This window comes from Panicum hallii, chromosome 7, assembly GCF_002211085.1.
Source record: "Panicum hallii strain FIL2 chromosome 7, PHallii_v3.1, whole genome shotgun sequence".
NCBI lineage: Eukaryota > Viridiplantae > Streptophyta > Magnoliopsida > Poales > Poaceae > Panicum > Panicum hallii.
The window spans coordinates 45991802-46053367 of NC_038048.1; the positions used below are offsets into that span (position 1 = coordinate 45991802).

At 50.0% G+C, this 61566-nt stretch overlaps 4 protein-coding genes and 1 long non-coding RNA gene across 5 annotated transcripts; 4 read left to right on the top strand and 1 right to left on the bottom strand.

The window, feature by feature from the left end:
- Positions 1-17312: 17312 nt before the first annotated feature.
- Positions 17313-18136, bottom strand: LOC112899045. The gene is made up of 3 exons (XR_003229971.1): positions 17997-18136; positions 17779-17898; positions 17313-17510 (listed from the first exon to the last, which is right to left on the bottom strand). It is a non-coding gene; the product is annotated as an uncharacterized LOC112899045 (long non-coding RNA).
- Positions 18137-22216: 4080 nt separating this feature from the next.
- Positions 22217-26802, top strand: LOC112898775 (AP2-like ethylene-responsive transcription factor AIL5). Its single transcript, XM_025967062.1, has 9 exons — positions 22217-22509; positions 22638-23004; positions 23475-23557; positions 23686-23694; positions 23818-23906; positions 24031-24104; positions 24276-24326; positions 24418-24494; positions 25569-26802. The coding sequence occupies exons 1-9, from the start codon at positions 22458-22460 to the stop codon at positions 26189-26191; spliced, it is 1425 nt and encodes a 474-aa protein (XP_025822847.1). The 5' UTR covers positions 22217-22457; the 3' UTR covers positions 26192-26802.
- A 3660-nt stretch (positions 26803-30462) lies between these two features.
- LOC112898776 (probable receptor-like serine/threonine-protein kinase At5g57670) lies at positions 30463-34803 on the top strand. Its single transcript, XM_025967063.1, has 7 exons — positions 30463-30817; positions 30913-31170; positions 31258-31415; positions 31500-31579; positions 31710-31845; positions 31939-32088; positions 34455-34803. Exons 1-7 carry the CDS (start codon positions 30625-30627, stop codon positions 34656-34658), a joined length of 1179 nt encoding a protein of 392 aa, XP_025822848.1. The 5' UTR covers positions 30463-30624; the 3' UTR covers positions 34659-34803.
- A 4978-nt stretch (positions 34804-39781) lies between these two features.
- Positions 39782-43997, top strand: LOC112901617 (COP9 signalosome complex subunit 5a-like). The gene is made up of 6 exons (XM_025970566.1): positions 39782-40300; positions 41407-41688; positions 41784-41931; positions 42028-42110; positions 43423-43503; positions 43600-43997. The coding sequence occupies exons 1-6, from the start codon at positions 39908-39910 to the stop codon at positions 43696-43698; spliced, it is 1086 nt and encodes a 361-aa protein (XP_025826351.1). The 5' UTR covers positions 39782-39907; the 3' UTR covers positions 43699-43997.
- A 2429-nt stretch (positions 43998-46426) lies between these two features.
- On the top strand, positions 46427-49314 carry LOC112900893 (putative receptor protein kinase ZmPK1). The gene is made up of 3 exons (XM_025969671.1): positions 46427-46531; positions 46629-46654; positions 46965-49314. The coding sequence occupies exons 1-3, from the start codon at positions 46427-46429 to the stop codon at positions 49312-49314; spliced, it is 2481 nt and encodes an 826-aa protein (XP_025825456.1).
- Positions 49315-61566: the final 12252 nt, after the last annotated feature.

Genomic DNA, 61566 nt, shown 5'->3' on the forward strand with positions numbered 1-61566 from the left:
GGAGGTCGTTTCGCACATAAAATGACGAGTTAAAGATGGTTTCAAGGGTTAAACGGGGGTTCAGGGGCTTGTTCGTAAATATCCGGAAGAAGTAAGGACCCATTTGCGAATCCTGGAAATGCTCAGGATATGCTAAAGGATGCTAAGTATGTCTAGGTTCATGTAATAGAGGGTTTATTTTGAAATAATGGAAGGAATAGGGTCTCTTTTGCAAAAGGGAGTAAGTAGGGGTTTCTTTTTGGAGATTACAGGGAAAGGGAGGGGGTTACGGGCAAAATGCCCTTTCTTCTTCCTCCTCTCTTCACAGGAAACAGAGGAGGGTGGAGGGGGGGCTCGGCGCCGGCCTGATGCGGCGGCCCGGGGCACGGCGGCGGTCCGGGGGTGGGGGAAAAGGGAGAGGGGGGCACGGGGAGTCCATCCCCGGCCTCACCTTGGGCCGAGGTGGAGCGAGGGAGTGCGCCCACGGGAGCGGAGGCGGCGGCGCAGGGCGGCTCGTCGGGGCGGCGCTGGAGCAGGGGGGCGAGGGTCTGGGCGAGCGGTGGCGGTGGTGGGGTGCTGGGGGTGCTCCTCGGCCCCTTTTATAGGCGGCCGGGGCAATGGAGGGGCGGTCGCGGCGGCGGCAGGTGCGGGGCGCCATTAATGGCGCCTTGGCCGCTTGCCGTCGTCGCGACGCGGCGTCTGTGCGCGCGTGCGCGTTCGGCGCGGTACGGCGCGGCGAGGGGGCGGGGCGGTGCGGCGTGCGCACGTGGGAGCAGTGGCGAGGGAGGACGCGGCAACGGCGGACGGCACGGCGTCGCGGGCGCAGCGACGGCGGGCGGCGCGGCGCGTGCGCGCGCGGCGCGGCGAGACGCGGGCCAGAGCGGGGCGCGGGCACGGCGCGGCGCACGGCGTGGCGCACGGCCACGCGGGGCACGCGGGGGCGTGCGCGGCACGGCAGCGCGCGGCGTGTGGCGCTCGGGAGCAGAGGGAAAAGAGGGAGAGGCAGGGAGGAAGGAGGGAGAAAAGAAAAGGGAGGGAAGGAAGAAAAAGGGAAAAGAAAGAAAAGGGAAGGGAAGAAAAAGAAAAAGGGAAAAGGAAAAGAAATAGGGAGAAAGGGAGAAAAGAAAAAGAGGGAGGGAGAAGTGCCGGCGCCGGTCGCGGCGGTGACCGCGGCCGGTCGGCCACTCGCGGGGAAGCGCGCAGCGCGAGGAGAACAGCGAGAAGAAAACGCGTCGGCGCCAATCACGGCGGCGACCGCGGTTGGTCGGCCGCGCGCGTGCGTCGTCCGCGCGCTGTGCGGGAAGAACAGCATCGCGCCGGCGCTGATTGCGGCAAAGCGGTCGCGCGTGCGCGGGGCGGGATGCGTCGGCTGTTAGTGGGGAAACGGAGGGAGGTCAGGGCTAGGGTTTCGACGACGAGTGGTTTTTAAACGAAACACCCTAGCGCGTGTTTTAATTTGGTGAATTTTCAGGGCGTCACAAACCTACCCCACTTAAATGAATCTCGTCCTCGAGATTCGGCTGGCTCCTAAATAGATGGGGAAACTCCTTCTTTAGGGCCTCCTCGCGTTCCCATGTTGCTTCTTCTATTCCATGTCTGCTCCATTGAACTCTGCATATCCGTACTTCGGAGTTTCTTGTCCTCTTAGTGACAGTGTCCAGAATTTTAACCGGTACTTCCTGGTACCGCAGATCCGGTTGCAGGTCTATTGTTTCCACCGGCACGTGTTCTCCCTCGGGTACTCTCAAACACCTTCTTAATTGCGAGACATGAAATACTGGGTGTATATCCGACATTTCTTCTGGTAACTCCAGTCGGTACGCTACTGCTCCGACTCTCTTCAGAACTCGATACGGTCCAATGTATCGAGGGGCCAATTTTCCTTGCACTTGAAATCTTCGTGTCCCTCGAATGGGTGAGACTTTGAGATAGGCAAATTCTCCGGGGTTGAAACTTAGTTCTCGCATTTTCTTGTCTGCGTAGCTCTTTTGTCGGGATTGAGCCGCTTTCAGCTTTTCGCGGATCTCCGCTACTTTTTCTTCTGCTTCTTTTATAAGTGCGGGCCCTACTAGTGCACGTTCTCCAACTTCCGACCACATCAAGGGAGTTTTGCACTTTCTTCCATAGAGGGCTTCGAATGGCGAAATGCCCAAGCTGGCTTGGTAACCATTGTTATACGAGAATTCTGCATAAGGTAGACTCTGTTCCCAATCATTCCCATAGGTCAGGACACATGCTCTCAGCATATCTTCCATGACCTGGTTTACCCTTTCGGTTTGACCATCCGTCTGGGGGTGGTATGCGGAGCTAAAATCCAACTTAGTGCCCATGGCTTTATGCAGGCTTTTCCAAAATCTAGAGGTGAATTGGGTTCCTCTATCTGAGACAATTCTGCTAGGCACTCCATGTAACTTTACTATGTTTTCTACATAAAGCTTTGCCAACTTCTCTCCACCGTAAGTGGTTCGTACAGGTATGAAATGAGCCGATTTAGTGAGTCTGTCCACTATTACCCATATGGAATCGTGTCCCTTCTGTGTTCTAGGCAGACCCACTACAAAGTCCATTCCTATCTCATCCCATTTCCAAAACGGGATAGGCAAGGGTTGCAATAACCCTGCCGGCTTTTGATGTTCGGCCTTGATCCTTTGGCAGGTATCACAATGCGCCACAAATCGTGCAATATCCGCTTTCATTCCATTCCACCAATATTTTTGCCTTATGTCCATATACATTTTGGTGGATCCTGGGTGGATGGAGTAGGCCGAGTTATGGGCTTCGTCCATAATTATCTGCCTGAAGTCTCCATTCTGGGGAACACAAATCCTATCCTCGTACCATAACGTTCCCTTATCGTCCACTCTGAAATCCGGTGCTTTGTTTTCTCCAGTTTGTTTGCGGATCTTCATTAACTCCTGATCCGAGCTTTGGGCTTCTCTTATCCTATCCTCTAGTGTCGATTGAATGTTTAGCACGTGGCTGGATCCTCGAGGAACAATGTGCACGTTTAATCGTGCCATTTCTTCACGCATATGGTCATCTTTGGGTCCATAGGATTTCCGGCTTAAGGCGTCGGCTACCACATTTGCCTTTCCGGGGTGGTAATGGATTTCTAAATTGTAGTCCTTAACCAACTCCAGCCATCTCCTCTGCCTTAGGTTCAAATCCGGTTGGGTGAAGATATATTTCAAACTCTTATGGTCGGTGTAAATCTCACACTTATTTCCAATCAAATAATGTCTCCAAATCTTAAGGGCATGCACTACGGCTGCAAGTTCCAAATCATGGGTCGGATAGTTCTGCTCATGGGTCCGGAGTTGGCGGGAAGCATATGCAACGACTTTCCCGTCTTGCATCAGCACACACCCTAATCCTTGTCGGGATGCGTCACAGTAAATGACAAAATCCCGGTGAATATCCGGTAGGGTCAGCACTGGGGCGGTTGTCAGCCTTTGTTTCAACTCTTGAAAACTTCTTTCACAGCTTTCTGTCCAGGCGAACTTCTTCTCCTTCTTAAGAAGTTCCGTCATGGGTCAGGCTATCTTAGAGAATCCCTCAATAAATCTCCGATAGTATCCAGCTAATCCAAGAAAACTTCTGATTTCACTAACATTAGTCGGTCGCTGCCAGTTGGAAACCGCTTCGACCTTTTCTGGGTCCACTGCTACACCTTCCGTGGTCAGAATGTGACCAAGGAAAGCTACTCTTTCCAGCCAGAATTCGCACTTGCTAAACTTGGCATATAGTCTGTGTGTCCTCAGCTTTTCCAATACTACCCGCAGATGTTGCTCATGTTCCTGGATACTTTTGGAGTAGATAAGTATGTCGTCGATAAAGACTACGACAAACTTATCCAGCTCGTCCATAAATACTTTGTTCATGAGGTTCATAAAATAGGCAGGGGCATTGGTTAGTCTGAAGGACATTACGGTGAACTCGAACTGCCCGTAACGGGTGACAAAAGCTGTCTTGGGGATATCACTCTCTCTAATCTTGAGCTGGAAGTACCCTGACCTTAGATCGATCTTGGAAAAGTACTTGGCTCCTTTTAGCTGATCGAACAGGTCATCAATCCTTGGGAGGGGGTACTTATTCTTGATGGTAACCTCATTCAGGGCCCGGTAATCTACACACAACCTCGTACTTCCATCTTTCTTCTTGACAAACAGCACTGGGGCTCCCCACGGCGACGAGCTTGGTCTAATGAAGCCAATTCGTTGCAGTTCTTCCAGTTGTTTCTTTAATTCTGATAACTCAGAAGCTGCCATCCTATAGGGTCTCTTGGCTATCGGTGAGGTTCCGGGGATAAGGTCTATGACGAACTCTATATCCCTATCTGGCGGCATACCGGGAAGCTCTTCGGGGAATACATCTGGGTATTCGTTTACTATCGGAACTCCTTCTAAGGGCCTGGCTTCCATGCTAAATACCATTGGGTCAAACTTACTATCCCGGGTTCGGCAGATCACTTGTACTCCTTCGTGGTTTGTTAGGTGTACCACTTTGTCGGTGCAGCCTATGAGACCATTGTGTCGGCTTAACCAATCCATCCCAAGGATCACGTCTATTCCCCCAGGCTTAAGTACTACCAAATCTGCTAGAAAGTCTACCCCACTTAAATTGATCCTTACCCGTGGACAACCTAATTGACAATTGATGTCGCCTCCAGACGTCCGGGTTAATAGGGGTGTTTTTAGTAGTACTGTAGGTATTTTGTGTTTCTCCACATAGCTCGAGGATATAAACGAGTGTGATGCTCCAGAATCAAATAATACTGTCGCCAGAGCTGAGTTGACTAGGTACTCACCGAGCACTACGCCTTGGGCTTCTTGAGCCTCCTGCGCGTCGATGTGATTGACGCGGGCTCGTCCAAATGATTGCTGCTTCACCTGTTGGCTGTTGTCGTTGTTGCGGACGGGCACTCGGTTGGCTCCGGTCAGGGCTGGTCTGGGTCCATTCACTGTGTTGGAGAAGGCTGACGTGGCCGGCTTATTCTTGGCGTAAGGGCAGTTGGCGATGAAGTGCCCTGTCTCACGGCAGTTGAAACAGGCCCTAACATTGTTGTTGTCGGAGGCGGCCAGGCTTGTGTTGCTTTGCGGGGCCCTCATGGTATTCTGACTCTTAGGCTGTGCTTCAAGGGCTCGTGATCCTGTCACTTGGGACTGAGTCCTATACTGCATTGGGGCCTGGGATCTTGGTGCAGTATAGTTGGAGTTCCTCGGCTTTTGGAAGTGGTCCTGTTGGCGGGCCTTACTTTCCAGAAATTTGCGTTTATTATCCTTTCTTTCTTCAGCTTTGGCCCTTTCTGTGAGAATAGCCTTGTTCATCAGGGTGTTGAAGTCCGGATAGATCTGGGGAGTAAGCAAGGTCCGGAGTTCTGGGCTTAATCCCTTCTTGAACATGTCTTGCTTCTTGTCATCGTCGTTCACTTCTTCCGGCGCGTACCGGGCTAATTCTATGAACCGGTGGGTGTATTCTTCCACCAACATGCTTCCCTGTTGTAGTGCGCGGAATTCATCCGCCTTGCGCTTCATGGTGGCCGAAGGAATGTGATAGCGGCGGAACTCCCTTACGAATTCTGCCCAGGTGATGGTAGAGGCGTCTTCGGCTGCGGCACAATAGTTTTCCCACCAGGATAATGCTGTTCCGGTGAGCTGGTGGGCTGCCAGAAGGACTTTATCCCGGTCATGTCATTCGAATGGTTCGAGCTTCCTCTGAATCACTCGCAACCAGTCGTCAGCATCCAACGGGTTGCAGGATCCGGCAAAAGTGGGTGGCTTGGTCCTTAGGAAGGCCGTCAGCTTGTCGTTCATATTCTGCCCTCGTGGTTGCCGGTTAACGAGGGCATTGGCCAGCGTCTCCAGTATGAGGGTCTGGTTGTGGATTATCTGCGCCAAATCTCCGAGGGGTGGGGGTGGTGGCAGTTGCTCTCCTTCTTGGTTTTCCCCTCGGTTCTGGCTTACTTCTTGTTCTGCCTGAGGGGGATTTCGTCCAGCAGGCTGTGCTCCGGCACCAGCGGCTGCGGGGTTCCGGCTACGGGAGGCCCTCGTGACGCTCCGGGGAACCATCTGTCGATTGGGTAGAGTGGGGTTATGATTAGGTGATGTTTAAGTTGTTTAGTTCGTATATAAGGCAGAATCTACCTCCTGCCAGTAGTTATATAGCACGTAGCGCACAACAAAATAGCACACAACATCACAAACAACAAGCACAAACAACTTTATTACTGCAACGGCGGTACAGCTTGGGGTAAGGCTAGGTCTCGTACTACACATCCGGGATCAGGCACGATTTACACAAAAGCGGCTGGGGACACATCACTAGGGTGGCATCGATCAATCTACTCGCAGGGCAGGCCTTCTTCTGGGGCGGAGAGCGTGAGTGATCCTTGCTCGCCGTCCTCTGGATTTCCATTGGTCAAGGGTTGCGCTGCAACATCTCCTTCGACGGCGGCAGCAGAGCTTTCAGGGTTTCCGGATGGGGCTTGGGTGTTCCCAAAGAGCGTTCCCCATCCTATGACAGGCGTCCCGAGTAGAACATGGTCTTCTCCAATTGCCGGGACTGGTGTCCCACTTCGGGTCCAATCTTGCATGCGCCGGTCTCGGGCTTGCCTGAGGCTCTCTTGGGCGACTGCTTCGCTACTGACCGCGGCTGCGGCTCTTGCCTCGGCATGTGCGGCTCGGATCTGTTGTAATCTCACTGCGAGCTCCGCTTGCTCGGCTCGATGGGTCTGCTCCCTCAGAAGGTTGGCTTGCTCATCAAAGAGTTGGTCCAGGGCGGCTAGGTAAGTAGCCACTTGGTACAGGGGGCCTTCTTCGTGGCGACGTCATTCCAGGTTTCTCATGCGTGCTTCCCAGACGGGGGTTCTGATGGCCGGCGGGAAGAACTTCGCTGGTGTGGGGGCGAGGTGTTCTTCAAAAATCTGGCACAAATAACGGAGTGTTTTTCTGATGGCCAAGGGATAGGTGTCCTGGTGTCTAAATCCCGTGGCGGTCACTCGCCAAGGTTGAATGTCGGGGTAGCGGTTGCTCCTGGCGATGACCAGGATCACCCTGCAGCGGAGGGTACTATGGTGCTCGTACTCTCGGCTGTAGTACCTCGAGCATTCTGTAACGCCAAGATCCTCCAGGGTGTTGATTAAGAGGCCGGGAAAGCCAGGTGCTGCTTGGCAATCGCCCTGGGTCCATCCTTCCTCAGCCATCTGAAACATGAACAGGGTAAACAACCTGGTACAGGTGCGAAAGGGAGTAGATGACAATTATTATTACAACAAGGGTGGTACAGTTGTCATGGATACGTGGTCATTAGGATAGGGTTTTAGCTAGGGGTGCTAATCCTATCATGGGGATTCTTCCTCGGTCCTGAGAGAGCGCTTCTTTATTGGAAGGAACCGATCCATCTCGTTTTCGGTCTGAGTACCCTTATCCCAATGGGTTTCCATGGGTTCTTCTTCTTCTTCCTCTATCCATCCACCTATTCCATTGCGGTTCTCGTATTCTTGTATCTGGGCTTGGAGGGCGGCTAAGGAATACTCGGCGTTTGCAGCTCTTGTCCGTTGTTCCTCCAGCTCCTGGGTTATCTTTTCAATCCCATGGATTAGCTGCTTCAGTTGTGCCGCCTGTTCGCGGTAGAGTGCATCCAAGCCAGTAAGGTAGATGGACAGGTGGGAGACCGTATCTTCTAGGTCTTCTTCTTCTCGTCCAAGTCCCCTCATCCGGGCAATCCAAGTGCGTCCTCTTCCCTCAGCGGGTGGGAAAAATCCCATAGTAGTCCGCTGAAGGTGGTGCCTGTAGAGCACACGCAGTCGTCGCAGGGCTTTACGAGCGGCCTTTCGATAGGTGTCGGGGAAGCGGAAACCAGTGGTGGAGATGAACCAAGGGTCCACATCAAGGTAGCGGGTGCTTTTCTCCACAAAAACCATTATGTCGCACCGAAGGGTGCCTCCGGCGATGTACTCACGGTAGGCATACTCCGGTGGTTCCATAACCCCGACGCGTTCCAGGCTGAGCAATAGTAACTTGGGGAGGCCGGGCTCTGCGTGGCAGATTCCGCTAACCCATCCATTGCCAGCCATCTGGAACAAGGCAAAGACCAGTGGTGAGTATTTGTGTAGAAAGTTTCTAAACCGGGACAAGTTCTAGGGTCTGAAAAGGGGTCACGCTCCTAGGGTCACGTCCTACGGCCAGCCTACGGCTCTGATACCACCTGTAGCGTCCCCCCATCAGGGAAGACTTAAAAGTGTTAATTTATCAGTCCCAGGAGGCTGATAACACTTTTATTACAACAGATGGTACATCACCGTACAACTCTTCGCGGTAATGGGCAGTGAAGCGCCACTATCGCGAGGATTACAACTAAAATCCACACCACTACACTAGTTACGAAAAAAGGATCATCAGAGTCTTGCGCCATACGGAATCCAACGGTGGCCTCAACCACAGGCAAGACTGGGTGCAGGACGAAACCCTACTCGTTGTCTTCGGGGACGTAGTCTGGGTCTTCCACTGTAACAGTGAGAAAGGGGTGAGTACAAACGTACTCAGCAAGCCCAATCACACCCACGGAGGGGGTATAACAGAATTTAATGCTCAGGGTAATCCAAGGGTAAGGTTATGGTTCATTTGCGGAAAACTCAGTTGTATGCAAAGATTTGTTTTAAAACATTTTTCAAAACAAGTTTTCTAGTATCAAAGAGCACACGGTGTCGATCCACACAGGATCCATGTTTTAAACTGCTACCGGACTCCCCGTCCGCCGTAGCTCACGGCACAACTGCCGGACACTTTCCAAACAACTCACGCCAGCCCATACGTTCCCAGAGAGAAATACTAGTTGTGTGACCACACCATAACTTGCCCAATACCGTGGGCACGGCTATTCGAATAGATTTTTAACTCTGCAGAGGTGTGCAACTTTACCCACAGGTGAGGTACCACAGCACGAACACCTTAGTACCGGTGCAGATCCCAACAAAGCCAATACCCACCTTAGCTAGACCTGACTAGCCATCACGGGATCCATCAAGGGGTCATTCGACCTATCTCCAAGGTTTAACCAGGGCATAAGTCACACAGAGCTTATCCCTTCTCCTTGATCACCCGTTGCTCTCAGCTCTCCTGATGACTATCAGGCTAACTAGTGGGATTTATGCTAAGCCGTTGCCCATACAACGGTCAAGTGGTTCACACGACAAGAAGCTAGGTGAGATGTCACATCAACTCGGTCCTTAGGGGTGACAGGATGGATATCTCCCTTCCTTGCCCTACCACACAGGTACGAGCACACCAACGGCATTTCACACAGAAATGCCGTCCACCCCGTCTGACTCATCTTTCGAAACCACATTTTTATCCCTTCCCACACACACGCATTTTCTTTATAAATTAGGCGGTCAAGGTATGGTTATTTCGAACAAGGGTGGCTATCCTACCAGGTTTCCAGCACGCAAAACCGTGCAATTTTATAAAACAGGCCACTGGGTTGTGTTTATAAAAACTAGGACAGAAACATGCATCAAAGGGCGGAATTGAACTTGCCATCGTCAAACCCTTGCGGGAAGTCCTGATCGAAGCACTGTCCTTCGGGTTTGGGGTCGCAGAACTGGTCCTCAGTTGCTTAGTCGCAGTCGGGAACCTCGTCGTTCACTCCGTGTCCTACGACGCAAACAAACAGACACACAATCAAGCGGAAGAACTAAAAGCTTTTATCGTTGGGCTTGAATCGGAAATAATTTAGTTACGGAGTTAGGGGTGATATCTTTGGGTGGTTTCTTAATGGCATGGCTAAAACTATACTAGAAGTGGAGTGGTAAAGTTTCGGGTCAATCGGAGGTCGTTTCGCACATAAAATGACGAGTTAAAGATGGTTTCAAGGGTTAAACGGGGGTTCAGGGGCTTGTTCGTAAATATCCGGAAGAAGTAAGGACCCATTTGCGAATCCTGGAAATGCTCAGGATATGCTAAAGGATGCTAAGTATGTCTAGGTTCATGTAATAGAGGGTTTATTTTGAAATAATGGAAGGAATAGGGTCTCTTTTGCAAAAGGGAGTAAGTAGGGGTTTCTTTTTGGAGATTACAGGGAAAGGGAGGGGGTTACGGGCAAAATGCCCTTTCTTCTTCCTCCTCTCTTCACAGGAAACAGAGGAGGGTGGAGGGGGGGCTCGGCGCCGGCCTGATGCGGCGGCCCGGGGCACGGCGGCGGTCCGGGGGTGGGGGAAAAGGGAGAGGGGGGCACGGGGAGTCCATCCCCGGCCTCACCTTGGGCCGAGGTGGAGCGAGGGAGTGCGCCCACGGGAGCGGAGGCGGCGGCGCAGGGCGGCTCGTCGGGGCGGCGCTGGAGCAGGGGGGGCGAGGGTCTGGGCGAGCGGTGGCGGTGGTGGGGTGCTGGGGGTGCTCCTCGGCCCCTTTTATAGGCGGCCGGGGCAATGGAGGGGCGGTCGCGGCGGTGGCAGGTGCGGGGCGCCATTAATGGCGCCTTGGCCGCTTGCCGTCGTCGCGACGCGGCGTCTGTGCGCGCGTGCGCGTTCGGCGCGGTACGGCGCGGCCAGGGGGCGGGGCGGTGTGGCGTGCGCACGTGGGAGCAGTGGCAAGGGAGGACGCGGCAACGGCGGACGGCACGGCGTCGCGGGCGCAGCGACGGCGGGCGGCGCGGCGCGTGCGCGCGCGGCGCGGCGAGACGCGGGCCAGAGCGGGGCGCGGGCACGGCGCGGCGCACGGCGTGGCGCACGGCCACGCGGGGCACGCGGGGGCGTGCGCGGCACGGCAGCGCGCGGCGTGTGGCGCTCGGGAGCAGAGGGAAAAGAGGGAGAGGCAGGGAGGAAGGAGGGAGAAAAGAAAAGGGAGGGAAGGAAGAAAAAGGGAAAAGAAAGAAAAGGGAAGGGAAGAAAAAGAAAAAGGGAAAAGGAAAAGAAATAGGGAGAAAGGGAGAAAAGAAAAAGAGGGAGGGAGAAGTGCCGGCGCCGGTCGCGGCGGTGACCGCGGCCGGTCGGCCACTCGCGGGGAAGCGCGCAGCGCGAGGAGAACAGCGAGAAGAAAACGCGTCGGCGCCAATCGCGGCGGCGACCGCGGTTGGTCGGCCGCGCGCGTGCGTCGTCCGCGCGCTGTGCGGGAAGAACAGCATCGCGCCGGCGCTGATTGCGGCAAAGCGGTCGCGCGTGCGTGGGGCGGGATGCGTCGGCTGTTAGTGGGGAAACGGAGGGAGGTCAGGGCTAGGGTTTCGACGACGAGTGGTTTTTAAACGAAACACCCTAGCGCGTGTTTTAATTTGGTGAATTTTCAGGGCGTCACAGTTGAGGGGGAGGTCCGTGAAGCCGGTATGGAAGTTGCGTGAATCCTAAGCTGGGCGGCCTCATCCAGGCTGGCCGGCCTGGGATGGCAGCCACTTGGCACCATCCTTCTCCTAGATGGTCCTGATGTGTTCATGGTGTTGGTGGAGGTGGCGTTTGTCCGAAGCAGAATAGTTGGAGGCCGGTCGACTTGTTCAAGGCCGGTCGGTCTGCCTTTAGCGCGTCTCGTCCCTCCAATGCACCGACTTGCTGATTACTACTTGCATGTCATCTAGGGAGGCGGTTCTCGGGTATTTTCCTGAGTCTTACATTCAGGTGGGCCCTTCAATCCATGAGTGAGGTCTTTCGATTCATCTGATCAAACCGACTTCAAGTGCATGGCTCAGGATCAAGGTAAATGTGTTTCCTCACCCCTGGATTGATAACGTTGCAATCCAAGGAGGTGCCAGGCCGGCCGGCCTAAGGGAGGTCGGTCGGCCTGGGATTTTCCCCATTTTTCCTAAAATTTGTACCATATGCTTCTGCAATCACAAATCATCCAAAGATTGAGGAACTTGATTAGTTTAACTAAAATATTTATGGAACATGGTGCAAAGCTCTATTTATTCCTGAGAGGTTGACAGACAAAGTGTAATTCAATGGTTGTCAACAATCTCTTCCGCATGGCATTCACTATTTTCTGCAGAATGTTCTTGATTTGTTTGTTGGACGTTTCTGCTTGGCCACTGGTTTGGGGATGGTTCAGAGTGGCAATCCGGTGATCTACTTCCAACTCGCTGAGACACTTCCTGAATGTCTTATCAATGAAGTGTGAGCATCACCGATCACAACTCTGGGAACTCTAAAGCGAGGAAATATGATTTTCTGAATATTTTCTTTGAGTTCTTTGAGTCGGCCGCAACGCAATGAAGTGCTTCAACCTATTTGGATACGTAGTCCACTGCCACCAAGATGTACTCACACTGCTCTGACATAGGGCAAGGAACCATGAATCCTATTCCCCATACGTCGAAAATCTCCACTTGAAGGTTGCTCTTCAGTGGCATAGCGTCTCGAGAGTTGATGTTCCCATGTTTTTAACATCTTGGGCATCGCCGCACAAACTCCTTAGCGTCTCCATACATGGTTGGCTAGAAGAATACACTCTGCCAAACCTTAGCATGGGTCCGGAATGCTCTGTAATGCCATCCATATGGTGAGGAGTGACAACGCTCAAGAATCTCGCGGGTCTCACATAGCAGGATGCAGCGGCGGAGTAAACCATCGGCACAGACTTTGAATAGATAGGCGTCATTCCAAAGGTGATATCTGCTAAGGTGGATTAACTTCTTTCTATCTTCTCCCAGAGGTATATATCCAGACATCATAAAATTCACCAAGTTTGTGTACCATGGACTGGATGCGGTGACCTTCACAAGAGTATCATCTCTCAACTAGTCATCAATCGGTAAGTTCAATCTTTTAACTTGCATCCTTGAGAGATGATTAGCCACACAATTATCTGCTCATTTATTGTCTCTGATTTCCAAATCAAACTCTTGTAGGAGCAGTATCCAACTGATGAGTCGTGACTTGGCATCCTTCTTGGTCAAGAGGTACTTCAGTGCAGCATGATCCGTGTATACTATCACCTTAGCGCCAACTAAGTAGGACCTGAACTTGTCGATAGCGAATACCACTGCCAGAAGTTCCTTCTCCGTTGTCGCATAGTTCAGCTATGGTCCGATCAATATCTTCGTGGTATAAGATATGGCATAATGCTGCTTATCTCTGTATTGACCCAACACTACGCTGATGGCATAGTCACTTACATCACACATGATCTCGAATGGAAGACTCCAATCTGGTGGTTGTATGATAGGGGCAGAGACGAGTGCCTTCTTGAGGGTGTAGAAGGCTATGAGGCAATCTTCATCAAAGTTGAAAGGAGTCTCTTTGGCAAGAAGACTATCAAAGGCCTGGCTATATGAGAGAAATCCTTGACGAATCTTCTATAAAATCTAGCGTGCCCTAGAAAACTTCTTATTCCCTTGACATTTGTTGGGGATAGCAACTGTTCGATCACCCCGATCTTAGCCTGATTCACTTCTATCCCTCTTTCTAATACTCGGTGTCCAAGGATGATTCCTTCTCAACCATGAAGTGACACTTCTCCCAATTAAGGACTAAATGTGTTTCTTGGCACCTATTGAGAACTTTGTCCAAATTCTCAAGGCACTATTCGAAGTCTTTCCCATAAACTAAGAAGTCATCCATGAATACTTCCATAATATTCTCGATCAGGTCAGAGAATATCACCATCATACACCTTTGAAATGATGCAAGTCCTCCATCCAGTGACTGTCCTCTGAGGTATGAGCTTGTTTCTCTCATTTTGGACAACTATTATGCCTCTCTTCTTTGGAACAACTTAAACTGGGCTGACCCAGTCACTATCTTGCACGGGGTAGATGATGCCCGCGTGCAGTAGGTTCAGAACCTCTTTCTTAACTACTCCCTCGCATCATGAAGCCGTCGCTGACGCTCTCTTGACGGCTTATGGTCTGGTTCCATAGGGGGTGCATAGGTTGGGGTTGATCCCCTTCAAGTCTTGCAGAGAATACCCAATGACGGATCGGTACTTCTCCAAGACTGCAACGAGCCGCTGAGTTTCACTCTCTGTCAGCTTATCACTGATGACAACTGGCGTACTTCTGTTGTTGTGGAGGAAAGCATACTTCAAACCCGGAGGCATGGCTTCAGCTCAGGAAGAGGAGATTGCGATTTCTCTTCTTCCTTGAGCTTACTCTTGCTGTTCGGATCTGTTTCCTGGATGAAGTGGATGGCATCTTCTTCAACATTGGGCTGAGTTGATCCCTCTTGAATGATTCTCATCGCTTCCTCCACTGGGTCTTGTGCAGGGCGCAAAGGCCCCTACCTGGCGTGCCAACTATCGGTGTTTCGTACCACCGACTAGTGAATTTGTGTTTGCGCGTCTAGCCCGGATGGTGTGCAAGAAAGACATAGAGGTTTATACTGGTTCGGGTGGAATGTCCCTACGTCCAATTCGAGTTGCTCATGTTTTTGCACTGGTTTGTAGTAGGGGTTACAAATAGGCGAGAGAGGGAACGAGCTCCTAAGTCTCTGGTGGCGAAGTGCTGTGTGGGTGAGTGATTGTTGTTCGAAAGTCCGTCCCCCCAATGGGGGTCCTCCCCTTCCCTTTTATATGCCAAAAGGCAGGGGTCGGATACACGAGAGAGAGAGAAAGGTCGCCGGGATCCTGCTTTTCCTCCTCCCTGCATGTGGTCCCCACTGGTCATGTAGATGACGATGGGGTGTCCCTGCGCCGTTCCCTGGCGCGACGTGCGACGTGCGTCTCAACAGGGCGGGTGGCACGCCCCTCCTTCCTCCCCCCCCCCCCCCCCCCCCCGCGTGTTTGGTGGGCGACGTGCGCCCCGATAAGACGGGCGGCGTGAGCCCCCGGCACATTTTACGGCTTGACCTCCGGTGCGGCGGATGACCGGGGCTTGCGATAATGGCATGTCCTCTCCAGGGGTCATATCGAGGCACTTCCTTACTTGCCCCCGCGCCAGAGGTTCGACCCCCAGCACGACCTGTCATTCCGTGAGACCTTGAGGGCCCCACGTCCCTGCGGTGGGTACAGTTAAATCCATTCTCTCGGGGTCGGGCGAAGCGGAACCCCTCCTCTGGGTCGGGCGAGGCCGAGCCCGTGCCCTCGGGGTCAGGCGGCGGGGCGTGGCTTCTCTCACAGGGGTCGGGTGAGGTTGCGCTCGCATCCCTAAGGTCGGGCGAGGCGGATCCCGTCCTCTGGTGGTCAGGCGAGGTGGCCCGTGCCCTTCTTCTAGGCTTGATATTGAGCCATTCGTGGCTATGCAATAGCTTTGATTAGGTTGAGCCGCATATTGTGCGAGAGGTAAACTGTTATTAGCTTCCTGAGGCCCCCGACACTTAGTTTGCTTGCCTTCTATGTTCGCAGCTGACAGGATGGGCCATAATGGTATCATTTTGCTGCTGTTTTGAGACGCCCTCTGGCTTCGCAATTTTCACTTATTATGGCGTCCAACTCTTCCTACCAAATGCTAAGGAGGTACTTGCTTTATTCTTTCTCTATTTTCATGTTGTACACTCATTGCTTGCTTATTCCTCTTTGTACCGACCTATTTTTTCTGTATCTTGTTTCCTGCAGAATATCTGGTCAAAGTTCGTAAAGAATCATAAGACGCACCTTGTCAGTACCCTTTCTACCCTCCTGTTTGTCGGTTCTTTAAGTTGTTTTTCGCCAATTTAATCCGAGCAGCAACCTTGGATCGTCATGAACATATGATTCCTTCCTGTTGTATTGCAATATATACCTATTTTTAGCTACACACTAGGACAAGCACTAATTATGCAAATTGCAGTAACTTGCTTTCCTGTCCCTTTTTATGAGGCAGTACAATTTATGCCTGAGATTGTACCTACTACCAGAGAACCATTTCAAAATACATCACATTACAGATCTGAACAATATTGCAATAATTGTTTTTTTTGGGGGGGGGGTGTATTGCAATGTATACCTATTTTTAGCTACACGCTAGGACAAGCACCAATTATGCAAATTGCAGTAACTTGCTTTTCCTGACACTTTTTTACAAGGGAGTACGATTTATGCCTGAGATTGTAGCCATTACCAGAGAACCATTCCAAAATACATCACGTTACTGATATGATCTACGTTGCAATAATCTGATAAATGAGGCGGCTATGTCTTCATAATTGAGAACTGAATTGCACCCTCCTGTCATGATCAAGAGTGATGCACGGCATTTGGATAATCCTTTCTTCTCCTAACGTAATCATTGTCTCTGTATCTTTCTCAGTTCATTTGGCTGAAAGAATTTAGAACATTCAATGACAAGTCCAAAGTCATTAGTCATACTGGTATTAGCACTCATCTTACTGAGATTATCAAGAAGTGGCACCTTCCTGGGCAAAAGCTAGCTGTTGGAAAACTTGAGTATAAAAAGGCCATTGAAGCAAGATTGGTCAGTATAAGCTCCCTTCTTTGCTTATGTTTGTGTAACAATTTTGACATGAGTTTTGCTTGGGGGGGGGGGGGGGGGGTCAGAAAATACCCTGCCTGTTTAATGATGAAGTGCTGGAGGTGATGTGGGGCCTGAAGAATCTCATGAAGAGTTTAGTTCCAGAAGAAACATAAGAGCTGACTGAGGAGGAACGCCTCCAGATGAGTTATGGGATGAAAACTGTCCTGGATCGTTATGGTTTTAATGATTTCAAACCTGAGATGGTGAGGCCAATATGTGATTTCCCTAATGTCTGAATGAAATGCATTCTGCTATTCTTGCTCCCTTACTTGTACTGTTTGCTTTCTGATAGTTTGTACATTTTGTAGAAATTTTACGCTTCCATTTTCTGTTTTTGATGAAGCATTTCTCATTGTATCCAGGTTAATAAACGTATTATTGAGACAGCGGGTATCTTGTATGATTGTGATTTATGTTTGAAAAAACATTCTGATCTCTTCCGTCGTCTCGGACACCATCTTGTGGAAGTGTCTCAAATCGACATTCAGGGTTGGAGTTCAATGAAACTTGCAACAGCTATCAAGATTGTATGCCGCCCCTATGTTACAACAACTGAATATGAAGAGGTAAATATTTTGTAGATGTGTTCCTGACTTCTTGCTGTGCATTTTACGCAGACTTGTCATTCAATTATTTAGCAAAGGCTTTTTTTTTCCCAGATGTTTACAATATTTACAGATGTTTCCCAGATCTTGAAGCTGACCTGCCTGGACGTCTATGAGAAATGGTTTGTGCCCACAATATGAAGGCTAATGCACTCGAACATATGAAGTTATTGGTCAGGGAAGCTAAAGAAGCATATGAAGCTGAACAAGCTAAAAAGGCATATGAAGCTGAACAAGCTAAAGCGCAATCGCGTTAACAAAGTGAATGCTGTCACTGGATACATAGCCAATATTATCAGTTAGCATTGCCAGAAAACAGAAACCATGCATATAACAACTAGAAATAATTACGTTATCAGCTTCTTTGCAGGACTTAGGAAGGGTTTCTCAATATTATAGTTACTCTTGGCAGACATTTCATAGTACTGCAACTGTTTCCTCCTGGGGAACCTGATCCGTCTAGGCTTGACCTTCCTCTTATTCCCCACATCTACCTTGTTACCACAGATGACAGAGGGATTTGTTCTCCACATACTCTGCAGATCAGGAAAAAAAATTCTACTTTGTATAAGAATCATGTCTCAAAAGATTGTACAAACCTGACCAGGTGGTTGTACCAATTCTTAACATCACTGTACGACTGCTTTGAGGTTATATCGAACATAAGATTGCGCAATTACTATTAACACTGCATCGAAAGAGAATTAGAATAATAAAGCAAATGTTTTGCATTTAAAGCATGAACAGTCAATTTACTTCATGAAAGTTTCTCTGCACAGTTTGCTCACATGTTTGAAACAAGAGAAAAGTTTAGTAGAGAACTTACTAGCCCCCATCTTCAAAAATGTTACAAAGCTTCCTTGCCCAGTAGTGTCCCAGCAATTGAATCGGATCCCTCCATAGTTTGTAGTGAAATCCAATGGATAAATTTCAATACCAATGGTTGCTGCAACAACAAAACCACAATATAAACATTTAGGTGTTATTAACTATGACAAAACGTGAGAATTAAAGGAGATAAAACCAAATCTGCAATAAACTTACGTTCATAATTCTTCACAAACTCTCCAGTTATATGCCTCGGGTGACTTATGTGGATTCCCAGTCACCCCATTGATAACTTCTTCCTTGATCTCCTGGATGGCAGCTTCAGTATCTGGTACTCTTCTCTCAGGCGACTTATGTGGATGCACAGGCGTTTCCCCTTGATCAGCTTCATGTGTCTTTGTAGCTCGTTCAGCTTGATATGCCAATCGCGTTAAGCCACCGGAGAGCACCGTTGACTTGGCTTTGCAGCAACAGTGAGTGCTATTTGTCCAGTCACTCATCTTAGCAAGCCTTCAGTCTGCTGTCTTTATTCATTGGAGTGTTGTTTAAACTTCTCACGAATTATTTTATGTTTAGGCATGAAGCTGAAATTGCTGCAGCCTCAGAAGAACCATTTCCTGATGGTGACTTGGACGATAACTATGAGGATGAAGATGAGTAGAGGATCACAAGTAAAATCACTTCAGCAGGCAGAAGTGCTGTTTCTATGAGAGCTGTTTTAGGGTGAATAGCCTAAAACATGCATAGTGGTTTAAAATTGCTGCTGGAATATTAGTTGGAATACTCTTTCTACCAGTAAGCTAAGGAACAGTACACATGAGTCAGCTCGCAGCAGGCACGCTCGCTCGCTCTTATCATGCCTTTTCAGTTTCCGGCTGCAGGCTCTCCTCCCCTCGCGTAGGTAGCAGTAGTAGCAGCACGCAGACGGCGCAGCCAAGTCCAGGAGGGTTTCAACTTGCAACGAGAGCAGAGACACACTGTTTCCGGCCTGATGACATGCCATGCCTGGGCTTTCTGGAGGATTCCGCCGTAGTTTGCGACCTACCTTCATCATCCACCTAAATCAGCAACAGCTGGTTTGGTTCGGTCACAAGCTGCAGCGGCATCAGGAACGAACGGGAAGGGGGAAAGGTGTACGTTGTGGTGCCGGGCACGTGCAGTCTCTGGGCTTTATTTCCGGGCACCGCGCGGCTTAGTTTAGGCTTGGTTGGTGTGGTGCGTACGGGAAGCAAAGCGGGAGGCTGAGGTGTCGCCGCCCATATCCCTTCCCTTCCCTTCCCTTCCCTTGAGGATCACTCGCCGGACCGCCGGGGAATATATATCCTAGTGCTTAACCGACCGCCACCTAATGATCGTCCGCCATGAGGGCTGCAGGCAAGCAGCTTTATCCCGGTCTCCTCGTCGTCCCTATCCTGTGCGATCGATCACATCCCTAAGGTAACGTGCCCTCCTAGAGGATTTGCATGCGCTCCCGATCCGTGGTTATCCGCCCGGCGCCCGCTGGTTGAGGGGGGGAACCGCTACGGTTGCCGGATTACGCTTCTCGCAAAGACAACCGGATTACGCTTCTCGCAAAGACAACAAGGGTCGGGGGCTGAAGGAGGAGGGGATCTTTCGATGAAGCAAGGGCGGAAGGGTTTGCAGGGGCCAATGGCCCCCCTATGTCTATTTAATTTATATTGAAATTTGATCAAATTTGTATTTATTTGACTTTAACATTAAAGAAAACCATCTTTACAAACTATATTCTACAACCCACAATATCTTGGTGTCTATTAAATTCACACTCATTCTCCATCTGTTATATTTATTCTTCATTTATTATGAAGATACCACCTCACTTCCAATGCGCAGCTTAATTGTGTATTGCGCATAGATTTTTAAAAAAAATTTATATGTGGCTGTATAACTAATACTATGGAAGAAGGGTTAGGGATGCCTAAGAATCTGATACAAATCTATACAAACTGCCAGCCAAGAAACCAGATTATCAGCGAGCTAAAAAGTCTAAGCTAAAAGAGACAAAAGAACAGACCCTACAAAACCAACAACAACCATGGACCAAAACCCTTATTACAGACCAAAGCTCAAAATGTGAAAGTGAAACTCGTACGCCCAGCGAATTCGCCAGCGCCGGCCGCTTAAAGAAAAAAACGCCACGGCCACGTGACGCCCACCCTCTGCTAGCGTAGTGTTCTATCCTCCCAGCCTTGGCCAATTTGACCAGATTCCCCGTACGTACACTGCTTCCTTCCTGTTGGATTCGCTGCGCCACCAGCGGCGGGGCAGGCACGGCCGCGCCGCGCCGCACGTGCGCCCGGGGAACACGTGTCAGAGAGCATCGCCGCCGCTCCGGTAAGCGGTCGCGGCGGGGCCAAGGCACCCCCACCTCACGTGCCCCCCCTGCGCTGCCGACGTCCGCCGCGGCCTGCTCCTGCTCTCCTCGTCCCCTCGCCACCCACCCCGCGCGCTCGGCAGCCGGCACGTGCGCGGTCGCGCTCCAGCCGGAACCGGAACGATCGTCCGTCAGACCACCACGGCCGAGCGCCGGCCCGCGACATTGATCTCCCCCCTCTGTAGTTTAGGTGGACGCCATGCGGAGGTCACAGACTCGCAGTAGATTCCACAGGAAGCCGCGGAAACGTCTGATCATTCGGAGACGACGAGCAACGGCCACCGGGGTGCCGAGCGAGAGCGGCGGAAAGCTGGCGCGGGGCGACGGGGCAGCCAGGCGTGCTCGGCGCCGCATGATTAGCGATTGACCACGCGGCCGGCCGGCCGGGGTCCGCGCGATTCGCCGGAAATGAGAAATCGCCAGAGCGGGAGGCGGGCGACAAAGGGGGGCGCGCCCACGTCGGCGAGGGAGGGGGGCCCCGCCGTGCCTCCCCCCCTCCCGCTTCCTTGCTTCCCCTGCGCGACGCATAAAGCCCCCGACCGTGCCCCTCCTTTAATGAGTGTGGGTGCGCAAGCTGAGACCATGAGCGGCTCTAGCTGTGGACTGGTGTTCTTGCTACGCGCCTTCAACTCACATGCAGCTAGCCATCTCAGATGCCCAAATATGGTGCATTTGACGAACGATCTACTACTATACACACAGAGAGAGAGAGAGAACGAATTAAGGGAAAACAGAAACGAAAAGAAATAATGACTCTATGGGCCACTAGCTAGCGAATGGTGTGTGCGCGTGTGTGTGTTTGATTGTTTTGCACCTCCTTAATCCCGGTGCTCTTTGCGAGCGAAGGGACCATGGAAGCAGCCAGTTGCCCCTGGTCGGCCCTCCTTTTGGTCGCGTCGCCGCTAGCTTTGACGACGATCCACGGATGCCCTGCCCAGCTTTATCAGCCAGCCCAGTCATCTTTGACTGTTTGCCCGTCCTGGCCCGCCCGTTGGATACGGCAAACTACAACGGATGGATGAGCGGTTCATCTGCAGGCAGCGTACGTACGTGCATGGTGTGTGATCCACGGCACGGCACTGTGGATATTAGTTCAGTTCAGTTCAGAGGATAGACACGCGGCCTGACGACGCCTGACTGCACATTCTAGTGTTGGCTTTGGCTCTGGGCACTTGTGCGTGCGTCGCTGGAAGGAAGCTTTCCTTTGCTGGGAGTGTTTACCCACCCCTGCGCCACGCGACCATGCATGCATGTTACGTTGCGTAGCCAGCATTTGGACTTTTCCAGTGTTGTCGTTTTCGTCCTCTACGGTCTCGTTGTTTGCCGAGCAGCGAGCGAGCAGGAAGACACCAGCTCCACTAGCAAAAATTAAAGCCCTTTTTTCTGATGCAACATGATCATTGAGCTGAGACCAAAATGTCACTAGCAAAGCAATCTACATGGCGCCAAGCTACGAAGTAAAAAATTAAGTCGGAGGAGCCGAGTAGGAACGGTAAGAAAACGGTAGAAAGGGTGACCTGTGCAGAGGAGAGTAGGAGGCGAATGCCGGAAGCAGGCGGGCGGTGAGTAATAAAGCGTGGGCTGTGCAGAGCCAGGGACATCCATGGTTGCCATGCATGCGCACAGGCGCTGAAGCGCACAGAGGACACAGACGGCGCCGGCCTTCTTCTCGTCCCCCTTTGCTTCCAAGGCGGTCAAGGATACCGCCCCGGCCGCCCATTGCCGCGCCTCCACATGTAAAACGCCGAGCGAGGCCACCACCCGCCGCGCCATACAATACTCTCCTCTCCTCTCCTCTCCTCTCCTCTTCTCTCAGCAGCAGGCAGGCAGGCAGGCAGGCAGCGCCACCGCACCGCGCGCGCCATGCAAACCCACACACCTCAGCAAACGCAAACGGCCAAAACCACTGCAGGGAGGCGAGTGAAAGCATCTCTCCTTCTCTCTCCTCTTACATGGCTCCTCGAAACCCACATATAAATATACCGTCGCCTCGTTGCCCGTGCGCCCTCACCTCTCTCTCTCAACACCCCCCTCTCTCTCCCTCCGTGTGTGAGCGTGAGCGGCTAGCTTTGGTATGCGGAGCTGCCGTGTCTTCTCCTTCCTCTATTTTATCGCCCTCCGCCTCCCCATTCTTCACCTCCCGAGAAATCCCCTCGCCTAGCTCAGCGAGCACGGCTCGGTTTCTCACCTTCCCCCCGCGCTCGATCGGGAAAATAAACTCATCTCGAGACCCAGGAGTTACCGTCGTCGATTCATCCCGTTCTGACCGCGGCCCCGGCGTCATGGACACCTCGCAGCACTATCCATGGCTCAACTTCTCCCTCGCTCACCACTGTCAGTACCCGCTCGCACCTCTCCTCTTGTTTTTCTCGAATCCATCTTCAATCCCGGTGCCGTCTAGGTTTCCGTGTTCGTGTGTTTCGGCCGTTTACGAGATGTTCTGCATGTGTTTGCGCGAGCAGGTGATCTCGAGGAGGAGGAGAGGGGCGCCGCGGCCGAGCTCGCCGCCATCGCGGGCGCAGCCCCGCCGCCGAAGCTGGAGGACTTCCTCGGCGGAGGCATCAACGGAGGAGGCGCCGGCGCCGGCGGCCCGGTGTCGGTAGCCGAGACGGCCGCGGCGGAGATGTACGACTCGGACCTCAAGTTCATAGCCGCCGCCGGCTTCCTGCAGAGCGGCGCGGTTGGGGCGGCGGCGCCGTCGCCGGTGTCTTCCCTCGAACAGGCTGACCCGAAGCTGGCCTTGCCGGCCGCGGCGGCTCCGGTGCCGGAGCAGAGGAAGGCCGTGGACTCCTTCGGCCAGCGGACGTCCATCTACCGCGGCGTCACACGGTAAGCTGTGGCAGATCGATCCGTCTATGCCAAGAATCCTAGAAAGGCGTTTCTTTGGATTTGTGTGCTCCTTATCATGGATAGCTACTACCATGATGCTGTCTGCATGCAAAGTTGCACCTGGTCACTTGGTTGGTGACTGGTTTGTGCCTATCGATCACAGGCATGCCTCTTGCCTCGTTCATTCTTCATGCTTCCATGGATTACTGGATGCGAACTTGTTGCGATTTGTTCAAGAAAAAATAATCCTTTTTGTTGTACCTGCTGATTATCTCGAAGTCTCTGTGTTGGTGTACGACAGTGCTGAAGCAAATGATCAGTAGCTGCAGATATAGGACTATTTAAGTTGTTTTCTCTGAAATAGCAGGATAGATGTGTTCTTCAGTTTCTCAAGAAAGTTTACCAAGCTCTCTGCGTGACGAGTTTTGGCTGTCTCTAAAATTTTAGGGGATATTTTTGGTGATTTCTAGGCACCGGTGGACGGGCAGGTACGAGGCACATCTGTGGGACAACAGCTGCCGGCGTGAAGGGCAGAGCCGCAAGGGCCGCCAAGGTACACCATATCTTCTCGGTAACCTATTACGAATGCTCCACTATTTGAGTTTGTGTAGCTAACTCTCTTTTATGCATGTCTGACTTCGTGGCTAATACTTGTTGATGGCTGATGCTTCTGGTGTTCAGTGTATTTGGGTAAGAAAAGAAACTTCTAGTTCTCTATGTAGTTTTGTAACATCTCATCTAAAAAAAGCATTGGGTAATATGCTATCTGCCGTAGGAGAGATGGATGACGAAAAATTTCTGTTCAAACTGCAGGTGGTTATGATAAGGAGGAGAAGGCGGCGAGGGCATATGATCTTGCGGCACTGAAATACTGGGGTCCTAGCACCACCACCAACTTTCCGGTAAGCACATAGATAGACCATGGGTGGCTAAAGAAAGAACACTCATGCAAGTGTGTGCAGTAAATAAAAAGTATCAAGATATTTATGTGCTGGATGTATCTTTATCGAGCAAGTATTCTTTCAGGTTGCTGAATATGAGAAGGAGCTTGAGGAGATGAAGAACATGACTCGGCAAGAGTTTGTAGCTTCATTAAGGAGGTACAAGCTAATGACCTCTCGTCAGTCTCTTCGAATTAATGTTGAAACATTCCATGCAGATAATCAAATTGGCCAAGGCACATATGCTTGGGCATTTCATGCATATGCTTCAGATTTCTAGCTTTGCCATTCAATTGGCTCTGAATAAACATGCATGGTTTTGCGGTGCAGGAAGAGCAGTGGATTCTCTAGGGGTGCTTCTATTTACAGGGGTGTCACCAGGTGAATACTTCCTCTCATCTCTCATTTGCAGCCATGTGTTTGTCCTTTTGCGTGTAGTTGTCTAAGTGTCTTTGTCCATGCAATCGTGCAGACATCACCAGCATGGGCGATGGCAAGCAAGGATAGGAAGGGTGGCCGGGAACAAGGACCTCTACCTTGGAACATTCAGTGAGTATACATTTTGCTTGCATTGTGTTAGACCAGCATTGCAAATTTCCTAGCTGTACTGATTTGTGGATGCTCCATGAATCGACAATGCCAGCTCCTGACTGATAGAAATGCAATGTTTTTGTAATGCAAAACTTAACGACATCATATATCTTTTTCCAAACCAACATGATCTTCATATATGAACTGTGACCAATAGATTAACAGGTCAAGCGTGCGATTTCTTTTCTTTGCTCAAATGAAATTCAAGTAGAAGGGACAAGCAAGTTGGGACCATTAGTCAACTGATAGCTAGAAATCACTTTTTTGCTCCCACATTACGATAAAATATACTGCGCCTTGCACGTAGGTCCCCTCTTTTTCTATGGTTTGTACGTACAATCCTTGTAGCTAGATTCGTCGACATATTTTATGTAGGTCAAGACCATCTACTTTGACCAGATGTATGCATGTGTGGTGCCGCGTTTGATTTGAGTTTGTCATCTTTTGCACCATGCATGATGAGTTTGGGGGCTTTATGCAGAGAAGGAAAAGAGGGAACCGTGCATGCATTTTGCTTGATTGCACTACTGCAACCTGAACACTTGCTTTCTTCGTGCATTGCATGCAGCAACCTGTGCTTGGAATATTTTTTACTGTTGCCTCTCGGTTTTCCATGTAAAGCATGTGGGTTGCGGTTAAACTAATAGTACCTTCTGAAACGGCCATTACTGTTTTCAATTTTTAACTAAGCCCCTGTCCCATGCATGGCTGTCACTTAGTCAAACATCGCATAGTAGATGCTAGTAATATTAGTTGCATGGCATGCTGTCTAGAATTGAAAGGTAATAATCCATTTCATTAGGTTCATGGACAACCTTAACATATTTTTAGGTCTTTCTGTTGTAAAATTTTTTGCATGAACGTCAGTAGTAATTTTATTGTTACAAGGAACCTAGCTAGCAGTGTTGATCTTCAGTGCAAAAATTGAAGTTTATAGATACATGGTAGTACGTAGTAGTGAAAAATGTCACTTCCATTTTTGTGTGTATGGTTTACAACAACTAATGCTGCCTTCTACAAATGTGCATCTAGGTACCGAGGAGGAAGCTGCAGAGGCCTATGACATTGCAGCCATCAAGTTCCGCGGCCTGAATGCCGTTACCAACTTTGAGATCAGTCGGTACAACGTGGAGAGCATAATCAGCAGCAATCTTCCGATCGGAAGCATGTCAGCCAGCAGTGGCCGGAGTGCCAAGGCCCTGGAGTCCACTCCATCCAACTCCTCGGATGCCATGCCCGTGGAAGCCAGCACCGCGCCGCTGTTTGCTGCGCTTCCGGTGAAGTATGACCAGCAGGACTACCTGTCGATGCTCGCCTTGCAGCACCACCAGCAAGGAAACCTGCAGGGGCTAGGGTTCGGCCTCTACAGCTCCGGAGTGAATCTGGATTTTGCAAACTCTCATGGCACTACTTCATCGATGGCCAACTGCTACACAAATGGCACCGCCTCACACGAGCAGCACCAGCACCATCAGCAGCTGCAAGATCAGCAGCAGAATCAGACGCACCAAAACTCCAGCAGCTGCTCCTCCCTACCATTCGCCACGCCGATTGCTTTCAGTGGGTCCTATGAAAGCTCCATGACGCCAGGTCCCTTTGGATACTCCTACCCAAATGTGGCAGCCTTTCAGACGCCGATCTATGGAATGGAATGATTCGCGGTGGTGGCTGCTGGCATTTGGCATATGCAAAATTAAAGGGCAGAAGCCATGAGATGAAGACTGACATGGCGCTCACACAAAAAACATAAAGGGAGTGAAAGAGAGGTACCAGTAGTTTGATGGAGACATAGGAAGCAGCATGCAGTGTGCAGGAGAGACACTGACGATTGAGTCAGAGACGAGGGAGAAGACCCGATCTGCTAACAACAAAATGATGGATATGCAGCTAGCTATAGCATATTTGCTTTCCCTTTTGTAGCTTTGGTTTTTTTCCAGCTTTTATCTGTCTGTCGTCGTTGCTGAGCTTTGTGGCCCTCAGCAGCCTGCCTTTGAAGCTTTCGCTTTCTACTGACATGATTCTGCAAGCGCCATCATAGCTTTAGCCAGCCCTGTACAATGGAAGCAGGAACGTCATCTTTGATTTGTAGCTTTCCTTTTCTTTTCCGCTTTCCTTTCTGATCCCTTTAGTTTGGCCCCCTGTTCTGCTAGTATGATTCAGAGGGGATAAATGTTCAAGCTCTCGTCTTGTGTACTGATTACTGACCAAAGTCAGCAAGCAGCATGTAACTCTGAATTGTCAGTTAAGTTTTCGTGATCGGTGAATCTCTCCCAAATCTATACTGCACATAATGCGTGCAGATGAACGTGAGGTCAATGCTATTTCTAATAACTAGCACTATTTTGTATTCTGGCAGAAGAATTCTTTTATTTGTTATTGCACCTTTTCATTTTAATTTGCCGTTGATTTTACTGAATCTCAAGACTGAACTTACTACTTACTAGTGAGGCTCGTATCCGTGTATTGCCAGACAGACCATCCATCTAGGCGCTAAAACAAAATTCTGAAACTTTGGAGTACCCTCTTCCTATTAGAGGGAGTAGTTCTTTAGAAAGGATATAGAGGTGTGGAAACAGTGGCGGACCCAGAAATTTCCTAGAGCCTAGCCACATAGCAATTTTTCAGCTTATAAAAATTCTCATAAAGATATCAACCGCTAATCTAAGCAAACTTAACAACTTTGCAAATTTCAAAACTAAAAGTTTCGTCCAGTACACATGTGACTTTATGCTCTCCTAACTTGCTTTTACATTTCTAGACAACTCGTAGACTTGCTTCCTATGCGATGGGTCATGTAGGAGTTCATTCAGATTACCCTCTTCCTACTAGAGGGGAGTAGTTCTTTAGAAAGGATAAAGAGGTGTGGAAACATTTTTGTTCTTCAGATTTTCAAACCGAGCTGTCTCCTGTAGACGATGCAATCATCGCTGGAATGCTTGGATCGTGCGAGCAAGCAACACTCCGCTCCATCCTCCGTTACGCGTGCAGGGGATTGCGGAGGAAGTCTCCTCCTCCGCCTCACCGTACGTCGGCAGGGGACACATGCTTGAGAGCATCCAGACCTTTTGCACTCGGCTTTTTGTTCCTTTGCTGCGGTCGACCATGCCTTCAGCTGTTTGAACAAGGACGGTGTCGCGTAGCGCGCGCGATACGATCGCTGATACGTGGCAGCGGTGTGGAGCTGTATGCAGCGCCACGTGGCTCCGGCTTCTGTACACCTGTAGTCCGGTACACACCAGAGCCATGGAGTTCGCTCGAGTTGGGCCGGCCAATAACTGGGATCGCACCGTTCCGAACTGGGCTGCATAAAAATTCGATTTGGCACCGGAAGGCCCAACCGGACAATTTTAACTCTTTGTGGGGCCGTGAGCCCGCGACGGGAGTTCGCCTTCCTCCCTGCAAGGCTCTCTTCTCGATCTAGAACGGCCCAGACCGGGCTCATCCTGCTGTTCCAGCCTCCAGGAAACTTGCCTTACATCTGAAATTCTGAAGAATCCTCCTCGATATATGCTGGATTTTCCGTAAAAAAAGTTATTTTTACCTCCCTAAATTTTGGGCCGAATCCACATTTCCTTCCTAGACAATAAAACCATCCGACTTGACTACTCGGACTCACGATACCGGACATGTGACATTCTCTTAGTGGTTTTTCTCCTTTTTTCTTTTATATTTATTTTAGCTAAATCTTTAAAAAAATTATAGTAAATGAAAAAAATCATAAAATGAAAAATTCAATTTTGTTTGACTCCACATAAGTAGGGTAGATCTATGCAGTGAATATATAATATGATATAATTTAGTAAACAAATTTTATTGTACTTTTAGATATATACTTTTCTATAATTAATTCATAACTATAGTTTCCATGGTCCAATTATGGTGAAATTTTTATGGTGGACTGATCATTATATGATTGATATGCAGTAAAAATCTCATGCTCATTGGATCATATACGCCTGAGTTATAGATTCAGGAGTTTAATTCTTAGCTATATCGGAGACTCTTCTGTTGCTCAAGCATATATGATCCTAGTGAGTATGAAATTTTTACTACAGCTCAATAATATAATAATTAGTCCACCATAAAAAATTTATCATAATTGGACCACGGAACTGTAGCTATGAATTAATTACAGAAAAATATATATCTAAAAGTACAATAAATTTTTTAACTAAATTATATTATATCACATGTTCATTGTATACATCTAGTCATGTGGAGTAAAAAATTGGATTTTTCATTTTATAATTTTTCTATTTACTATGTTTTTCAAAGATTCAGCCAAAATAAATATAAAATAAAAGGAGAAAAACCACTAAGACAAAATAGGTAGGAAGATTACCGCAACGTATCCGGTAGTGTAAGTTCGAGAAGTTTAGTCGGATAGTTTTATTATGTAGGGAGAAAATACAGATTCGGCCTAAAAGTTCAAAGAGGTAAAAATGGATTTTTCCATTTTCCATCCACGCTGCCGAGCTGGCGACGGTTCTGAAACTCTCTGCCGGCCGGTCGGTCCCAGCGACCCAAGCCCAAACTCGGTCGGCATGCCCCCACGAACTGAGCGCAGCTTGCTTTTCTACAGCCCAATTCCCCAAGTCGGCCCAGTCCATCAGCGGATTGCCCCGCCCGTCCGGCGAAACCACACGGAAGAAAGGCGCCGAGCGCGCGGCTCGCCGGCTCAGCAGCGCCGCCCAACAACGACGACGACCGTGTCAGGCCAGTCCAGGCCACCTGATCCGCAACCGACCTCGCACCTGCCTTACCTGTCAGTAGATTGGGCGCTCCTTTCGTTTCCTCCCTGTCGTCAGTTAGCTCCGCAACCGCTGGAGTGGAGAGGACACACCTCAACCGCCCACCGTCGTGTCGCCCGCCCAGAATATCAAGCATGCACTACCAAAGTTACCTGCTCCTGATGAGTAAACACACCCATGGTCCATGGACACCCATCTACCTACCTGCAATGGCTCAGCCGCATCCACGCTTGCTGCTCACCGAGCCGTCCCCTCGCACGCACAGATCCGGCCGGCGCGCACAGAACAAACGCCGCATCAATCTACCCCCCCTGCCCGTCACGTGTGCACATGACACGGCGCGGCGGCCATGAAAGCCATCCACGACGCCGGGGGACGCGACAGACGGTTGACACGTCACGCTCAGCGCACAACCGTCCAAGTCACGAACGCCGGCCGGCCGGGCCGGGCGCATTCATGGGCGCGCGGACGGATCGGCGGCGGCGGCGGCGTCCGGCGAGGTTTAGCGCGGCAATCATCGGCCAGCCAAGGGGAGGGCACGGGCGAGCAGTGGCGTGATGATGGCGGGCGATGGCGAGAGATCGCGCCGAGCGGGCGATCCGGCCGCCCCGATCTGAAGCGTCCAGGCTCGGGAACTGGCCGCGCCCCGATCCCGTGCTGGGAGTACAACGAGACCCTGGCGGGCGTGTGGGGCGGCTGGGCCCCCGGGCTCGTGTCCGTCCCGCGCCGGGAGCGCATAAGAAGGAAGCGGCCGTGGCGACGGCTCCGTCGCTCCCCTGTCTGGCTGCCTGCCTGCCCCTCACGCGCTCGCCTCCGATCCGTCCGCGCTGCTCCCCCTCGCGTCTCTCCTCGCTGCGGGGGCACTGGCAGCGACAGTGACACCGTCTCCTCTCTGGCTCTCTCCCTCTCCCTCTCGAGCGTGCAGTTGAGAGCGGCTCGGCAGCGCGGCGTGCGCGGACACGGCACCGGCAGTTACTCTCCCCCTCCCTCCCTGCTCGCTGCTCGGTGGCGTCCAATTCAATGCGCTCCTGCACAACGGAAGCAGGGAGCTCTTCCTCCATTGGCTCGAGCTGCGCCATTGAATGCCCCCCGTCTCTTGACTGAGAAACCTCCCTCTCCTTTACACCCCCCCCCCCCCCCCGGGCGCTCGTGTCACTGTTACTCGTACGTGCTCGCGCACGCCGGTTTCGGTACCACCCCTGCGTGTCACTCACACGAGAGGAGAGGGGGATTCATCAGCCATTCATGTTCATGGAGTTGCTCTGCTGAGCTCGTTGTTTCCTTCCGGCTGGGCGTTTCTGGGTTCTCCCTCTGGTTCCAGTCAGTGGTGGGAGAAGATGAACTACCTCAGGAGCCGGAGCCTGAAGCGGCTCCTGTCCCTCGGCCGCCGGAGCAACGCGGAGGAGTCCGCCGAGGAGTGCGTCGACGCCGACCCTCCGCCGCCGCCGCCGGCGCCGCCGCCTTACAAGCCCACATGGAGGTGCTTCTCCTACGACGAGCTCCACCAGGCCACCGATGGCTTCCACCAAGGTAAAGGCAAAAAGGCTAATCCACGCTGTCGCGTTTCAATTCCATTGGCATTGCCTTGACGCGCGCTGGGGCGTGGAATTTGCGCCGCGCCGCAGACAACATGGTGGGCAAGGGCGGGTACGGCGAGGTGTACCGCGGCGTCCTGGACGACGGGCGCGCCGTCGCCGTGAAGCGCCTGGCGCCAACGGCCGCGGCGGACGAGAAGAAGGAGAAGGACTTCCTCACGGAGCTGGGCACGGTGGGCCACGTCCGCCACCCCAACGTGTCCGCTCTCCTCGGCTGCTGCGTCGACCGCGGCCTCCACCTCGTCTTCGAGTTCTCCATCCGCGGCTCCGTCTCCGCCAACCTCCACGGCAAGTCAAGTCCTCCCCTACGTTGTGCTCTGCTTTGCTTGCTAGCATTGCCAATGGTGTGAGCTCACGATTGGTTGCGAATCGCAGACTTGAAGCTGCCGGTGATGTCGTGGAAGCAGCGGCACGGGATCGCTGTCGGCACGGCGCGCGGGCTGCGCTACCTCCACAAGGGCTGCGCGCGGCGGATCATCCACCGCGACATCAAGGCGTCCAACATCCTCCTCACCGCCGACTACGAGCCTCAGGTTGTCTCCTCCTCGCCAACTCTGCTCGTCCTCTGCTTTCGTCCGTCGATGCCATGGCTGACTCCGCTTCTCTGATGCTGGCAGATTTCGGACTTCGGCCTCGCCCGGTGGCTGCCGTCGGAGTGGACGCACCACGCCATCGCGCCGATCGAGGGCACGTTCGGGTGAGCGAAGCTTTTCTTTCTTTCTTTCATTCACGTACCCCGTTTCCTTGGACTTTGTGAGTGAAACTGTGGTTGGCGATGACGCTGACACGATGGCCATGGCGTCGCGGCTTTCTGTACGTGCTGACAGGTGCCTGGCGCCCGAGTACTTCACGCACGGCATCGTGGACGAGAAGACGGACGTGTTCGCCTTCGGCGTCTTCCTCCTCGAGCTCATCTCCGGCCGGAAGCCGGTGGACGGCTCCCACATGAGCCTCATCGCGTGGGTGAGTTCCTCCAGTTCTCTGACACCGCCGCCGACCGCCGACCACCGTCTGTAGCGAGCCGCAGGGCTAATTTCGGGTTGGAAACACGTGCAGGCCAAGCCTTACCTGAGCGACGGCGTCGTGCAAGGTCTCGTGGACCCGCGGCTCGGCGACGGCTACGACGCCGGGCAGCTGAGGCGGCTCATGTTCATCGCGTCGCTCTGCGTCAGGGCCGCCGCGGCGTGGCGCCCGACCATGACACAGGTGCGTACGGGAACAGACAACTTTCTATGCACATGCTGTGTCCTGATTGCTAACCTACACTACATAGTACACTTCAGAATTCACCAGATTTAATACAAGTGAAAGCAAAAACGCATTGTAATCTTTCGTTCCAAAAAGAGAAAATTTGGGGAAAAAAATTGTAATACACTCCAGCAGTGCAGATAGTAGCTTTCGACAGTGGGTGACCTAATTGTTGTGGAGTGTACAATGCCCTAGCTTTGGAATGTTAGGGTGGGTCTGACTGACAGAGAGGTAGTATCCCGATCGTTGCAACGCCTGGTCCACCACCAAGAAAATCCCCAACCATCATCTCCTTTTTTTCTCTTGTCCTGTGAAAGATCAAAATCTCCAACCATCATCTCCTTTTTCTCGTCTTTTGAAAAATCAAATTCTCCAACCATCATCACAGAGGACAAAAGTCAGGGATATCTTTAATTCCCGCCCATTTGGTGGTCTAATCGATTTGTTGCTCGTTCTGGTAACCCCAGCAATGGATCTCTCCGGGTTTCTGCAAAGGACAATGATACCACTGCACTGAAATTGGCAACAACTTTAGGTTTCTTCAAGTGGAGTGTTAATCATACAACGGAAAAAGATCAATAATTCATCATTTTGGTATCATTTTGTGGCATAGATTTTCCTAGGAGTTTCTCTCTCTCACTTCTAGCAAAACCGAAATGCTCACGGTTAGGTCCAACAGCTCTATCATAGTATTACAATATATAATTAATCAGACGAAGAAGAGGTTAACAGCTGGTGCAGAAAATGTTCCAAGTATGTGGCCTGAGAAACACCGCTGTCTGTTTTATATAGCATGAATTGGAAGTTATTCAACCAGATGAGGTAATGGTTGAGGTTCAGTCATACACTCTAAAGCATTAGTCTATCATGCATGTCTGGTGCAAGGTAGCTATCTCACTTGGGCATAATTCTGCCTAGTCTGTTTGAGCTTATTAAACCAGATTATCCGTGTATGCTTCGTCTAACCAGACATCTGAGAGCAGCCTAAATACCAGCATCATATACTAGTGGTATGCCTATATCATCCACTTGGCTGCTACGGTTGTTAAATACTGCCACGCCGTGCCGTGTCTGTTGTGACAGCACGCCTTGCTTCTTGTTTAGCACACTGGCATCTACCGACCAGTTGGCAAGTAACACTGCACCCAACCTGATTGCATAGAGCTTGTCTTCATCTATCACAGTGTGGTGAGGTCTCAATTTTTAATGTGGAGCTAACTGATTCTGCTTCACTAGGATCCTACAGCGTATTGCTGTATTGTGTGTGGGCGCTCACCTACAGATAATGTATAGCACAATACAGAAACATAACAATCATCTCAAAATCATATGCATATATCAACTGAGCTGAACTTATGGGAAGGGGGGCTTGAACACATCATCAATACATATCGGTATCGAACTTATCTGAATAATGTTTCCCATCTTTCCCATAAGTATTTCTTCAAATTTTGAATTAGCATTAAACTTACGAAGCATACAAAAAACATACTATTGTGTTTCTGCATGAGGATCAGACTGTGACGTCCTGAAGAAATGAATATTAGGAGTAGGACATAGGAACCCTACTATTTTACTAGAAACTTTAGAAGCAGACAAGGTCTTGGTCACATCTGAAGCATGGCCGGTTTCTTGGTTGTGGAATAGGGCATAGGATGCTCTGTTGCCTCCTACCTTCTCCCCAACCATTTCTTCCCTCTCCATTTGATTTGATTCACGGGAAACCCAAGGGCGAGGTGAAGTGTGGGACACAGGACAGCTCAAGAACACAAACCTTGGGGAAACGTACAAAACATGCCACCCCAACAGCTATATAAAAGACCAAGTCTACCCTAATCAAAGTTTAATCATGCATTTCTTTATTCGTATCAGCACATAAACAATCGCTCTACTGCATGCTGGTACGCTCGTTGCAACCATCAGGTAGATGCTTTGCTTCAGAAGCTGGCTGTAGACAGTGTTAAGCAGTGCGTAGATGGTAGTACATCAGTATGATTGAGCTGTTCAATGTGCCTTGTCTAAGTTGAACAAATTTGCTCTAAAATCATATCCATTGCCCTAATCTGAAAGTAAACATTTACAAAAAAAATCATTTTCCAGGCAACCAAATGTGCAGTGTTCAGTGCTGCATTGTAAGGCTGTCCTTTTTTTAAAAAAAAAAGGGAAACAGTTGAGTGTAAAATCTAATGCACTGTAGCAGTGCTTGCTGCACTTGTCAGAGGTTACTCCAAAGACCGGTCAATTGCAGTGCCAGAGCTCTTTATTAATTTGCAACTACTGGTACTTAATTGAGTAACTGACTGGATTCACATGGCCATGGGCAGGTACTGGAGTTATTAGAGTCCGGTGAGATTTCTCAAGATCAATGGCAGATGCCCGAGAAAGAGGAGCAAGACGAGTTGTGGGATTTCGACGATCTCGACGATTTCGATGAAGACGACGACGACGACGACTATGACAACTACGACGATGAATCTGATTCCCCCTCGATCTCCTCGTCGGCGTGCAGCATCCACCCCAATGATTAGCCCCAAAATATTTGCATCTGTCAGTAGATTAATCAAGCGGGTATGATCCTTGCGATTATATCAGTCTGTACATACACCGCCCCTAGAGAATAGTAGTCTGAAAAAAACAACCAAAAAAGAAGAAGATTCAGGCCCATGGTTTTCAGTTTTGGTGTCTCCATCCCAGCAGGAATCTTCCCCATAATAAGCCGCCTTAAACTCCAGGAGCCGATCTGATCCGCGTCTGACAGTGACTGATGCATGCTGGTTTCTGCCCAAATCAGCTGACAGTTTGGCATGCCGGGCAAGGCCGCGCCGCGTCCCCAACAAACCTGAAACTGTCGTTGGCTGGCGGCTTTCTGTGAGCGAGTTATGGATGATGCAGAGAGCCCCTGCGCTGCGGCAGGCAGCAGCAGTTTGGCCACGAGCTGGGCCCCGTTTAGATCGCTTCCAAATTCCAAATTTTTACACTCTCTCCATCACATCAATTTTGGGACACATGCATGGAGCAGTAAATGTATGTAAAAAAAATAACTAATTGCACAGTTTAATTGTACATCACGAGACGAATCTTTTAAACCTAGTTAGTCCATAATTAGATAAAATTTATCAAATACAAACGAAAGTGTTACAGTAGCAAAAAGTTCCAACTGTTATAAAAACTTGCAATCTAAACAAGACCCTGGCTAGCATCCACATGCTCGGCAGGCAGGTCAGGTGGGTTACGGCTCGGAACCTGTTGGTTAGCTTGCTCAAGTACAGTAGGGGCGGCCCCCGGCCCTACCCTACTGCTCCGCTGTCCAGGGGCGCGACCTGCCAGGCAGTGAGGTGATCAGTGAGCTAACCAGAGAATCGATCATTGAGCAAAACTCAGACAGGATCAAGCAAGCCGCTCTGTCAGCCAAGAGGCCATTTTCTTTTTTCAGTTGTGAGGCGTGTACTCATTCGCAGTGAGAAGATGGTCGACAGATAGCATGACTGAAGGCCAGATCGGTGAAACTTATCCTTTTAGGCTTTTATTTAGCAAAACTCAGACAGGATCAAGCAAACCGCTCTTTCAGCCAAGAGGCCATTTTCCTTTTTCAGTCGTGTGGCGTGTACTCATTCGCAGTGAGAAGATGGTAGCCAGATAGCACGGCTGAAACCGGCCAGATCGGTGAAACTTATCCTTTTATTTAGAAAATGTGTAACTGCTAGTCTACTATTAATGGTGTTCTCTAACCGTCAGTTTGTCCACTTCATCAGGTACAACGGATAAATGATCATTCATTCACTCAGTCACCAACCGCGGCTTACAGACAACATCTTACCAGCTATATCAGGCTATGGCGGCGCACTTCTGATCAAATCAAAGCCACCATGTACACAACAACAACACACATAATTCGACAGGTGATGTACATGTATACAAATACACCATACTGGGCCGGCACCTTAGGTCCACCCAAAAAGAAAAAAAATGCTTTCCTAGCTGCATCATGATCCCATTTCTTGCATGGACCTGTCTGCTGCCGCCCTGCTGCATGATGAGTCGCTGCTAACCTAGACCACTCATTCGTTGCCAGCAGCTCCGGCCGCCCAGATCTACAAGCAAAAACTTCTCCCACACTGTAGCACACTAACACGAGCCGAGGACCAGCACCAGCTCGAGCACTCGACCGATCGCGATCGGCCAAGCAGCGCACCAAGGACGAAAGCATACGCCGCGTGAAGGGCCATCGGCTACGTGCGAACTGCAGACGCTGCCATGCAAGCCACCTCCAATGAAGATGAACAGGAAAAAAGCTGCATCTGCCTGGGCACACGCGATGTACTGAGATGCGCAGACAACACATTTCGTCAGACCGAGGATTGAACTGAACAGCCGTCTCTCTGTAGTCTGTATGGTCCTGACTCTTCCAACACCCAACGTTGCCATGATGCAGAGGACGCGGTGCTCATTGGCCTGCGCTCTGGGGCTCCTTGGCCATGATCAACGCCGTAGCTAATGGTCCAAGCCTCCAAGGCACCAGTACTGTCAGTGTCCAATTATACCGTTGTTACCAGGACCAGCCTGTCTTAAACAGTTGGTAGTGATGAATCATACGTACTGATGTAGCACTGTGTAATGTGTACCATGCATGTATAATTGTACATGTACGGGGTGCATGGCTTCTTAACGTAGGTTACAGTCAAAGATCATCGTTTCACATGATCACATCTCACTTGCGATCAATTGAGCACATGGAAATTTGATGCAGAGTGCAGTACACTGATCATAAAAAAATGGGGCAGTCGGGTACTGAACTTACTCGCCGCAAGGTCCTGAACATTATGAGCATGGCCAAAGCAGCCTTGCTCTCGCCCGTGAGCGTACGTACATGTAGTCGCAGCCACTGGCATGCTGGATCCAACAACATGCACAGTTGTTGATTGTGGCGGAATGGTCCAGAAAAACAGAGTTGCACAAGCAACTGCTGCATGCTAGGGGTTAGTTGAAGGACAGACAGTGGTGTATATGCACCGGGGCCTAAGCTGAATGGGACACTGCCATTGTACTGCTTGCCTGCTAGGCTACCTGCTAGCACAACAGATATTACTGCTGATGGATTCTCACTCTTTCTTGATAGGTTTGTTTATGTAATGGACTCTGACCTGTCTGCTGGGTCTTCAGAAATTGGCTCATGTCTTTGCTTGTTGTTGTGGTGGTGGTGGTGGTGGTTGTGGGGGGGGGGGGGGGCGTGGAAGGCAAGTGAAAAATCTTTGGATCCAATACGGCTTGCAACACGAATACACGATATGACTATTCTCCTGGTTGAAGAAGCTCATGTTTAGGAGGGGCAGACTTCAGATCAGTTCTCTGAACCCGCATGCATGGTGACGAAATGAACAATCAGAGGCATGGCAGCTCGTTCTGAGAAAAACAAAGCTCAGATTGGCCGGCCATGCCAAAGTCCAGAGCTATTAGAGTACTCTAATACTTGTAACAAGCACGGGCATGAAAGATTCCCGAGCGTTTTGTTCATGCACTTCCAGTCTTCAGATGTTTTTTTTCCCAAATAAACTAAAGCTTCCTGCTAAACAAAACATGCGATAACACCGAGTTCAGTGCAGCACAGCCTGCACTGCAGAACGACAAAACGCCATCGATAGACCATGCAACGCACCGTATCCAGTTTACTGATCCTGTCGGCGATCAGCAATTCAGCACGCGTGAAATGATTCTTCTTCGGATAAGACACCGCCAGTTTATTTGTTAACAGACCAGAGAGGGTACGTGCATTGTTCCTTACCATTGGGATTAGCTGTAACACATGGGCGCTCAACGCACACAGGGGGGCATGGACTGAGAACGCAAGCAGACTCAGTCATTGACGACCAATGATTAACATTTCTATGCTAATAACAGAGATGCAGCGATGGCTCAGGCTGAGCCTGAGGTTACCTTGGTCAAAAGGAATGTGTTGAGTCGTTCATTCAATCATTCCAATTTCCAATATTCCATCCCTACTTGACTTGGGTGTGTGAATATGTGATACGAGTTGCAGAAACACCACCACAACGAGGCAAGATGCAGTTTTTTTTTCTTTCGAGCAATAGATGCAGTTATCACATCGGCCTCCGGCAGCGACGTCGGCGGCGACCTACCACGACGAACTTGGGCGGAGCTGTCCCGGAGCCGGTTGTCGCTGCGCATGCCGGCGGCGGGCGACGACGACGACGTTTGGGACGCCGGAGGCGGACGAGGGACAACAACTCGGTGCTCCGTCCGGCTCCTCCGACGATACGGCAGCTGCTCGGGCCGCTCGCGGTGAGCCGGCCAACGGCCCACGGCCGCTCATGCCCGACCGTTGGTACTTACCCTGTGGCATTGTGACACGCCAGCCAGTCGCGACACCACGGAGGACCCGATGCTGGAAGTGTTCGCAGCATCATTTTTGAGCCTGGTTGCAGCTCCGGCACCCGCCCGGCTCGAGGATGAGCCACCGGCGGAGGTGTCCTGCGTCTACACCTGCGGACTTCCTGGAAGGCAACAGACGTCGCCCCAGCACGCTGATTTGGTGATACAGATACCACCACTGCGCCCCGCTCCGAGGGCAGCGGACTCGCCTCAGATGTCGTCTCTGCATGGGCGCACACAGGCCAGTGCATCCACGGGGCACGAAGATGACTACCCACCTGGCTTCGGTCCGGTCGAGCCCACGGTGGCTGCTGACCCTCCCACTATGCTGCCGGTGGATGCCCACCAGACTGTGGACAACGACCCCTCCGCTAACCGTCGCCAACCGGTCTCGGGGTTCTAGGAGCGCAGACTCCGGCGCTTCATCGGTGAGGTCAAGCGCAAAATCAAAACGCCGCTTGTACCGAAGCCCCCCAGGAGGATGAAGGTAGTGGCGCCGGTATGTGAGGGTGAATTGCCTGCCCCAAGCCTTCCCAAGAGAAGCCGACGGATTGCCAATCAACCTTTGGCCAATATCGCATCATCCAAGAGAGCTGAGGTGTTGCTCATGCAGCGCTTTGATGGTGTGCCTGCGCAGGAAGGGTCCTCTGAGCCAGCCAAGAAGATGATTGCGGACTACTTTGATGGTAACCTTAGCGGCAAATACATGGAGGCAGCCAGGAAGCTCTTTCTGTCCTTGAGGAAGAATGGGACGTGGTTGCGTGCTGATAGGAGATGGTTGAGCAGTAGTAGTCTTTTGCTCCTCACTCTACCCCTTTTATGTTGTTTTATATTTTCTGTAAATCACAACCGCGTGCTCTAGTACGTTGCGAGAGTGCTAGCCGCTCTACGTCGTTGCAAGTCTTAATACAATAATGAAACACAACTCTCCTACGTTTTCGAGAAAAAAATAGATGCAGTTATTTTTTTAATAGAAAACTAATTCAGGACCGTTACTCTTAAATTTCTCTTGCCTTTTCACTCTATATGATGGTTAATTTAGCTTATTTTTATATTTATGAAATATTGTACTTTTTTGTGAAAAAAGAAACATTCCATATGTGACTGTGTCTCACAAAAGGAAAATTACGACTACATAGTTTGACAAAACCTTTGGAATCGGCCCACAAAGCCCAAAGAATCCTCTTTCCACACGACAGCACGCGCTTGCGGCTCGGCCCATATAACCCACAGGCACCTTCCTTCCTCATCGCATCGGCGCCGCAAGCCGGAACAAACCAGAGACCCCAAACCCAAACCCCTCTCTCATCTTCCCCTTCGCCTTCCTCTTCCTCCGCCCGCCGCTTCCGATCCTAGGGTTTTGCCTGCCGCGACGCCGCACCGCAGCGAGATGGAGCCCACCTCGTCGGCGTCGATCGCGCGGCAGACGTGGGAGCTGGAGAACAACATCCCCGCGGCGGCCACCGACCCGGACGCCATGGACGCGATCTACCGCTACGACGACGCGGCGCAGGCGCGGGCGCAGCAGGAGAAGCCCTGGGCCAACGACCCGCACCACTTCCGCCGCGCCAAGATCTCCGCGCTCGCGCTCCTCAAGATGGTCGTCCACGCCCGCGCGGGGGGCACCATCGAAGTGATGGGGCTCATGCAGGGCAAGTGCGAGGGCGACTCCATCATCGTCATGGACGCCTTCGCGCTACCCGTCGAGGGCACTGAGACTAGGGTCAATGCCCAGGCCGATGCCTACGAGTACATGGTCGAGTACTCAACCATCAACAAGCAGGTGAGCCCTCCCCACTTCTTCTGCTACCCATAACTAGTTGGTTGATGCTCTCGATCTGTCCAAACTGTAATTTCGCTACCATTGTGCTAAGTGTCTGCTTGCGTCAAAATTTTACTTCTACTAGGGCAGTTTGGATTATCTGATCTTCTCGTTTAGATGAAATTAATTGGCCGTGACTTTCAGCACCTACCAATCTGTTACTTTTCTGCCTTACTTGCTGGCTCCATGTTATGCAATTTTCATACTTGTGTTTTTCCATTAACTGTTTGGGTGTGTAATGCTGCCCTTAAATTGGTTGGGAGAAACCCTTAATGCTGGCAACACGATGATAACTGAGTAACTGACTTATGTTTACTGAGTTGCTGACATATTTGGAACATTGACCATACTAGCTAGACCTATTAGGATTTCTTCTGATAAAGATATTGTGTATATGGTCATATGGAATCTATTGTGTGCCTGAAATTGAAATTGAGAGTTCTGAGTTCAGGTCCCTTTCACCGTATATGTTCAAAATTCATTATGTAGTTAATAAACATAGGAGAAAACAGGTCTGTCTAATTTGCCTTGTAAGTTTTTTTTCCCTGGATACATACCAACAAAAGGGATATGTTCAAGTGGCACGGTGTGGTTGTTTTTCTGAACAAAGCAACTGTTGTGAAACTAGAGTATGATACCATGCTGCCAAATACCGCATTTGATGGGCTCTGTAACACAAATTGTATTTTTCTGATGTACCTATCTTGGGTTTGGTTGTCTTGATGTGAGTGTGTGCATTTGTAATGTTTAGTAAAAGAGTCAAATAAAAGGCAGGTTATATAGGACTACCCACTATCATTTTTGCTGTTTCTGAGTACATGTTCAAACTTGCAGTGTAGTCCTTTTTTTTTATAGAAAAGGCAGGTTATATAGGACCGTCCACTATCGTTTTTGCTGTTTCTAGGTACATGTTCAAACTTGCAAAGTAGTCCCTTTTTTTGTTAAATCTCTAATTCTTTGTTTGCCCACACCACTGTAGTGCCAAATTTTATTTTGGTATTAACACATACTCTGTCATCCTCCAATTTATTTTAAAACTAACATGCATTTGTTCTTTATTTACATAGGCTGGGAGACTGGAGAATGTAGTTGGCTGGTATCACTCACACCCTGGTTATGGATGCTGGCTGTCAGGCATTGACGTGTCAACTCAGATGCTTAATCAACAATTTACAGAGCCGTTCTTGGCTGTTGTGATAGACCCTACAAGGACTGTTTCTGCTGGTAAAGTGGAGATTGGGGCTTTTAGAACCTACCCAAAAGATTACAAGCCACCAGATGAGCCTGTGTCCGAGTATCAGACCATTCCACTCAACAAGATAGAAGATTTTGGGGTCCACTGCAAACAGGTAACTAGGTCGATTGTCCGTTCCTTTCTGTCACTTTGTTAAGCTCAGATGTGTGGTTTAGTCCTGTACTTCTGTTCTAATTGAATTTCTTGCAGTACTATTCTTTGGATATAACATATTTCAAGTCATCCCTGGACTCTCACCTCCTTGATCTGCTCTGGAACAAGTACTGGGTCAACACATTATCTTCGTCACCACTTCTGGGCAACAGGGATTATGTTGCTGGGCAGATCTTTGATTTAGGCAAGAAATTTCATCTGCGTTGATATCCAGTTTCTATATTGAAATTATTGCATTTTTTCTGTCTTGATAATGTTAAGTACCATTTTTCTTATGCAGCTGATAAACTGGAGCAAGCTGAAGGTCAGCTAGCACACAGTCGATTTGGCGGTATGCTTATGCCATCACAACGGAAGAAAGAGGTCTGTTTCTGCATGTGCTCTCTAAGCTATCTTGTGTATTCATGGCCAACACTTCTGTTTTTCCCTTGTGAAGTTTTAAAGGATGGTGCTGTTTAATCTTGCCTGTCTAATGCAATTTGTCACCCAATTTTTTCTCTAGTTTTCTGAAACTTTTACCAGACTATGTTACGAAATTAGGAAGTTCCTATCTAGTTGGTATGATATCACTGAGCAGTGTGCTTCCCCCTTATTTGTCATTTTCAATAACAAGTGGATCATACTGTGCTCCTGCAAGTTGTAATGAATGCCGGGTTACAGTTGAGACATTTGTCATTATCAAACAAGTATGCAGATACTCTCTCTGTTTTTATTTACATGTCGTATTAGGTTTGCCCTAAGTCAAACTTGTCCAACTTTGACCAAATTTATAGAAAAGAATAATAACATTTACAATACCAAATTTGTTTCATTGAATCCAAAATGAAATATATATTGATTGTGCATAGGTTGGGTAGTATAGTTGTTGCTATATTTTTCTATAGACTTGGTCAAAGTTAACCAAGTTTGACTTAGGACAAACCTATTACGACATGTAAATAAAAACGGAGGGAGTATGACTTACTATAACTGTTGTCATGTTTTAGAGGTTCACCTGAGAGTTAATGTGAGAAGTGGAAGAAGATGTAAACGGTTTGAATATGACAACCAGGAGATAATAAGCAGTAAAGTAAAATGGCATGGCTTTATGTCTGCTATAAAAAGTGACTCAGTGGGTAAACATATTAATGGAGAGAAGTCATGAAGTTCTAAATTTCTAATGATCAGGGCACCCTGGAATAGCTACTTCTATTGTACTTCGATTGCACATATATGCCAATATGTCTTGTGTTAGTGTGTCTTGCTCAATTACTTCACTGAGGTCTCTTGAGGTTTCTGGTACACAAAATTATGATGTAAATGTGAAATACTATCTGCGTAGGTGGTAGGATTTGAAATGTGTGACCATGTCTGATTACTTCTTTGTTTGGTTGCAATAGATGTTCAGATCCAGTATAATCTAAACAATCTTCTTACAGATAAATTGTTTTAATTTTCTTTTTGTAATGTATATCCTGTGCATTGTGATGTTTGCACACCTGCACACGTTATTCTATTTCCTATGGATTGTTGCCCCATCTTATGCGCTCCAACATAACTGGGTTAATATTTGTCTATGGCATCAAATGTTTCTGGCTATATAATATTGCATTAGCAGGATAGGCAATTAATTTGTTTTGTCAGAGATTTTGATACAGTCTCGTCTTATTTGTATTTTGGCCTGCGCTCTTTTCAGCAAGAGGAGTCTCCACTGGCCAAGGTAACTCGAGATAGCTCCAAAATCACAGCTGAACAGGTCCATGGTCTCATGTCACAGGTGATCCTTGATTTTTATCTCGACTCGTGTCATGGTTTAATCCTCCCATTGTGTTATCTTATCTCAGCCTAATATTTTGCCATACGATGCCTCCAGGTAATAAAAGACATCCTCTTCAACTCTGTGCACCCATCAAGCAAGGCAAGCACAAGTGTTCCGGATTCATCCGGGCCTGAGCCTATGGTTGAAGCCTAAGAGTTGCAAGAAAACGTGACACTGAAATCTGAGTTCTGATTGTGGGCATCGTAGCTGCCTGATTCCGACTGTGCAAACTAAATTACATTTTATCAAAACAGAATCATTATGTAATTATGACTTGCCTTCTGTATCTTGGGCTCTAAATGAGAGGGAGGTGTGATTTACTGGAGTAAAATTCACTTGGTAGGAGGATTGTTATGTTGATGCTCACTCTGGATCAATGAAACCTTTTGTGGAGTGTCAAAGTACTTTTATAATTGGCTAGCAGTTAGTTTAAGACCCGGATTTTTGAAGTTCATATCCCGACTAGTAGGAAGCTGAATGAGGAATCTTCAAGTGGCAATTTTATATTTTTTTAGTTGGTTGACTTTGATAACAATTCCCTTGGAGGTTCGTTATCATCAACGACTTCAGTGCCGAGTTCATCTCTCATGGATATGGGAAGTAGTATCGTATCGTGCTGTTGCACCTGCGGGCTGAATTGTCTGTATGGTGTTGACTAAAACCCGTTGGCAGGCGTGGCTGTTTCATCTCATGGATATGGGAAGTAGTTAAGAGTGCCCGGTTCTAAGAGGGGCTCTAACCGTAAAAGGTAAAGCCCCGGCCCCAAAGTAAAGACCAGGTCGTAAGGAATAAAAAATTGATCCAAGGACGACGGGGGGCACAGCTCGTGCGGACGGCAGCCTGGCTGAGGCCGAGCGGACAGACGGAGAAGAGAGATCGAAAGAGATTAGATGACACAGGAATTGTTTTTGGGGCTTGACAGCGGCCGGACGTCCGATGGAAATTTTTTATCAGACGTTTAGTTGCAATATCGAAACAAGATATCTGCAATATTAAAAATATATAGGTGTAATATTGAAAAATATGCAAAAAACTAATTATATTTGACTCTCGGATACGAAAATTCCCGCTGCAAGATGAACACTATATTTCATGCAACATTCACCGTGAAACATGCAGAAGTAATAGTTACAACATCAAAAATTAACTATTGAAACATATGTCGAAGCATCCAATTTTTCTTCCCATCTGGACGTATGTATCTTAGCATTTCCAATTGTTTTTTTATCCTGAGCGGGACCCATCCGGTGATCCACCATCAAAGGCCTGCTCAGTCTTATACTCAAGGACTCTGACCTCAGTGCACCGTGGGATCAATTTTAAGAGCATCTTCAAGAGACTCTTTATCTTTTATCTTTTGATTAAAATTACCCTCCAACAATCTTTTCAATTGGATATCTAAATATAGAGCTCTTCCATTCCGGATTTCTTGCTAGTCAAAGATAGACAGCGAGAATTGCTCTGTAGATTACGCACAAGATATAGAAAAGCTATTGGAGAGAATAATTTTTACTCAAATGACTCACGAAATGATGATTTAGAGAGTAGATTTTAGAAAGGCTCTTGGAGATACTCTGAGGGCGCTCTCGACCTTATAGGTTACTCTGATGCCCTAACTAAGCAAATATGTACGTGTGTCGCTATGGCTGAAGAACAATGTAATGTGCACGAGGCGCAACCACCTTCTCGCAAACATGAGATACCTCTTCTCGAAATTCTCGTACATCACTAAGCAATAGTTGCCATCCACTACTCGCATACCAGCTTTGAAGCACATTCCTATCTTACCAGTTCCGTACGCAGACTTAGTTCGTAGAATCTCGGGTGGTTGTATCTCGGATTAATTAAAAAAGTTAATAAATTTGACTTTGGAAAAATCTAAACGGGACGTGGTACGAAGTGAGTACTTCTTCAATGGCTACTTGGCCAGGATGTAAAAAATTATATCTTGACTAGCCACGAACCACGTGACTCAGGCTCAGCCGCCGGTCTCTAAATAGAGAAAAATTGAACATCCACCTCAGAGTAAACCCGCAGCGCCATGAGAGGCAGGAGGCGTTATAGCTCTGTTTTAATCCTCGTATTATTCATAATTGGATACGATCTCAGTCAAGCTGCAAATGGGCCTGGTCCTCATTTTGGAAATCACATCTGCCGTTTCATTTCGGCAAGGTGCCGAGGTAGCAGAGGTCGAAACAACATGAAAAGGCACCTGAAAGTGGCACAATGCCACTGGCATGCCATTGCGGTTGTAATTGTCCGCCCAAATGTTCCACGGCTCCATATCTGTGCAGCTCTGGAGGGCCTGACCAGGTAGCAACCTGGTTCCAGACATCGACCATGTATGTGCCGTTAGCCAACATGACCTGCAATCCGACGCTCGCGGCGAGAAGGCGCTGCTGCGGCTTTGCCTTTGCGGGACTTGGCCGCCCGGCTCCAAGCTCCATCACACGCTCGGCTCAAGTGCCAGGTGCTCCAGCTCTAAGGCTCTGGCTTAGGAAGAGGAAGGAGTGCCAAGATCACATGAGGCGAGCTGGACTATTCAATTTCACCGCAATCCAACGCCGCCGGAAGCCGCGAGAACAAATGTTTCGTCGGAAGCTGTCACCGGAAACGCCCGCGCCCGCCACACGAGACCAAATGAAAATCAGTCCCGGAGTTTTGACAGCATGTTTGCTGCTGTCATCAACATCAGTTTTAGTTTTATCATTGTGGTACCGCTTCCCAGCTCGTCACAATCTGATTGGACAATACGAATGGGATTGGAGAGCAATTAAGCAATGTTCGGACTCCACTTCACTAGCACAACGCAGTTGAGGACTTGAGGGGCCGATGGATCAACCACGACGGCACAGGAGAGGAAGCAGGAGGCATCGGTGACATGGAGAGGTCATGCAGATCTGGACCGGCGCCTTGCAGAGTTGCAGAGAGAGGGGACGGAGTACCAGATGAGGCCACGGCCGACGGCGTGGAGAGCAGCGCGACAGTTGCGGCTTCGAGCGAGCGGCACGGCATGACTCGATGGGGAGTCGGAGCCGAGCGCGTGGTTGAGCCGGGAGCCGAGCGGCGGCCAAATCACGCAGAGCCGCAGCACCGTATCTTCGCAAGCGTCGGATTGCAGCGCCTGCCACGCGTCTTCAATCCAGAGCGGGGCTGCACAGGCCGCAGTTTGCAGCCCGTCTGCACGGAATTTTTGACCTGGAAATGGATCCGGTAAGCCTTCCACCACTGCCCAATTCCACATGACCCGTAGACTACAACCACCAATCTCCAAGTACAAAAGCTTCCATGCACCTGAGAGTAAACCCGCAGCAGCCGCCAGCCAGCACCATGAGAGTACACACCATCCTCTCCTCGGTCTTTCTCCTGCTCGCCTCGTTGCCTTCCTCCGCGCGTCCGGCAAGCGGCGGACGCCGGAGCACTCTATGGCGCGGCGACTCAATCGCCGTGGAGGACGCCTCCGGCGACGTCCTCGTGTCCCCCGGCGGCAACTTCTCGTGCGGCTTCTACAAGGTGGCCACCAACGCCTACACCTTCGCCATATGGTTCGCCCGCTCCGCCGACGCCACCGTGGCGTGGACGGCCAACCGCGACGCCCCCATCAACGGCAGGGGCTCGCGCGCCGGGTTCCGCAAGGACGGCTCGCTGGTGCTGCAGGACTTCGACGGCCGCGTGGTGTGGAGGACGAACACCAGCGGCGCGCAGGCCGACCGCGTGCAGCTCCTCGACACCGGCAACCTCGTCGTGGCCGACGCCGCCGGGAGCACGCTGTGGCAGAGCTTCGACTGGCCGACGGACACGCTCCTCCCGGAGCAGCCCATCACCCGGTACAAGCGGCTGGTGTCGGCGTCGGCGAGGGGCTTGCCGTACTCCGGCTACTACAACTTCTACTTTGACAGCAACAACATCCTCAAGCTCATCTACGACGGCCCGGAGATCAGCAGCAACTACTGGCCGGACCCCTTCAAGCAGTGGTGGGAGAACAACCGGACGGCCTACAACAGCAGCCGGTACGGCAGCCTCGACAGGTACGGCGCCTTCAGGGCGAGCGACCACACGCAGTTCAACGCCTCCGACATGGGCGAGGGCGTCACGAGGCGGCTGACGCTGGACTACGACGGCAACCTCCGGCTGTACAGCCTCGACGGCGGCGACGGGAGCTGGCACGTCACGTGGGCCGCGCTCCCACGGCCGTGCGACGTGCACGGGGTCTGCGGCCGCTACGGCGTGTGCGCGTACCTGCCGGCGCTGGCGTGCTCGTGCCCGGAGGGGTTCGTCGCCAGCGACGCCGGCGACTGGAGCAAGGGGTGCCGGCGCGAGTTCGACCTCCGGTGCGGCGAGCCCGTCTACTTCGCGGAGATGCCGAGCTTTGACTTCTGGGGGTTCGACTTCAACTACACCCAGGGGCTCACGATGGAGACTTGCCGGCAGATGTGCCTGGACGACTGCAACTGCGAGGCATTCGGCTACAAGATGGGCACCGGCGAGTGCTACCCCAAGATCTCGCTCTGGAACGGCCTGGCTCCGAACATCATCAAGCAAAACATCTTCCTCAAGGTCCCGACGCGTATCAAGAACCTGAGCCCGGCCGTGCTGGACTTCCATGGCCATGCCTGCACCGTGCACGAACAGAACGCCAGCGTCAGCGCCTCCTACTTCCATGTCAGGGGGAACAAGATAAACTTCATCTACTTCTACTCGTTTCTCGCGGTGGCGTTCGTCGTGGAGGCCATTTTCATCGTCGTTGGGTACCTGTTCGTCTTCCGCGCCGACCCGGCCGCAGGACGGGTCCGCGATGAAGAAGGGTACGCGCTGCTGTTCAGCCAGTTCAGGAGGTTCACCTACGACGAGCTCTCAGACGTGACCGGCAAGTTCGCGGACAAGCTGGGAAGGGGCGCGTCAGGGACCGTGTACAAGGGCGTGCTGGACGACGGCCGGAGCATCGCCGTGAAGCAACTGGACGACCTGACGCAGGCCGACGAGGTGTTCCGGTCGGAGATGAGCGTGATCGGCCGGATCAACCACATGAACCTGGTCAGGATGTGGGGGTACTGCTCCGAGCACTCGCACCGGATCCTGGTCTCCGAGTTCGTGGAGAACGGCTCGCTCGACAAGGCCCTCTTCGGCGACGGCGATGGGAGCGCGTTGCTGGGATGGCACTCGAGGTACAAGATCGCCGTCGGCGTGGCCAAGGGCCTGGCCTACCTCCACCACGAGTGCCTGGAGTGGATCGTGCACTGCGACGTGAAGCCGGAGAACATCCTGCTGGACGGCGAGCTTGACCCAAAGATCACGGACTTCGGGCTGGTGAAGCTGCTCAGCCGGGACGCGTGCGGCCGGCTGGTGCTGTCCAGGGCGCAGGGCACCAGGGGGTACATCGCGCCGGAGTGGGCGATGAGCCTCCCGATCACGGGGAAGGCCGACGTGTACAGCTTCGGCGTCGTGCTCCTGGAGCTGATCAGGGGGCAGAGGGTCTGCGACTGGGTGGTGGACATCAGGGAAGAGGAGGACGATGCGCGCGTGGATTTCCAGCGGCTGGTCGCCTGGCTCAGGGAGAAGATGAAGCGTGACGGCGAGAGTTCGTCGTGGATGGAAGAGAAGTTCGTCGATCCTCGGTTGCGCGGCGATTTCAGCCACTTGCAGGCGGCGGCGATGCTGGAGCTGGCGGTGTCGTGCGTGGATGATGATCCCAATAGGAGGCCGAGCATGAACGCTGTTCTACAGGAGCTCCTCTCGCTGGAAGATGACGCGCCTGTGCGCTATGCGTGACATGTCCCGTGTCCTTGTCGGCTGGTTTTTGGTGAGACAATGTGGATGAGTATTCACACGATGAGTCCCTAGGTTGCGCTGCCATGGACATACAAAAGTGTTGTGTCATACTATAACGCTAATACATCAAAGAAAAAGAAAATAGTTGGCTAGTCTAACTATTCATGAGGTGGGGCATTTTGCTAAAAACATGTCATAGGACAGCTCCTTCATTCTCCCAATCTACTCACTGATGAGCACCGCCTGCCCCTGCCGCGCGCCTCTTGCTCGCTCCTGTCTCTAGTGCACCATTGGATCTTTTGCCATAATTACCCAACTTCTCTCGGGTATCGTCTTGACGCCACTCCTCCAACCATCGACACCGGACCCTCGCTCCTGGACCTTCTCTCTGATCCCAGGGAATGGAGAAAGCTCTTGCCGGAGCCCCCAAATCCCTGAAATCCTACCCACACATAAAATCATACGCAAACAGTGTGGAAACGGATCGTGAACAGGTGAAATCGCCGTAGGTCACTAGAGGGAGAAAAAAGGGCTAAAAAAACATCAGGCTGCTCTCCTGTATCATTCACATGGCCGGGGAGGGAGGACATTTATCATCATCTCATAAGATGGTGGATCGTACTTCATGGGGATTTGCTTACGACATGAAAGAGGAAGGAAGTGTTGAGCTGAGTGGTTGGAACGAGTCACTTTCAAATACAGGCAGAGCTAGGCAGAAGCAGCCGCCATGTGGGGAGATATTATTTGAGCGTTTTATTAGCCAACCTGCTACCAATGATACACTGGCATCATTAATTCATTGTATCTAAAAAAATAGCGTGACGGCTGATGTGTATACAGTTTTTGTTGCTTTTCTAAACTCGAATAACATTATTGGCCGGTGTAATGTACTAGTCACTATGCTGCACGACAAATCTAGCTGAACTGCAGAAAGGAAGTAGCAAGTCGGCTTCCCTACCTACGAAACTTGTTTTCTTTCTGGCGAAGTTCTCATGCGGCACCAGATTACATCTGACATGTTGGGCCGCCTGCCCCGCCCTGGAGCTGAATGCGTTATTCTCCTCAAGCCGCTCTGGGCCGTAAACCATACGGAGCCCACAACCAGGGTGGGCCGTGTTGAGCGACCACCTGCAAAAAGATTTGCCTCCTGGGAGCAACGGGCTCGGCTCGGGCCAATCGGGCCCTTCCTGCCTTCCTTCCGACTTTTTTTTTAGAAAAAGGTTAAAAAAATAAATTCGAAAAGAGGCGCCGTTTTGGAAGTTTTCGAAAAATGGGTGCCTCCCGCCCGATCAATGGGCGGGAGGCGTGGGGCCGGAGATCTCCCGCCCATCCAACGGGCGGGAGGTCCCAAAACTTTCCCCAGGCCCCTCCCGAGAGCCTCTTCACGAATAAGAAATTTTTCTTAATCGCGAAGAGGCCGCGGCATCCCGCCCGTCCAACGGGCGGGGGGTCCCCCGAGGGGCATCCCGCCCGCCCAATGGGCGTGACGTTCCACCACCGCTACATAAGCCCCCACCTACCCCCAAATTTTTATATTATTCAGCAAAAATCAGGAAAAAAAGAAAGGGAGGAGAGGAAGAGAGGAGAGGAAGCGGCGAAGCTCTGTTCACACGTCGGTTTGGAGGTATACTCTCGTTCTAGTCGTATAATTACTTGAAAATAACTATAATCTATGAAATATTTCTTAGGGTAGTTATATTTTGAATAGTTTTTAGTATTTTCAATAGTTTTTAGGAATATTTCTTAGGATAGTTATATTTTGAATAGTTTTTAGTATTTTCAATAGTTTCTAGAAATATTTCTTAGGGTAGTTATATTTTAAATAGTTTTTAGTATTTTCAATAGTTTTTAGAAATATTTCTTAGGGTAGTTATATTTTGAATAGTTTTTAGTATTTTCAATAGTTTTTAGAAATATTTCTTAGGGTGGTTATGTTTTGAATAGTTTTTAGTATTTTCAATTGTTTTTAGAAATATTTCTTACGATAGTTATATTTTGAATAGTTTTTAGTATTTTCAATAGTTTTTAGAAATATTTCTTAGGGTAGTTATATTTTGAATAGTTTTTAGTATTTTCAATTGTTTTTAGAAATATTTCTTAGAGTAGTTATATTTTGAATAGTTTTTAGTATTTTTATTTATTTTTAGGAATATTTCTTAAGGTAGTTATATTTTGAATAGTTTTAGTATTTTTAATAGTTTTTAGAAATATTTCTTAGGATAGTTATATTTTTCATGCAGATATGGCGCAGATACCGGAGCTCTTTGACGCCAACACCGACGAACAGCACAGGTCTTACCTGGCAGCGGTGGAGGGGCAACAGCTTCACGAGTTGCGCCCTCGTGTAGCAAATGAGTTGTTGCACCTGGACGACCGCTGGCTTGACAGGTGATACTTTGTATATTTTTACGGAATGAATGTATTGCTTGTACGACAATTGTAACCATAATGCAAAATATACAGGTTACGTGAGGCTGGTTTGCTGCCACTCGCACGTATGCTTCAGGCCGGCGACGGCCAAGACGGTGGCGTCAAGAAGCGGATACAGCTGGACCGCTCTCTACTTGCGGCGTTGGCGGACAGGTGGCGTCCGGAGACGCACACGTTCCACATGCCGTGCGGGGAGATGGCCCCCACGTTGCAGGACGTGTCGTACTTGCTCGAGCTTCCCATTGCAGGTGAAGCTGTTGGCCCGGTTGCCGTGCCACCTACCTGGAGGGTGGAGCTTTAGGAGCGGTTTGCTCTAGTGAACCCGCCACATTTTTTGGACGTAGCTGACGCGTCCGGCCCCGCCAAGGGTTGGGTAATACAATATAGGGTACATACAATTATTTTTAATTAATTTAATTGAACCATATGTGACTACCACTAAGCATTGAACAAATATATTTTAGGCTCAGGATTTCCACCCTTTGGCTGGGCAGTACAAGGTGTCGCGCTGCCTGGAGGCATATCTATTGTGGTTGTTCGGCTGGGCTCTTTTCTGCAACTCTAGCGGCAACTATGTGGACAGGGTTCTCATCCAGTACGCGCGCGCGATTGCGGATGCGGAGCCGGGCCAGGTACCTGGGTGGAGCTGGGGATCGGCAGTGCTTGCTGCCACGTACCGATGCCTATACCAAGCCTGTTTCAAGACGGAGAGGACCGCCATCATCACAAGCTGTCCACTTCTGCTGCAGCTATGGTCGTACGAGCGATTCGCCATAGCACACCCCCTAATCAGCGAGGAGCCTTATCCGCCCGAGACGTATGGGCTGTGGCACGATGAAGGGATCGATGGACCAAGAGGGGGGGTGAATTGGGCCTTTTTCAAATTCTAAAACAAGATAAAGCAACCTTAACCTATGCACAACTAGAAAGGCACCAATTCACCAACCGGATAACTAAACAACCTACACAAGCTAGATAAGATAAGAAGAGATAAAGCCTAGCAAGGTAGAGCTAACTAGTCATCCCTAAATCAAGCACATGAATGAATTGCATGAAAGATAATGCTTGAAAAAGTAAAGTGGACAAGAGACAACCGGATTTTTTTCCGTGGTATCGATGTGTTGGCACACACCCCTAATCCACGTTGTGACACTCACAAAGAGTATTGTCACCTCCCAAGTCACAAAGACGAGGGCGCTCACTAAGAGTCTCCGTTCACCATCCCGGTGTGGTGGAGATCAAGCCACGTACAAATCTCTTCTCCGGGCTTCCACAATCCTTGGCAAGCTCCGCGAGAATCACCTCGATCACCAAGATCACCTAGGTGATGCCAATCACCAAGAGTAACAAGCTAAGGCCTTCACTTGAGCAAGAACCAATCACCAAGAATGGATGCACACAAGCTTCTCTCTACTCAAGTCCTTAATCTTGCTTCTTGAATGATTGAATCAACAAGTGTATGAAATCTTGAAGCTCAAAGTGGCTCTTGACTATAGTATGTGTGTTTGGATGTTGCCTGGTGTCAAGAGTAGTAGAATGACCCATTGGAGGGGTATATATGGGCAGCTCACACGGATAGAGCCGTTGGAGAAAAAGCTGCCAGAAAACTGCGTAGCGCCGGTTAATCCGACGTCCCTCCAATAGTCATCGTCGGTTTAACCGGTGCATGTAAACTGCCACTTCTGAAAACTAGCCGTTACAGCTTGGGCAGATTAACCGTCGTTGCATCGGTTTAACCGGTGAGTGTAATCATCCATTGATCAACAGAAATATCAAGTCACTGGACAACTGCACCGACGTCCAATTTCAAATAACGTCGGTTGAACCGGTGAATTGACTTGTCAAACTCTGCTGACCTTGTTTAACCGACGTATAGAAGAGTTGAAGCGTCGGTTAAACCGGTGAATAGGATTTTTCTGATTTTGCCTTTTTCTGACTTGAGTCTTGAATGAAATCCAAATATTTTCTTGAGATATAAGTTGAGAACCACTTATTTGAGCTTCTAGAAACCTGAGTGACCATTGTGTGCATCCATTTTCAAATGACCATGTCCATGCTCAAGTTACTAAGCCTAAACCCTCTTAATAGTGCGATCACTACAAAACTATAAAACCTATACTAACCTAAGTGTCCTTCTCAACCTTATGACACTTAGGACTAGAAAGATCCTTAGTCTTGACACATTATAGAGTTGAATGCCGAGATCGCCTTTTTGAATAATGAAAATTAGGGGCCTCTTTTGACATATAACCAAATGAGCGATAATGATCTATAAAGCTGCACAAATTCATTAGTCACAATAATGGTTGTCATTAATCACCGAAACAAACCTTAAGGGCCTAGATGCTTACAATCTCCCCCTTTTTGGTGATTGATGACAACACAGACATAAATAACGAGAGAGCGAGAAAGATATGGTAAGAATAAACATAGGCAAACTCGAACGAAAGGAACCAAAGAGCTCAAAGGCTCAAACGAAATCCATAGATATGTCTCAAAAGCTCAGCATGCTCAAATGACAAATGTACATATCCATGAACTAAAACCAAATATAAGACAATATATAATACAATAAGAAACAGCAAAGTCCTGATCGAGCTCTCTCTAGTGCTACCCTCCCCCTGACTCTCACTCCCTCTCCCCCTTTGGCATCAAAGCCCAAAAAGGAGCGAGCTAGGGATCCAGCTGACGTGGTACGGCAAGGAAGCGATCCGGGTCATCGTCGTCATCGTCGTCGTCAGACGGAGGATCCTCAGTGACTGACGGTAACTGCTGATCGGAAGGGCCTGCTGGTGCTGAGCTGACCGGAGGTGTAGCTGTCGTCGAGGCTGTCGTCGAGGCTCTGGTGCTAGCACTGCCGGGGAGAGGGTCCGTGGAAGTAGTAGCCGGCTCAGCAGAAGATGTGTCAACATCTGAAGTAGTGAGTGCTGATGCTGCCGGCTGTGACGACTGCTGAAGTAAGGACACCTCTCCGCCTCCCCCTGAAGGTAATGGCTGTGGTACGATGGGGAGGCCAACGGACTGCACTGCTGAAGGTGACTCCTGGAAGAGTGAGGTCGCAGGCAGTGGAGAGAAGAGAGGACGACTCGCAGACCCAAGTAATGCTGACAGTGAGAACATGATCTCTGGGGTCGCGGAAGAAGCTGGAGCAGTAGTGGCCGGAGCAGGTGTAACTGCAAGTGGAGGTGCTCCGGTGCCCTGAAGGCCTGACTGTCCTGGCTGCTGAGGGGCGAGTCCGGTGTGAGAATATAGCTGTGAAATCATCCCGAACATCGCCATCATGCCCTGCTGCATCTGCTGAAACTGAGCGTCCGTCCTCTGAGAGACTCTGTCAATAAGGCCGACGAAACGCTCCTCTGTAGCAGCTCGCTCTCGGGCGGCCTCTCTCTGAATCTGTGCAAGCTGGGCCTCATGGGCTCTCCTGGCCTCCTCCTGTGCACGGCGGTCCTCCCTCTGCTGTGTGACCAGCTGCTGCAGAAGTGCGGTGAGCTCAGACGGCTGAGACACCTGAGACTCTGAAACTGTAGTAGCGGCAGCTGACACTGGAGCTGGCTCTCCGGAACCTCCTGCCTCGTGATCATGACTCGCTGGAGCAGGTGCAGGGAAGTACTCCTCATTCTCGGAGGAGTCTGACTCAAGGTCTGACCAATGTATCTCATCATCTCCTCTGGGAAGCTGTGCCTCAGCGGCGAGCAGTGCCTCATCCTCCTGGGCCACTCGGGCCTGTACTTCCGGTGACAATCGTGCCATGGCAGCTCTATCAGCCTGCCTGCCTCTCCTCCGGTCCGAAGGTGCTGTCGGTCTGTAGATTGGAAACCAGGGGACCTCGTCCTGCCGGTATACAGTACTGACTGGTGACTCAGCTGGCACAATCATAGAGCAGATAAAATTGATCCAGTGAGCGTATGGGAACTGTCGCACGACTCCCATCCCATCAGTGATAACATCCTCAATCTCTGCCAGAATAAAATCAACAATATCGAACGGCTCGTGAGTGAGGATGTGAAGTAGTAGCAGCTGCTGCAGACCAGTGAACCCCTCTGGGTAGCCACTCCTCGGGAGCAAAGTCCTCCGGAGTGCCATGTGAACTGCGTAAGCCTCTGGGGTCAGCAGGCTAGGAACTCTGGCGTAGGAGGCCGGGAAGGGCTGGCGGAAGCATTGAGAGATCGCCTCGTGTGAAGGTGCAATTCCGCCAATCATAGCTCTGCGCGGTGGATCAGCATCACCATAGACCATCTCGTGCAGAGAGACGTCAACAAGGTCAACTCCTAGGATCCCAGCGAGAGTCGCTCTGGACAAACCAAACACCTGCCCCCCAAACATAAAATGAACAGCTCTGCGCTCTGGGGCAATCCATGCTGTGGCATAAAAGACTCTGACCCAGTCCTCAATATACCTGTTCCTCTCAATCGAAAGCAACCTGGGCAGACCCCTGAAGTGATCAAAATGCTCCCTGACATCTGCTCCCCCTGCAGCTGTCCTCAGTGAAACCCAGTCGAGAACTCTGTGAGGGAAAATCCTGTGGCCCCGCCTCTGATAGGTCTCGTAGAAACTGGCCTGAAGGAGCGTCCAGAATCTACGATCGACCCTGCTGTCACGTGTCACCGGGAACCACTCCTCCTCCTGTACACTCCACCTGAGCCTCTTGACCTTCGCCGCATTGGCCTTGGTCAAGTTCTGGAGCAGTACACCTGGCTCCAGACGCACGACAGTGTCCATGCAGAACACTGCGCGCTCGGCCGCTAGGGCCTCGGCTCGTCTAGCTGCTGCTGCTGCTGCGGTGGACCTGCGAGGCTCCTGTAGCTGGTGGCCTCCTCGCGTCCTAGGTCCGGTGCGACGCTCGGTCGCAGGTGAAGTCTCCTCAGCAGGGGACGTCTGCCGGGTGCGGCCAGAACGTCGTAGAACTGGTGACTGCTGTGTATCCTGCCCCTGAGACTGCTCAGACTGCTCTGTCTCTGAAACTGAATCGGACTCTGCCGCTGAGAGTGACTGCGCTGACTCTGCTGCTGCTGCTGCAGCTCTGGTGGCCCTGGCACCTCGGACTCTGCCCATCCCTCTGCCTCTGCCTCTGCCTCTGGCTGGCGGATCTCTGATAGCGAACGGACGAGCACGGCCTAACGCCTGCTCCTCGGCGGCCTTAGCCACCATCTCGGCCCTCTCGGCCTCTCTCGCTGCGCGAGTCCGCTTGCGAGCGGGCTCCTCGACCACGATCTCCTTACCCTTCCTCTTGTCACGACCCATCTCGATCACACAAGACGCGGCGCTGCGAACTAGGGCTAGCGAAAGGGAGCGCGGCGTGAATGCGGTGCAATGCGGTGGCGCGTGTGCGGCAGAAGACGCGGTGGCGCAGTGCTCGCTGGTGCGGTGGCGTGCGAGTGGCGAATGGCGGCGGCGCGGTCGCAATGCAGGCGGCGCGCGGGCACGGCTGGGCGTGAGCGGCAGACGGCGGCGGCGCGGGCGGCAGACGGCGCTGAAGGTGCGCGGGTGCAGAAAGCGGCTGCGCGCGGGCGGCGCAAGGCGAGGGCGACGGCGGTGATGGTGCGAACCGCGAGCGGCGGTGGACGGTGACGGCGGCGGACGGCGACGGCGGTGGCGGGAGCGGGTGAGTGAAGGTGGAACGACGGCAGACACGCGAAAGCAAGCGGGTAGGCGTGCGTGGTCAAGAGAGATATATGACATGTGGACCCCGCAATTTTTTTTATCGCCGGTTGATCCGACGCTTAGTTTTTGAACGCCGGTTGATTGCGTCGGTGTAGCTTACCAGAAACCTTGCCAAATCTGTATCTGTACGCCGGTTGAACCGATGCTCTGAAAAGTGAACTCGTCGGTTGAACGATGCAAATGACAGTTGATTTTCAGGTCAAAATTGTGTTCTGTTCATCGGTTGATCCGATGCTGCAAATTTTGTATACGCCGGTTGAACGCCTGAAATGACTGAGCTGTGGCTGACACTTAGTAACGCCGGTTAAACCGATGGGTATAGATCCATTGAACGTCGGTTTAACCGGTGAACCCAAAAACCCTCTCTCAGCTCACTTTTCTATGCTAAGTCCAATGAACTTATAAGATTCAACTAAACTCAAGTTAATAGACTTGCATAGGCGACTTTACCCCTCAAAATAGGTTAGCTTAATAACTTAAATAGTTTTTCCTTTCAAAATCAGGGAAAAGTCGCAAGAGAGACAAGGATCCAAATTAAAATGTATGAGCCATGTCATAGGAATATTGAAGGAGGAAGGCTTCAAACTCACAATGACATTGCTCACTAGGCAATAACGCACCTAACACTTTACTCTTTTCACTTCTCATGAGTTAAGATCTTGCACGTAAAACAAGTCTCATTTTCATCAAGTGATCTCCTTTGTGACCTTTACGCATGCAATGACAATGCAAATTACAAACACATGCGAAAGAAAGGTAAACATGAGATGCACAACTATATGACAAGAAATGCATAGCGAGAATTTAAGATCTACTTGTCAAATTTGATCCCACGGAAAGCTTCATCATGATGAGCCTTTCTACAAGCCTAGAGGAAAACAAGTGGACCACCACCTCTAGCTAAACCCTTGCTCATCACTATCTTATCATGGTTAGACAAGTGTCCTATATGTATGCATTTTTCTATATGACATGGCAACTTACATGACGTTTGCCGCATCTAACACATTTAGCTCATTTCTTAGCCTAACAAAGGTACTCTCGTCTAAAGGTTTTGTGAAAATATCCGCCAATTGCTCCTCGGATCTCACACCTTGAAGGGAAATGTCCCCCTTGGCTTCGTGATCACGCAAGAAGTGATGGCGAATATCAATGTGCTTTGTGCGAGAGTGTTGAACTGGATTCTTGGCAATTTTTACGGCACTTTCATTGTCACAAAGAAGTGGTATTCTTCCTAGTTTCACACCAAAGTCCAAAAGGGTTTGCTTCATATATAGAATTTGGGCACAACATGCACGGGCTGATATATATTCCGCTTCCGCGGTGGACAAAGCCACGGAATTTTGCTTCTTACTCGACCAAGAAACTAGAGAACGCCCAAGCAAGTGGCAACCCCCGGAGGTACTCTTGCGATCGACACGGCTTCCGGCAAAATCCGAATCTGAGTATCCCAAGAGATCTAAGCTAGCGCCTTTGGGGTACCACAAGCCTATGCTAGGAGTGTGCTTGAGATACCGAAGGATCCTATTCACAGCCGAAAGATGTGATTCCTTAGGGTTAGCTTGAAAACGGGCACACAAGCACACGCTAAACATTATATCGGGCCTAGATGCGGTGAGGTAAAGCAAAGACCCTATCATTGAACGATAGAGGGATTGATCAACAGGTTTACCGTCCACATCCAAGTCGAGATGCCCATTTGTAGCCATAGGAGTCTTGATTGGCTTACATTCATCCATCTTGAACTTCTTCAAGATATCTCTAGTATATTTTTCTTGATAGATGAATGTCCCTTCCTTCATTTGTTTGACTTGAAAACCAAGGAAGAAAGTCAATTCGCCAATCATGGACATCTCGAATTCCCTAGACATCATGGTAGCAAACTCATGGCTTAGCAAATCATTAGTTGAGCCAAAGATAATATCGTCAACATAAATTTGACAAATGAAAAGATCCCCGTTGACATCTTTTGTGAACAAAGTGGTGTCCACCCTCCCGATCTTGAAACCTTGCATGATTAGGAAGTCACGAAGCCTCTCATACCAAGCCCTTGGAGCTTGTTTGAGTCCATAGAGTGCCTTGTGCAACCTATAAACATGGTTAGGATTCGTCGGATCTACAAACCCGGGAGGTTGCTCAACATAAACAAGTTCGTTAATAAAGCCATTTAAGAAAGCACTTTTCACATCCATTTGATATAACTTAATATTATGATGTGAAGAGTAAGCAAGAAGAATGCGGATAGCTTCAAGTCTTGCGACCGGAGCAAAAGTTTCACCAAAATCCAAACCTTCGACTTGAGAAAACCCTTTTGCCACAAGTCTTGCTTTGTTGCGTACCACCACCCCATGTTCATCTTGCTTGTTTCGAAAGACCCACTTTGTGCCGATGATGTTCTTGTCTTTCGGAGGAGCTTCGAGGACTCATACTTCATTGCGGGTGAAATTATTCAATTCTTCTTGCATGGCCATCACCCAATCCGAGTCCTCAAGTGCTTCCTCTATGCTTGTGGGTTCAATACAAGAAACAAACGAGTGATGTTCGCAAAATGAAGCATGCTTAGAATGAGTTCTTACTCCTTTGGAAGAACTACCAATGATTTGACCAATTGGATGATCCTTGGAGATGCGACCATGCTTCACAAGCGGTATTTGCGCGGATGCTTGTTGAGGTGGATCATGAGTGACTTGTGCTTGTGGTGGAACATTTTGCTCTTCTTGTTCTTGGACTTGGGGTGTTGGCATTGACACATTTTTTTGAGGTAGTGGATCAACTTTATCTTGATCTTCATTCACTTGGGGTGCCGTGGAGGTGTTTGGCAAAGATGAGGAAGTTCCTCCCCCTTGATCATTGTCTTCATGCACCTCTTCCGGCTTGATATCCCCAATAGACATCTTCTTCAAGGCTTCTTCAATCTCTTCATCCCCTACATTTTCATAGCCAACAACCTCCTCTTGGGAGCCATTAGATTCATCAAACTCCACATCACATGTTTCTTCAACTAACCCGGAGGTTTGATTGAATACTCTATATGCTTTGGAGTTTGATGCATAACCAAGAAAGAAACCTTCATCACATCTACTTTCAAACTTACCGAGCCTTTTCTTCTTATAAATGAAGCATTTGCAACCAAAGACCCGAAAGTATGATATATTTGGTTTCTTCCCGGTGATGAGCTCATATGGAGTTTTCTTGAGGAGTCGGTGAGGATACACACGGTTGGATGCATGACACGCCGTGTTGATTGCTTCCGCCCAAAACTTCTCGGACGTGCCATAATCATCCAACATTGCTCTTGCTAGGGTGATGAGTGTCTTGTTCTTTCTTTCCACCACTCCATTTTGTTGAGGCGTGTAGGTGGCGGAAAACTCATGTTTGACTCCTTCTTCATCGCACCATTCTTCAATCTTCATGTTTTTGAACTCGGTGCCGTTGTCACTCCGAATCTTCACAATTGGAGAGTTATATTCCCTTTGAGTTTTTCTTGCAAATGTCTTGAAAATTTCCGGAGTTTCACCCTTATCGCCTAGAAACATGACCCAAGTGTAACGTGAAAAATCATCAACGATTACTAGGCAATAGAGGTTACCACCAATGCTCTTGTATGAAGTTGGACCAAAGAGATCCATGTGTAGTAGCTCGAGCGGCTTGGAGGTAGACAACATCGTCTTGATAGGATGATGAGTTGCAACTTGCTTCCCGGCTTGACATGCTTTGCATAGCTTGTTCTTGTCAAAAGTGACGTCCTTTATGCCGGTGATCATCCCTCTCTTGTGGGCTTTCTTGAGGTTGCTCATGCCAATATGAGCAATTCTTCTATGCCAAAGCCACCCAAGAGACGACTTGGTGAAGAGGGAAGTCATGGTGCTTGTTTGCTTTGAAGAGAAATCCACCAAATAGATATTGCCATGCCTAAACCCCGTGAATACCAATGACTTGTCTTTTTCATGAGTCACTACAACACCATTCTTGTCAAAGGCACACGTTAGTCCAAGATCACACAATTGTGCAATAGAAATGAGGTTAAAACTAAGTGCTTCTACAAACAAAACATTTGAAATGGATAAATCTTTTGAAATTGCAATTCTACCCAAATCTAAGACTTTCCCCTTAGAGTTATCACCATAGGTGACATGTTCATGATCGCCGGGGTCTTCAAGT

Bases quoted from the DNA above. Each gene is read 5' to 3' on its own strand.
- LOC112901617 (XM_025970566.1), top strand. From the start codon at position 39,908: ATGGAGCCCACCTCGTCGGCGTCGATCGCGCGGCAGACGTGGGAGCTG. The intron at 40,301-41,406 runs GTGAGCCCTCCC...TTATTTACATAG, and splicing joins ACTCAACCATCAACAAGCAG to GCTGGGAGACTGGAGAATGT. The intron at 43,504-43,599 runs GTGATCCTTGAT...CGATGCCTCCAG, and splicing joins TCCATGGTCTCATGTCACAG to GTAATAAAAGACATCCTCTT.
- LOC112900893 (XM_025969671.1), top strand. From the start codon at position 46,427: ATGGAGAGGTCATGCAGATCTGGACCGGCGCCTTGCAGAGTTGCAGAG. The intron at 46,532-46,628 runs GTTGCGGCTTCG...CAAATCACGCAG, and splicing joins GCGTGGAGAGCAGCGCGACA to AGCCGCAGCACCGTATCTTC. The intron at 46,655-46,964 runs GTCGGATTGCAG...CGGACGCCGGAG, and splicing joins AGCACCGTATCTTCGCAAGC to CACTCTATGGCGCGGCGACT.
- LOC112898775 (XM_025967062.1), top strand. From the start codon at position 22,458: ATGGACACCTCGCAGCACTATCCATGGCTCAACTTCTCCCTCGCTCAC. The intron at 23,907-24,030 runs GTAAGCACATAG...GTATTCTTTCAG, and splicing joins GCACCACCACCAACTTTCCG to GTTGCTGAATATGAGAAGGA. The intron at 24,105-24,275 runs GTACAAGCTAAT...TTTGCGGTGCAG, and splicing joins TTTGTAGCTTCATTAAGGAG to GAAGAGCAGTGGATTCTCTA.
- LOC112898776 (XM_025967063.1), top strand. From the start codon at position 30,625: ATGAACTACCTCAGGAGCCGGAGCCTGAAGCGGCTCCTGTCCCTCGGC. The intron at 30,818-30,912 runs GTAAAGGCAAAA...GCCGCGCCGCAG, and splicing joins CACCGATGGCTTCCACCAAG to ACAACATGGTGGGCAAGGGC. The intron at 31,580-31,709 runs GTGAGCGAAGCT...ACGTGCTGACAG, and splicing joins CCGATCGAGGGCACGTTCGG to GTGCCTGGCGCCCGAGTACT.